We start from the raw sequence: 65688 nt of genomic DNA on the forward strand, positions 1-65688 counted from the left end.
AAATATAATAATTTACTTTGCTGTCGCCGAAACAACACCTCACGATCGTCAATTACATGCAGCGAATAGATGATGCTGTATCACGATGACCTTGAAACATGACGATCCTGATCAGCACAGATATTAATGCTCTAAAATATTGTCTGAACACACGATGACGAACTGTGTTTTTTTTTCTATGTTCTTTGTTTTTTTTCTGTGTTTTTTCTTTTTCTGTGTTTCTTTTTTCTGTTTATATAAAATCGTGATCATCGTACTATTTGTTTTATTTTTATCACGATCATCAGTTTACCGTCTCACCCCGAACGATCGTACTCATCTCTCTTCGATATTTCTTGGTGAGTAACTCACTCACCGCATCGGTTGCTCACTAGCTCACGGCGAGAAAATAAGCTATCCCTTTCGCACCATTAAGCTGAGCAGACACGAAATTCACACGCTCAAAAAGAATGATCAAAAGTTTTATTTTTATATTAAAAAAATGTTTTTTTTATTTTAAATTGTACAGAAAACAAATCGTTTGAGCATTTGTTATTGTTACAAAAATTATTAATTTTTTTATTGATTTTTTAAACAGTTTGAAATTAAATTATCTACTATAAAATACATATAAATATTGCCGATGTTATCCCAATTGTTATTTTATTTATTAAAGAAAACATTAACTCTAACAATCATAGTTTAACAAGCATTCTTCAAATGCACCCCAACGGCACTCGGCGTTTAAGATAACGGACGCTACGCATAGCAAAACTATACAACACAGCAAGAAAGAGCAAGGCTGCTGATAGCAGCTACCAATGGGCAAAAGTCACCCCCACTGTTGGACAACACAACCGACACTCTCTCACTCACAGTGATCTCCTGTGCCGGTGTGGGCACTCATACACCACTCACACCACTCATACACCGGATTCAGTTTCGTTTTCGCTAGGTGGTTTCGACGACGGTGTCTGTTGGTTAAGTTCCTTCGAGCAAGTCGGTGTTATTCTCGGGGCAATAGGCAAGTTGTTCTGCGAGAGTGTGCAAAGTGACTCGTGCACCCTGGTACCTTCTATCGCAACGCAAGGTGTTCGAAGGAAAAAAAAAATTGGAAAGGAGAAAGATTGTTGGTGTAGCCGGTGTTTTTGCGTTAAAAATGCTTTGAAGTTAAGCGTTTAAAGGCTCAACTTCCGGTGCCCGTGACCAAAAGTGTGATTCATGCAGCAAACGTTGAAGGAGGAACAACGGATGCTAAAGCCCGGTGGTTTTAGCTGGTGTGCTGATCTGGCGGGATCTAAATCCGGATATTGAACCGCATGGTGTAGATGAATGAAGTGAACTTATGACAGAAAATTCGCGTGCTAGTTTGAATCAATTTTCCACACATTTTATCGTTTTCATAGATCGACTTTATCAGACAAACGCGAGGGCTTATCCAACTTTTTTATCTCCCGGGGATATACTTTTCCTTTTGCGATCACCGTTTAGCTCCACGAGGTCGGTTGGTGCCGACTTTTCTCCTTCGCGATCCTCGCGCTTTTCCACGTTACGTCACGTGGCTCGTTTCCACCATCGTGCACACACACGCACACACACGGTCGTGGTAGAATTTTCGGTAAAAATCTAAAAATAAAAATCAGCAAACATTTTTGTTCATTCCGTTCGCGCTTTACATCCAACACCTTGGGTTGGATTGGGGTTTCGAGCTGTTATTTTGCCTCGCGCGATCATTTGTATCGCGTATTTGTTTGTGTGCCAGTGAATGCATGTGTGTGTGCGTGCGTGATCGTTATAGCTTCTTCCCGTTTCGGGTTCTACCCGCTCGTGAGGAAAAATCCGCATTTTCCCTGACCTCGCACTATCACTTCACGCTCGTCTCCGCTTCCCCCCCCCCCCCCCCCCAACCGGCACCACCCTTCGGTCCTTCCGGTTCCGTTCGGGCGCAAAAGCTTCAAGTGAGGTTTGCGTGGGACCAATGTGAGGTGGAGAGTTGGGTTGTTTTTTTTTTGCTACACTCATTTCACTGACCTGCTCTCAAAAAAAAACCGTCGTCTGCCAGAAAAAGAAACGTTTGGTGACGTTTGGGAGTGTTCTCGAAGAGTGTTTCGGCAGTGAAAAGCTGTAACCAACTTTGAATATTACTTAAAAATAGTGAACAAATCCTACTGAAACGGTTAAATTATAAGGTGAAAAGCTTAAGTGATTGAAGTGCAGTGACGCAGTGCTCTAATCCTTAACAACAATCCTTTGCCTTATTTTGACAGGATTAAAAAAGTTGAACCAAGTCCAACGTGTTTAACCGGGCAGGCATTTCTACATCCACGTTCTGCAATAAACAAGTGAAAATTTAAATCACATACCTAGTGTGCCAGTGCATTAGTGTCTGTGTTTCTGTTTGTGTGTGTTTGCGTAAGCCGAAGGATAGCTTAATTGTGTTGCATCTCATTCAGCAGCGCTAGTGAATCGACAAAAGGCGGTCACGTTTGGGTGGTGGAGAAAATCCCTTTCTCTTGTACACCTAGCAAGCAGCAATCCTTTTCCTAGCGAAAAACAAAGTCCAGGACGCTCTTCCGTGCGAATCGGTCTTCAATCTTTCCTTTGCAAAGGTGAGTCCATTTAAAAACGAGTTCACACCGGGAAGGTGTGAAATGAACGCGAATCAGGCAGGACAACAATCTTTACTCATCAAGCTGAGGGGGATGGGTGGAAATGCTGGGTCGAGGGTGTGGTGGGACATGTTGAGTAAGAAGACGAAGAAAAGTAGCAAGGGAAAAAAAGGAAAAATTGTTCGAGGGCGACCAAACACATCCTACGATGAAGTACTAAAAATACGACCCGATCGTCCCAGCATGCTCTCCACCGTAAACGGGGTGGGTCGTTTTTTTTTAAGCTTTGCATGCAAAATCCGCTTCATCTGTCTCTTTAAACGAGAGAGAGAGAGAGAGAGAGAGAGAGAGAGAGAGGGAGCAAGAGAGAGAGGGAGCAAGAGAGAGAAGTAAAAAAGGCGACCAGATGCGAAAACACCAGCGAAGGATGGCTACAGAGCCAAGAAGATACGGGGAGGATCAGCACCATTTTTCCTACTGCTACTTTTCTTGCTCATCTTCACCGTGGCTTGAGCCAATACACACAAACAGAGAAACAACAATCGGTTGTTCGCACCTTAGAATGCGAGGATCACGCGGTTGTTTTTTTGTGTGTGCTAATTTATTTATTCCTTTTCGTTATCACATTACAATTTCCACCTTGAAGCCTTATTGCGCATCAAGGTTGAACTTTGTTATGGAGTTGAATAAACTTTTGAAGCATTCAGAGCTCTTTTCCCATCCAAGTTGCATCCTTCAACCCCCCTTTTACTGATCCGCTTAGAGAGTTCGCCGATTGTCAGCTTTTTTTTTTGGGGTGAGTCTGGCGAGTGAAGCAAAAATGCCTGCAAAATAAAACTCCAGAGTGTGCGGGGAACCGCATCCGCAAAATTTATGGTACGATAGCATGCGGGCGCCAATAGCTGTGTGTGTGTGTGTGTGTGTGTGTGTGTGTGTGTGTGTGACACCTATGCAGAAAGCTTTACCGGTACGGGGTCGGGAAGCGCTCAACGGGGACTTGATTTAAATTGCCTCCAAAAACTGAATCCTCTGCTGCGGGTGTCTGCCGATTTCGTTGACCCCTTACGACTACGGCAAGAGCACGTGAAGATGAAGCACAAAATGAAAATGGAACCAGCGGAGAGCATGATGCAGGCAAAGAAACCACAGCCCAGAACAACCTTAATCCCTCGAAACGCATTTGCGCACGCGCGGTCAGCATATACGCACAGAATTCGCGAAGGACTTGGTTGCGCTGCTGCTACGCCGTTACGCCGATGGCTGAGGCTAGCAAAAAAAAAGGTGCACACCGCACCAACACACACACACACACACACACACACACGCGGGTGGGGAGGAAACCAGTTTAATGAGTTGTCTTCTCTCCCAACAAACGGTCGATCGGTCCAGAACGGTTGGGGTGCGTTAAAATTAAATGTTGTCTCAAAACGCGACGCCACACGGGCACAGGTGGGACTGCATGGTGAGACGAGTGGAAGGGAAGGGAAGGAAAGGAGGTTTGGGGACACGCTTATCGAAGGTGTCGCTTGTCTAGGGTAGTGGTAGAAGATGCTTCCCTACCAAAAAGGAAGCCTAGCCGATCTTTCGCAGGTTTTCGTACGTTCGATTTGAAAAGCGAAAACAAGCAACATCCACCGAAGATGGCTCGTTGGGGTTGTTACAACCCCACCCAGGGGCAGGGAAGTGGGATAGACAAGCTGAGTGAGGTTCGGAGCGGGCGAGAAGAAAATAGAACCGTACCGCCGGTTCGGCGTACGAAAGTGAAGCGTATATTTAGCGGATTCGGTGGTTAGTGGTTGCCGTGTGAGCATAAATTCGCAACAAACACCCTTTGGCTCGCACAAATACACAGCATCGCGGTTCGTTTCTAGATTCTCGCAACACACACACTCATAAACCCACTTTCGTTTGAGCTGATTCCTTTTAGGCGCTTGTTTTTTTCTCTCTTGGTCTGTTCTTCGTTTCACCACTCTTGGTTTAGTCACTACCACACGAAATGCATTGCGCATGTGTTTTTTTGGAGGGATGTAGCGAGTGGGGGGGGAGGGAGGGGTGTTAAAGGGGGTTGAAAGGAGGCAGGGACGCAGCTGTTCAAACACCCACGCATAGCAGGTCCGTTCAATCGTTCATTATCCGCGGTACCGACATACGCCGTACTAATGATGCTGGATGAGGAAAGAGCGAATGCGATTGAATTAGGTGTAAGAGCCGCAAGCTTCCCCGAGACTAACAAAACAACGAGTAGCTTTATATGGTTTGGTTAAAATGTGGTTTAGCTAGGGTTTTTGGAACTTGTTTAGTAGTGTCAAGAATTACAGTAAAGCTGATGTTTGCATTAAAGCAAATGTTCGATGTCCTGAATCTTTTCTGAGAAGTCTTCAAGATATACTACGAAAATGTGATCAATCATCAATTATCACGAAAATCTCACAAGAAAAGTTTAGTTTAAATGTAAACTAAGTACGTTTTTGTAATTTTAGATAAGGAAACTTTCATGCAAACACGAGAAATGGCTGATGTTTTATGTCTCAAAGTCTCTTTAAACTGTTGCTTAAACCTATCCCTTGATCAAACACCACCTAATGAGTTCAAGTTGAACTTTGTCATTGGAAGATCAACGAACACGAATCATTTTCAATTTAGGATGCTACAGGGAAAACTTTTTATTTGTACCCGAAGTGCCTTAGAATGCTTTCAACCTTTGAGGAACAAACTGTGGGCCACTGAGCATCTTAGCTCTAGACTGAAAATACTACTTAGAGCTGGGCACTCTTCACAATAATTAGCCAAAGTTTATGCTCATAAGTTGCTACTTGGCAATTAGCATAGCTATAGCTTTCTTGAAGTAGCTGAACGATAGTTCTTTAGTGCTCAAGGACGACTACTAAGCTAGCTTGAGCTATACTCAATATTACAATTCTTTCGATGAAGAGACATTTGTCTCTTGCTGTTGGAAAATTTTAAGATTGTTAATGACATAAATTGAAGTTGAATTTGTCAAAGATCCTCATGTAACAACATGACCAGAGATAAGTAGATAGAAGAGATTGTCGCGCGAAGAACGGAACCACCTCAGCCTCATAGAATCGCTCTTGATGCCGCTTCTGAGAATTTTGATGGGACTAACCCTAAGTACGATAACTCAGGAGCGATCCTTATATCTTTGGAGCTCACTAAGAATTAGCTTTTAAGGAATCAGAGTTGAATTTAACATTTATAATAAAAGTCTCAGAGTTTGGAAGCTTCCCGAATGGAAACAAACACCTTACAATTCTTAAAAGGTTTCCTTTCATGAAGGAATCCTTGGTCGGAAGAATACAAAATTATAAGTTATTCCAAAAAAACACAACCAAAACTATGGCTCTCTGCTGAAAGATGAATGTCATCACAACAATGTCGACTTCCAACAAAACGCACACAACGCACTACTTCCAACCTGATGACTCATGCACTACTGTGAGGGTACCAAATTCTTACACACACTTACGACCGGGAGTAACAAACACATATGTTACAAGCACGGGCGCGCGCGCGCCGCAATTTTGCAATCTCGCGAAAAAAGATCAATCAACAAACGATCGCCAGACAGGCAAAAATACATATTTTTCAAACGCTTGCACCCCGTCCAACACAACCCACTTCACCACTTCCACCTTTCCCTCTCGCCTCACCACAAGCGCCGTACGGAGCCGGTTTTCATCCCGTGAAGGTCGCGGGCGACTACCATTCCGTACCATTCCGCCGACCCAACCGAACCGGTGGAATTTCAAGTTTAAACCGAATCGTTTCACACCTTTACACACCCGGCCCCCTCCCTCAAATGCGTCCGTGTGTTTGTGTGAGCCTCGCAAGAAAACCGGCACTGGATGTTCTTTTGCATGAATGTGAACGAACGAATTTAGCATCCGCCATTCCGCATGTCCGGGGGATGGAAAATTAGCTCAACTCGCCGCATCATTACGAGCTGATTGCTTCTCGGGTGCTTTCTTAGGATGTCTGAAATGAAATTATTACTGTGCGAAGGAATGCTGAATGAAATGTTTCTTGAAGGACTCTCCTGCCGGGGGAGGGTTAGTTGACAAACAAAGTTCGGTTAAAAATAGCTTTCTTATCTTGATCCCAATTCGGAAGGTCTTTACCGAACGAAATGAGGCCTTTCCTGTCGAGAAAATTACAAATAACAAGCCTGAAGAGAATGTTTGAATTGAATAAAATCAGCATCAGCAAATGTTTTTTCGCTGTTCTCAATAAAATCTTACGAAAACAAGCCACTCTTCTGTTTGATTTTATCTCATCGCTTAAGTCAACGCATAATTCTCTCAAGACGATCGGCGAGACGTTTGTCATCACCCAGAACCGTCCGCAACGCAAACATTCTTAAGCCACAAGCCTTGACATGGGTGTTTGTATGTGGACATCCACCTTTTCACGCTCGCTGGCACCATCCTGACCTACAAAAAAAGGCGGGGGAAAAACTTCACCACCGTCTTAAAAATTCAAACCAAACGCCCAACCACACAGTCGCATCCATCATGAGCTCCAACCTTCGTCAGAGACAGAACGCTGACTCTTTTTTTCTTCTCTCGCTGTTACGCCATCTTACCTCGTTTCCCTCAATGGCATCCTGGCACGGTTACCCTAACAAATAAACCCATAACCCTAACCTATTTCAATCTCGGTCGGAAGATGTTGTAACGCCGAAAGGTAAGCATTATTTATAATTTTTCGGCTGCCCTTCCGACGCGCGGTTGCTAGTGGCCCACGCGTTATTGCGTTTAAAAATAATGTCCGCCAGCATATTTTCGGCCAGTTGGAAGAGGTCTCAACCTTTTCTGCTCAGTCTCGGTGGGCGGTGAGGAAAAGTGATTTTCCCTGGGTTGAGATGAGATGAGGTGCGCTTGCAAAAGGATAGGCGCTTGCGCCAAGTACAGTTGATCCTTTGAGAGGCCCTTTGAGGTCACGCGCCACGTCACGCGCACAGAGATGGAAAAGGACAGAAGGAATGACAGTTTTTCTTCTTCGGCAGAATCCACCTCTTTCTGTGCTTCTTTGGTGCAAAAAAAACAGCGTTTCAGTTTTGTCATCCCGCTGTCGTTTTATTTTTGCCAGTATTCCCCCCACCCAGCAGCATACTTTAGCGACAACGATCGAGTTTTTCACGGGTGCGTCAGGAAAAACGGAACGGTTCAAACTAATTTTAGCTAGCCGTGGTGTACCCATGCGGTAACTAAACTAAAGCGGCAAACGGCACCAGACGGCAGTAGACGGCCACAGTGTACGGTGGATTTAGAGTTATTCTTTCCGATCGGATCTTCCGATGTGATGAACGTCTTATTGCGAGTGCTTTCTCGTTGATGATTGATCGTTTTCATTTGCATACATCTAATAGCATACTGATGTGTGCGTTTTTTTGTCTCTTGATGGGCATCGTAAAAGCATGTTTTATTTTTAAAAATATCGTTTTCATGTTGGCAAGCTATTTATTTAAGGAAATTTAAAACCCTCCCTTATCGCAACGCTTCGGTGCGTGTCCCGGAAATGGCAAGCTTCTCCACGCACCACCCAATGACAGTTGGGCAGCTGGAAAACCCCCATAACATCACACACGCCTGGTCAGGACAGGTCCGGTAACGAACAAACGGGCGCTGTTAACTCATCCAGTTCCACGTACCAGTTACATGTTTTTGCTGCCCAAGCGACACAGAGCGACGTGACTGTCCTGGCCTTTGCTGTTCGGTCCGGCCTGGTTCGGTTCGGGCGATAAGATAAGTCATTCGTCAGCATTCTGACCGAGGCTACTATTTGCTCGGTCGATAGTGGTAGGCGCGGAATGTTTAGAGCCCTCGATAAATACTGCTTGCGCCCATTAATTGTGTTTGCGCATTGCTGGATGGTACGTACGTCTTGCCAAGTGATGACCCTTCATTGGCCTTAGTTGTGGTTTAGATGAAGCCTGCACTAAATGAGATCTTGTAAGTTCTCATTTAAGATCTCTAACTAAGAGTTTTCCTAGCTTATTATTTGATTTCTGGTCATTTAACTTTATCCGTGGATTCATCATTCATCATCTTCATTTACCCCGTAGCAAAGTAGTCAACTTTGCGTACGGGGAGTCGGTCATGGATGGGAATTGAACCCCGGTCCTGCCGTGTTAGGACCGGCACAGCCATCGCATCGACCACCGGATCACCTCCATAAACAATCCCGGCAATTTATATTTTATTACTGTTGTATCATGGAACAGCACATTGTTGGAGGCAGTGAAACACATCTGAGGAACACTGTAAAGCGCATTGCAATATAAAACTTGCCACCCTACGATCAATACCATAGACTGTCGTAAGCACATACAACGTCAGGGAAAGGCACAGTGAAACAGGTCAATACCATAATCTCTCTTATCACAAGCTATCGATAGTCTGTTTACCGCAGAAAATCGATTCCGTTGAATTTCTGACTCATAAAAACGGACAAAGCAACAGCTGTAGATAACCGAACAGGAAATTCAACCATCAACGACATACTATTAATAGAAACATTATAAATAGTAAAAGAGTCTAATAAATGTTTATGTTTTTTTTTTACTTTCAGCATTTCGTTGCATCTACATAACCCATAAGGTAAGTGCAGTGCTAACCGAACCTCACATTACGATCCACGTGATGTTTATGAATGGGAGATGGCACATGTAGCCCGGGCGATTAATACACCGCGCCTGCAATCATTTTGCAATGTTCAATTCCGTATGCTAATTAGATTTGACATCTTATTGGAAAAAAGGCCGATGGTTGTGGTGTGGTGCGCGCAACCTAACCGCACTCAACAGTCACCCATTAATCTACGGGCTTGAATGAGAGCAGTGGCGGCATGAATGGACCGGAGCCAAGCTGCCGTCGATTGAGAACGGAAATGATACATCAACATGAGCTGCTGAGGGCATTTTCTGTCCAACAGTCCAGTGCGATTTGCCAAATTTAATTAACTTTGAGCGTTGGCGTGGATGGGACGATCGCAAGTGACATTGATCTGTTGGAAAAACACAGTTTCGAAACTAGTCTGCTTTTTTATCTCGCCACCAAGCAATAGTTATGCTCAGCTTCTGTAATGTTTTCCGAGCTCTCGCACACTCTCCCGGGTTTTCTCCCGCACAGGGCATAGATTGATGTAAATAATCTGTTTTTACTCGGCCGCAGTCTAAACAGACCGGACAGTTACAGCTTCACCAACCTTTATGATCGTACGCGTGAGTCCGAGATCGGAAACTGGGTCAACTCAAGTGATTCACCATCGTTCCGCGAACCTGTTGAGTAAGCGATCAACATCGGAATCGATTGTGGATTCCATTTGGAAATGCTTTCCCAATGTCTCTCCGAAGCCCGGAGCCGCGTTACATTTGAAGAAAAAATCAATCCTTTGAGACACCCGGACCCGGAATATTCATCTTTGCGCGATACCTTACGCAAGAAATGGAGATCACTTCTGAAGATGTTTTTTTTTTTGTTCGGCTCTCTCCGCTTCTTTTGCGTCACACTGACGCAAGTTTAGCAAATAAACATTAAAAAAAGGGAAATCATATGTAAACTCATCCCGCACGTCACGGTTAATGGCATGCTGCTCCGTCCTAAAGTAATGCTGCCTTTCGAACCATCAAGAATGTCTTGCCGGAGAACGTCTTAAGTTGGATTACGTTGTTACGGCCCTGGGTGTGTGTTTGTAAGGAACGGTCGAGAAGATTGATGCATGGCTCGGTGATCTTGGTGACTAAATTGGCGCGTTTTACTTTTCCTTTCTTCGCTGCAACATGGTTCTGGGATCGCTTTCACTTTTTAGCTGGCAAAAGCCCCGATCGGGATTTGTGATCGAGAGTGCATCTGACTCTCGAGCATGCAGTCATTGTTTGTCGAGATGATGAAGAGGGAAGGCTTCTGCCCTTGAACCACGATCGCTGGCCACTGTAAAACGAGCCGGATGTCATCGGCGGTGCTTTGTTTCTCAACACCCACCACTTGCGACAGTGGGCTATAGTGACTCTTGACGATCACTGTCGTTTAAGGACCACGGTTTAACGAAAGTCATAGTGGGCTAATTATGGTGTTATTGAGGAGATCTGTTGCATGAATCGTCATCCGATACAAAGATGTCCAACCCAAACAGGAGTGCTCTAAAATAGATCCCACGAGTTGTTGATCTCGCTTTATCTGTATATCGACTTACATAACAAACAGATCACCACCGCTCTTGAGAACGGGTTGGAAAAACAACATCCCCATTTCCCTCGCGTTCGTAGTTCGATAGGAAAATCGATCCCACTGCCAATTGACCGTGGCGGACGCGAGTCAACCGATCGTTCTCTATTGTGAGCAGCTGAGTGCCACCGATACCACCGTGCGCAGATGACACGCGCAATGGAGCGTATTTCGCGCGCCAAGACAACCGTGCTCTGTCCTCTGGGTCCGCACTGTAAGGATGTTTATTTGAGTCGAACGGAAAAATGATCCCGCCGTTCGCCCGTTCTGATGCAATCGCTAGAGCGTGCTTGTGTGTCTGTGTTTACATGGAAAACATGTTTCTAGCGACCGAACCAATGTGTGTGGCTGAGTGACCAAGTGAGTGGAAGAAAATGCCGAAAAAACGGGCGGCTTAGGGAAGAAGGGATTAGCACGGCAAAAAACGGCACAAGCTCGCAATGGATGGTCTTGAAGGGTATAATTAGAACGCTGGTTTTCTGGCCATTACTCGGCGAGTGATGTTTGCGTCCGGTTTCGGCTCGGTGCGGTGTGGTCTGTTTGCGTTCCATTTTGGCAGTGGGAAGGAATTTTTCAATGAGGTTGAATTTACGAGTGGGTTAGTTTGGGTTGTTTGGGAGGTAAAATCCTGTGGGCAACGATTCGAACGATTGATTTTCTGCTGCCGTAAAGCTGAGCGGCAGATGTTGCATGCTCGGTATTGGTGTTGAGAAATATTTATTAGTTCAGTGAATCATTTTACATCTCGCAAAACGAAGATTAAAATTAAATTGTAGTTAAAATTTAATTAGAAAGTAGCTATATCGTTAAATAATCTGCGTGGATAAAACAGGCTTGATCTAACGCTTAGATTTTAGATTTAAAAATGAAAAAAATCCGTTACTTTAAGATTCTTCCTTACGAAACAAGCTCCAATTATATTTATGAAATATTAAAAAAAAAAAACTTTCATTCCTTCGTAATATTAAAAATTTAAAGTATTTATCCAATATTATTTACGACACGAATTTTTTACTACCCCGGTTGGTGGTGGTTTTCATTCCACCCATCCAGACGTGGGCTGAACAGAACCGTAATGCTTTTGTTGTTTTGCAACGCCATGATCATTACTCTCTTTTTTATTGTAACGATCCAGTTTCCTTCTGTCGCCCTTCCGCTCCGCCCCAGTGTCGCCCAGACAAAACAGCATTAACAGCGAACCAACAACATTTATTTTGTGTATTCTCGTTCCTTACCCTTACGGCGAGGAGGCGAGTATTCGGTGCGCACGTAAAGCAAAGCAAAAAAAAAGGTCACATTCCTCCGTATTGTCACACAACCCACCCAAGGATCAGCACAGGACCGCATCGATGATCGCATTTCGGAAATGAAGTGAAATTCGTTTCCCTTTCTGAAGCCAAAAATAAAAGCCCACAAACTGCCCACGATCGGTGCCCTGGTCCTGTACCGCTAGTCGGGTGCATTTTAGCACGCAAACCTTACACCCAGGCTCCGGAACATCACGAACCGGACGGCGATGTTCTATCTGCGGCACGGCAGGCAACCGAAACGAAGCGTTAAACACAACTCGCACACGGAAGAAACCCGGTTCGCTGACCTCAAATGCAAGTGAATGCACGCTGCAGCAAGCTGAAATCCCGAAAAGCCCCCTCCGAGCACATCCGGTGCACGGCGTCGATCTTCCTTTACGAATGCGCTCTCCCATTACGCCCAACGAGTCCTGCACTGCAATTGGGCTAGATCGATTGGTTTCGGAGACCGAGACACCTTTAAATTAAATTCCTCGCCGTCTAGTGCTGGGTAGCCAGCAGCTGAAACGACGGCAGGCACAGCATGATGCTGTGTCACCGTGGTCCGGTAATTATGTTAAACAAAGCGCTTAATACGTGCTCCGGCGAACGGGTCCCGGCATTTCACCGAGACGTGCGAGACGCAGGACCCAACCGGAAAGGACGTGACGGGATCAATACGGTTGATCTGTTGATTGGGTGCGTTGGGAACTTGCGACAACAGAGGACACCACCAGGGAGGCCTTTTCCTACCCATTTGCTGCCATTTATGCAAATAGGCGAGGCGACGAAAGCTCATGCAAAGGGCTGGGAGGATTGAGCGGTGAAGAAACGGATGGGAAAAAAAAGCAAAATCAAGGGATGCAATTAAACCGAAGGATGAATGATTTACAACCCGGATGGAACCCCAAGCCCATCTTTCTTGGGCTGGGTTTGAAAAATACAAAACTGCACGCAACTCGTGTTGTTGTTGTTGGCAAAGATGCAGAAAATTTCTCTTTTTTTTTTCTTCAAAAAGGGCAATCGATTTGGTGGTGGTGCTCGTGATACTGTTGAGCACGGGCAGTGAAGATTTATTTACTTTTGTTCGTTGAATGTTGGTTTCAGTGTTGGGTCATTTTCTCTTACAAAGTAAGCGAAATTGGGGTACAATTGTACTCAAAACTTTATATTTTAGATTTTATAATTTAAAATTTCCACTTCCAAAACAAACAAAAAATCTAATGATAACTCTTTAAAAATGTATACTTTAAAATATATAAAAATGAGAAAACCAATCAGTATAATTAACAACCTGTAAAAAATCTAAAAAGAAACATAAAAATTGAAAACTCTCACGACCGCGTTTTGAGACAATCTAATACGATAAGAATTTAGTCAAAATAAGGCAATGAAAAAGCTGAAGTGAAATAAACTTCAAACGAAAAAGAAAAAGGAGAAACAGAAAGGAAAAATCAAATCATGAAAGGTTCAAATGGCTTGAGTATCTCTGATAATAAATTATCATTGCAAAAAAGAATTCTAACTTAAAGAAAGAAACATGGAAAATAAACAAGAATTTATAAAAACCATGAAATCATCAATATCTTGAGAGAAATCAATAAAAAATACAAAAAGCGAGACAAAGGGAGTATAAAACGTAATAAAGTCAGTTTAAGATCAAGAAACACAAGAACAAAGAACATACCATAAGAGAAGGCTCAAACATCACAAGAAATACGACACTAGATAGTTGAAAGATCAAAATAAAGAGGAAAAAGTCACTGAATATGGGAAATAAATCGTTTGATCGTTTAAAAATAATAAATATCAAAACAATAAATAAGAAAAAGGAGGAACAAAAACGCATTAAAATAAAATTGAATAAAATGAAAAAAAGGAAAAATTCAAAAAAAGGAATTATGGAAGTGGAATCATGAGCAATTTAAAAAAAATAAAGATAAAACTCATTGAATTTCATCTGCTTAACAATTAACTATAATATATGGAAGATTAACAACAAACTTTGACGTGCTCTGAGCCCCGTTTCAACCAACCACACAAACACACCGTTATTATACTAAATCTCTTTTAATTTGACATCTGCAACTCGGTTGATTGCTTGCAAAAAACGCAATTGGACTCTCGCCCTTTTGCTGCCCAACTTCAACCGATGCAGTGTTCAATTACGCCCCTCGCGTACATCATTGCGCCCGTCCACCGCCACGAACGTGAACGAGAGCTGGAAGGGTCCAATTTTCAAACTTTCCACGTTTGAAACCCCAACAACCAGCTGATTCATCATCGCGGTCTTCGCGAAATGATTGACTGCCCAGTTTTTCTGTTTAAGTTCAGCAGTCTACCACCATTACTCACTTCTCCAAAACCTCCAACCGTTTTCGCCAGCGTGCCCTAGCCATAACCTTTGCGTCAGAATCAGGCAGCCGACGAAGACGCTCGTTGATTTCGCAAAGTGAGCAATAAATGTGCACATGACAGAGAAGGTTCGCTACTCGGGTGGCACTGGGTCGGGTGCTTCCATCGAAACATAGTCTGCATGCGTGTGTGTGTGTGTGTGTGTGTCGCTAAGTGGTTGGCCCTGCTCGAACGCAGGCGAAGTAGCTTGTTTTAAAAATAGGTCGCCCATCGTACAGAAATCGCTAGAAAATGGGATGTGAGAAAGTGATGTGAGGGATCCTGGGACTCGGCCGGCCACAAACCGATTACATAGTAACCGGCGGCATAGAAAAAGGGTAGACTGGCAGAATCGCAGGTGGGCACCCTACGGTGTGCAAACAAACCGACCGCTTTCGAGTGACAGGCGAATGTGAGGCAAATTCAATGTCAATGTTAGAGACCGATGGTGCCGGGAAAAAGAAAGGCTCACGGGAACGGGTGTCTACGGGGTGGTGGTGCATCCACGAAGACAGTACCGATGCGTTTTGGTTGCGTTTTGAGCCACAGTGGTGATGATTTACACATGGGTCATTAAATAATTATGTTTGACGTGGCAACGACGGTGCTGGTCTTGTGGCCTTTTGGGGTGGATGGTCGCGCTCTGTTGTGGGATGGTAAGCAAACGATGAAAATTGGCTCGTTGTGGAGGATGCCAAAAGCAATCAAGGGCATCAATGTTGGCCAGAGGGTTGGGAAAATGTTCATACTAAAGGGTTTTTTTAATTAATAATTTAATTTAATTTTCCATTTAAATATAAAATTGTAAAGTATTATACTAAGTCCGATTCTCTTCCAACAATCTAGCCATGCAAGGCTTAGAAATGAATTTACGGATAACAAATTTAAAAAAAATTTTTTTGGGAGATTCAAAAGTCTATCAACCTACACCGGACAGTATTGTGGGTTTCGTGATCACACACGATTCCCTTCCAAATGGAACACACAGGCAGACAGACAGAAAAATTAATTCAATCCCAGAGCCGTTTGCCAGAAGATGCACCAGTTCGAAATAAATCAGTCTACTAGAACGGTTTTGTTCACGGGTTGCAGGCCGATGCACGCCCGGACAGTTCTCTTGAATTGCATTTCTTAATGAATCATCAACCGTTCGACGAAAGTGCTGCTGCTGCTGCTGCTTCCTCTTCTGCCCACTGTAACGGACAGTAACTTACGGGCGATGAAACACAAATCTGACAGCGAATGGGTACGTTAAATCGACCGGTACCGGCCAACCGGCGGATGAGTGACTCCCCGAGAATATGGATTAATAAATTCGATGCACTAATGAGACTGCATTAGACGGGAGGGGCGTTTTAATGTTGGGAGCCAGGATCAAGTTACCGTGGCGAGGCAAGGCGTGTATGATTGTTTACGAGGGTTAACTGGTGCATGGTTTTGTGGCTGGAATGAGGATGAGTTTTACTGGGGTGTGTTGGGAAAGGGAATAATTAAGACCTTTTTTATTTGAGTTTTAAAACAATACGAGGTGTGGTGATGAAGGGTATTGGGTGATTAATATTCAAAATTTAAATTTTGATGTAATTTTATGAGAATATTTAGGTTGGAGCTAAACGTCATTGACGTAATTGATTGCCTGATGAATTCATATTCATTTTTTGATCCCAATTGAAATATTTTAAATTCCACACTCTATATCTTAACGAACATAAAATTTAAATAATTTAAAAATAGTTGTCAATTTCTTGAGTCTAATAAAAAAGATCTTTAAGCAGTCAGAAACAACTCAAGAATCTTAACAATAAGGGAATACTTCTCAGTGCCTGTAAGATTTTTTATGACCCCAAGACTAGCTTAGTCTCTTGAAAGACATTGCTTCATAGCGTAACAGAAAGATCTTCCAGCCACACCATTTTTTTTTCACTTGCATCGAATCACATCTTCCCCCCTCCGCCAAAGACGCACTTACAACGACTTACTAAATCATCACCTTACAACGGGCAGAGTGGCAGCTAAATGGACGCTTGTTAACGGTCACCAACAGTCGCGTTCGCCCGGCTCGCTCGCTGCACAATCCAAAGTGTCAACGGAATCGTCACCGTCGACACCTTGAACCATCGCACCATCCCGGGACCGCCCACTTGGTCATCCCACCCGTTCCGCTCGCTCGCAAAACAAGGGGTTCAGTGCACCCGGTCGTCAGGTTACTTCACGGCCGGTAATCTATGAGAAATCTCACGACGTTCCAACCACGGTTGAGCCGCCGTTTAAAAGTCCGGCAGTCCATTCGACGACTCCCGAGTTCAGGCCTCTTCCGGCGACACTTGGTGTCTTAAGCCTTGCCGGCTGTCGGTGGCGCTGGTTGGCGAGCATACGGCTCCGATAAATGATGTTAATTTCCTCCTCTCAGAACATCGGTTTCATCTGCAAGAAAAACACTGGCCTAACTGACTTCTGTTCTTAGGGTCGGACGGGTAGGAACGGAACCAAAAAGGTTCTTGAGACTGTTGGTAGCTGTTGTTACGTTTCGTTAGCAGAAATGGAATCGTTGCGCTTCACACCACCCGTGTGCTGCAGAAACAAATGCTTAAATACTGAGAAAGAATAATTGTTTCACATCCTGCGTTTGTTCGCCCCGGGTCGTTCGACCGGTTTAATCGTGCCGTTCGATCATTTGGCTCGCAATGCTTTTCGGGTGGGTGGGAAAAGAGGCTTGGTGGGTGAGGGGATTCACCTCTTCCGTTTTCTTGCAGGGTCGGTGTGTGCCCACTGGTAACACGATCACTTTCCATTGCACAGCGACTGAAACGAAGAGTAAATAAAATTCTTTGCCCAGCATAAACACACGTTTACCACGCTCTTGATTTTTTTTTTCAAAATGAACAGACTGTGGGAACATTTCTTGCTGTTGTTTTTAAGTTTATTAAACAATTGACAAACATTTTATTTAAAGTTAGGTACCTGCTTTTCTAAGTTAACATTCTGCACTCGCCAAAGAAGAGCAGGGTTCTTCATTGAGATTATTATCAAACAATCCTACATGAACTACCATTTTGAATTTCAAATCAACAAAATTTATAAATTTCTTTCACATTTCTATTAATTTTTATTCTTTGATTTATTTTTTTATAATTTTGCTTCTTCAAATTTCAACGCAGTTTTCCTCGAGAAAATATTTGTCCGAGTTTTCTCTTGATTTTCCCTCAACAAAAGGAACATACCGGTAAACGACATTACTTTCCTTCCCGTAATTATTTCTTCATTTACACCCATTCCCGCCGTCAATCCTTTGCGTTCAGGTTGGGAAAACTCCAGCGTGTGAAATACGTCTTCGCCTCTGTGACAGAATAAATGCATTTCCCCCGGTGGAATCTGGTGGCATCGGGCACATCTCAGAGGCAAAAAAACCAACCCACGGGGCCAAACACACTAAATGCTGTCGGTTTGCAGATCGCGATTTGTGGCACGCAAGCCAGAAAGCGTTCGTCCGAATGGGATAACAACCTGTGGAGAGCATTTCGTGGAGGAAAAAGGAAAAATCAGAGCACCAGCGCTGTTGTGAAATGGGTGTCTTTTCCAACTTTCCGACACTCGCAAAGACCAAAGTGTTTGTCACGCGATGAGTTATTTACTCGGCGCTCGTTTCGATTTTCATTCCGCATCCCTGGAGCCGGATGCTGTTCAGACGCCCTTCTCGAACTGATCGATTTTGGAAGGTAAATCGGAGTAGTTTTGTCGGGCGCGAATTCCTTCACAGCTAAGCAAACTTTACTTGAAACCCTCGCATCTGCTTATCGTAGTACACGTCTGTTGAGCACTTTGCTTGTTAGCTTATTTGCATTACTTAGCAGAAAATGTACAACACAAGCAACAGTACTAGCACCGTTGAGTCACTCGGGCCTGAAGCGTCCCTGTGTGACCCACCGTGTAACGTGTGCAGACAGCCGTATTTTTTTTAAATGCAACCAAGAGCAGTCCGGGTGGCCAGGAAACAACGGGCATCGGAATGTTGAACGATGCAAAATATTTGCAAAAAAAAAGAAGCAAAACAAAACACCCGCAAAACCTGGTCTAAATGACACCGAGTTTTTTTTTTGTCTGCGTCTATGATGTCACGCCGAGCTGCCGCACAAAAGAGGGTTGGTTGGCTGACAAAGGGGGTGCGCTTATTGGCAAATGAAATATGATTATGATCTAGGTCGTAGTTTTCGCAGCGAGCATGTGGTAGTTGTGCAGTTGGGTAAGTTAATTTATCACCTAAAAAGGAAAGTGTTCACAAACGAGTCCAGAGTGTGAGGCTGGTGGTGATAAATACGAGCGAGTGAGGCAATGGCTTAAACTGGCTGATAAATCAATCACCGGAACAATGCAAGCAAAAGGAAAACATCGACCGGTGATAATAGCCTTCTTGCATGCCGCTGCCGGTTGCGTTTCATGAAGGGGAACAACTAGTTGATTAATTTTATTGCTAATGGAAACTTGGCAAGAGAAAGTGTTTAAGAGTAAAGCAAAAACTTCATTAACCGTAATAGAGGATGACAACTACGTGGCGCATTATTTATGACACATTTTACTGTCCACACATGTGTGTGAGGAGGAGTTTCAAGTGAAGTAATCAACATGCGTATGGAAAAATGGAAAGTGGAAAGCGAAGATAAACAGTATTGATGAATCTAAAGTAAAGCTCCTGGTAATTTGTGGAGATGATTGACTTGCTAGATTATAATCAAAGCAATATTAAGAGGTGTTGTGATAAGCAACTATCACTTAGATATCTTCTTCTCTTATTTATTTAGGCTTAACGACCAGTAAGGTCTAGCCTTCCATTTAGTATATGAAGAACTGATGAGAACTTTATCCTCATTACCTATTATTGCTTTGTTGTAAACTTCACAATAACTCAGGGAAGTAATTTTCCTTCAAGCACTTCCTTATAGTCACCTTCCATCTACCCTGGTGTTCGTATCACACCTTCCCTTAATTTGCATGCAATTATTCCCCGCCCCACTAATAGCGATGGAGGCTTCAAATGAGCGCATCCTTTATTCCACCGCACCATTCATCCATCGTCATTAGATCGCACTCCGTTCATCTAATGTGGACAATGCTGACAAACTTTCTTCCTAGAACCACCCGCTGCGGGAGAGACACTATTGAAAATCACCATTAATCACGCCATCGCCGGATGACGCACGGACAGACCCTTGACAGTGGCGTGTAAGCGAGCTTGATAAAAACGGGGAAGAAATCTTTCAGACGAACCTCTTGAATGGACCTCTGCCAAGTTCGGGATGCGGAAAGGGGAGAAGGACGTCCCTGTTACCCCGCCACAATCATGTGAAGAGCGCGCGAAGATAAAATTTGCATAGCTCGAGCACATCGATTTACTACGAGCAACAATTTGCCCATTACTCTCTGTCAGGTAACGCCTTCGGTTGAGGTTCTTCACGATGGCATCGCCATTGAAAGCATGTCATCCTGAAGGTATCGGGAAGCTTTTGGACGCTTTCCACGCTTGGTGTGAAGCGTTCCGCGAGTATCGTTCGGTTGACCCTGAGCTTCAGAAAGTCACCGGCCGTCTAAAACGACATACGTTATGAGCGGTACCGGGAGAGTACCTTGAGGACACACTGATCACCGGATAAACGGAGCGCAGTTTGTGTTTGCTTTATCAAAAGAATTGTTTATTGATCACGATTGATCATTTGCACGATATCGGCCAATGTTTAATTTATTTAAAAATGTTTTACGCTATTACAGGTTTTTTCAAAACCGTTGTCCTACGTGTGGTTTATGTGGTGGGCGATAGGAAAAGCGGTTAATTATATCGCTCCCAGCGATTATAGCGACAGAGAGCAAACCTACCACAAACACGTTTACTTTCATTCTGCCCGCTGCTGCTGCTCACGACAATGGCCTCATCAGCGAGTCCTGACCCCGACAACCTTCTCCACTTGAGCGAGGCGTTTGGAAAGGGGTTGGCGAGGGTGATGGATGCTGGTACGTGGGTGTGAGAGTGCCGTTTTGTCACGAACGCATCGGAAAAAGCGGTTCTCCCCACGGGCACACACGGCAGCTTGGCGTCGGCACTGATCAAAAGCCATCGAACCTGAGCGATCGAGCCGAGCAGTGGGCTAAGTGCAGCAGGCGAACGCGAAGCGCCGATGCACTTGGATGATTGCGGGAGAAGCAAACAACAACAACAACAACAAAACACATCCTCAAGCCAATCAGGTTCGTGTCAATGTGTAAATTCCGCCAACCAAGCTAAACGTGCTATGGGAGGCAGACCAAACAAATCGGCAGACAGCGCGAGAGTGAAAGACTCGCTCGTACACTTTGTCCACACATCGGGTTAAACGTCGCAAAACCTTCAGCGACAGCCACCACGATCGCAACATGATTGAGCTCAAATTGAAAAGCAAATAAACACAAATAATAACCGCTAAGCGGGAACCTAACTGATCGAGAGCGCACTTCCAACAATCACGACAAGGCTCGTTCGCGAACGAAAGTCAATTCGCCCGCACGATACGTCACAGGGGTTCGAGGTTTTGCGATCACGCTTCCGGGGGCATCGGAAGTTCCGGTAAGAGTATACCGTGCCTCAAGGCTAATGCGGAGTCTCGGTTGTCGCGGGATGCGTGAATTGATACATCTCCTGAATGTTTTGTGGTGTTGTTTTAGCCTCCCGGTTGTAACTCAATCGTAAATGCGATGCGATGAATAATGTATGCGTTACGGTTTCTTTCTCTTCGTTCTAGATATGGCCAATCTCATGACAGTGCGTCTGCAGCGTGGCGATGGTCAGGCCTGGGGCTTCCGTCTGCAGGGTGGCAAGGACTTCTCCGCCCCACTGGTGCTACAGAGAGTGAGTATCGAATTGGAAATTAAATCTTATACAGATGTATTGACGACTAGAAGTTTGATGTTGAAGCTGATTATCACCAAGATAATGTTGGGAGACTTGCCGTCTAGTTTTGATCAATACCATAGGATATCCAGTGTAAAGATTATTAACAGAACACTGGATCTGTAGTATAAGTCGGAGTCCTGGGTTAGTCCGGGAGCTTGATACTCTCATGAAAAGAACATAGGAAAACTTGATTATCAACAAGATAGTGTTAGGAGTTGATTGGTCATATTCAATTAAACAATGCTGGATATTCATTGCGAAGAGAATAATCCTCTTGAGAAGAGATTATGGTGAACTCCTATAAGATTATCTGGATGAGTGTCCTATGGCTTTTCTAAAACATGGAGTACTAGACGATCGTCTGTCGTCTTTTTAGAGTTGATCTATATTAAAGCCATGATTGGAGCAGCATAGCCCTGGATTGATTTTCCTGGACAAGAATAAGCGACCATGTCTAATAGCCTTGCTCCACCTTAAGCAGGCCAATAAGACGAGCTGCTGCTAAATGTTCGTTTGTGTAGAAAAAGAAAGCTAATATCCTATTGAATATCTTAAATGCATAGAAGTGGATCTATACAAGTCAGACACAATACTGAAGTACTAGGACTTGAGTAAAGTGTTCAAAGCCCAACTTGTAGTATACGGGCTCCACTCACTTTCGCGTGCCTGTTTGCATAAGACCTAATTGTTGATCATCTAATCTGACATCGCACCCTCGCTCCCGCGATCGATTACGCTAAGTGCAGCGAGTTGCAGTGACTGCCCGGGTAACGCTCGGCACACCACCGAGTTGGGCTTTTCCCGCTCCAACGAACCGCGGCAAACCTTAACCGCGACACTTCTGGTCCGCCAACTACCAAACGCTTTACACAGCAACTGATCGCTCCAATTATAATATTTTATCGTGGCCTCAACAATGTGGCAATTTTTCTATAAACTGCCCTCAAAACACTCTCGTTTGGCACACCTACTCGGGTGCCCGGTGGGGACTTTACGGGTAAAGCAGGCGCCACTGCACTGGCACCTGGTTAAGTGTTAACCTCGTTTGGCACGTTTTTCCTGATCAAATTTCATCACCCGCCAGACTTCGGGGTGAGTTTCGTAGTATCGTGCTTGGAAAATGCAGCGAGCGTGTGTACTGCTGGGTAGCTCCGGTCGTGGGCTTGAAGAGCTCACGCTACACGATTGATCTGGACGGGGAAATTAATTATCGACAGTGATAAATGCCACCCAAAAAAGGGTTAGTGGAGGGAGGAGGGCTTTATGTGGCGAAAAGTGAGTAAAAACTCACCTCCCTAGACCGTAGGCCACTCCTCGTTTCACACCCAACTGTGTGACGCTCGTCTAAGGGCGATTTTAATCCGTTCGATTTATACGTCGCGACTGCCCGAGTGGAGTAGACCGAGATATATGATCATTACAGTATTTACGAGACCGTTGCAATGGTGATTCGAAATGGGACATAAATTTGAGGGGTTTTTTTTCTTCTTTGCTTCTGAGACAGCTTCGGAAATTAGATCTCGCTTCTAATGCGCAAAATTATGTTCTACCGCAACCCATTTGCCGCACGATCCTCGTGGCATGAAGCTGACAGGAATGATACGCTGCAGACCAGCCAGCCAGCCAGAGCGGCGAGTGACGGGGTGGGCACGATTCTGTCGTCAGTCGATTTATTTAACGCTTAATTATGATTGATTCGAGCGAACCGTGGCCGATCGGTCGATTTTCGTTTCGGCGCGACTCGCATCTCGATCTCCTTTCGACTGTACCTTGATCTTTCGACGACACTGTCCTGCTGATGATGTTGCACTAATGGCTTGCTTATAATGTATGCAAATCTTTCTCACACGAAGCACCGCACCGATTATGCGTCATCGCCGCGGACGACCATCCACACACAGATCTTCGAGAGGGGACGTTTTCGTGGACGATCGGTTTGTGGCTTTTTTTCGCTGTAAGACGCTTTTTCATCCCCTGATGACCAATTGGTTCGTCAAAGCGATCCGGGATGCACGTGCTGTTCGATTGTTGGGCAATCAGTGACCAGTGGTGGTGAGTAAGCTCTGTTCGTTGATGGTGCGCGCAGGTAAAAGCTTCCTGATGAATAATGGCGATGTCGGTGGAATGTGCTAAGTTGGTGTGATCACTTGAGCTCCTGACGAAAGCGTGAGTCGATTGTCGGTTTTGTTATTTCCGGCAGCTTCCCAATGCGCTTAAGTGATTATTGTGGTGAGAGCTATGGAAAGTGTTAAAAGACCTCCCTCCTGGCAGCAAGAGATTTGGTCTCCGATCAAATGTTTCAACTGTTGCTGTTTTTTGAATAAAACGCAATTCCAATACATCAAGCGCCATGCTTTGAGTTCTTTGTTCTTGGAACGATCTTTTCTACTAGAAGAATGTCTCATTTATTTCGATTCTCTGGATGAGTTTTTCTACCATCAATTCCTTGCCACTAATCTGGAATATACTTGGAAAGATCCAAACATCTGCTTTCGGATTTAATAAGCGAAACTATGTCTCGAGATTCGCTAACCAATCTTAACAAGCATAATTTAGTTTTTTACGACCTTCAAAGTTGACTCCAAGGCTCAATTCTATCTTTCCTATTACAATCTGAACAATCAAGAAGACCCAGCACATTCCTCCGTCACCACCGATCGACCGATAATTGATCGTTAGCCATCGCACAGCCGCATGTCGCACTATTGCTACGCATTTGTAACAATAAACCCATAAAATGCCCATAAAGTGTAGTTATCAATAAAACAATCAACGATCGTGCACCGGTCGCAGGTAAGGCACGGGCTCGACTACGCACGCCCTCCGGGCTGGTACGATAGACCGACGCTCGGCGTTGTCAAATGCAGCCGTCAAGGTCCGTGCCCTTGAACCCTAGCCCAACCTTGCACCGTGCCAAACAAATGGCTCTTGCATTGGGCCTACCCCAGCTCCGGAACATCGATCGCTCCGTTGCACATTGCACTGTTGCGCAGATGGAGAGCGAGAGAACTAAAGAAAAGAGAAAAAAAACATTCCAAAACATGGAACATTCTTGCAGCGCGACATGAACGTTTGCCGGTTGGCTCGCGTCGTGGCCCAAAGTTCCCTTGGGAAAGCAGCGAGATAAAAAGCTCGCCGTTTGCAACAACACAGCAACAAAAAAACTACAACGCTCCAGGAAAAGTCAGGGAGAGATTCAATTTCAATCATAATCTCAGCGTATGGCGGCAACTTGAAAGAGGGGTCTCGGGCCACGGCACACGGCTTGATTTAGATTGTTATGATGCCGCGCGGAGAGAAAAACATTCTTCATTTCTTCCCGGTGCACACACGAGATCGAGATAGCTTGGCGGGATGCCTTCGGGGGGGGACTTTAATTCTTGGGAAAAAGTTTTCTCAAGAGCAGGACAGACCTGTGTATGCACTAGTTCTATTAATTTTGTGTTAATCATCAGCAAAGCTATAACAGTCCCCATCTCACCGTGTGCATCAATCTCTGGATGGCATCGCAAGCAGTGATTAATTCACCTTAGTCTTCAAAGACAAAACTGGAGGCACAGCAACATAAAACTAACCTCCGGGACCGGGGACAGTCATAAATAATATCCAGCTCCGGGGCGGGACAGGTCTTAAGTGATGTCAGGCCGGGCGGCCACGCGTCCACCAGACTTGGGACGGAAGCGGAAATGGGCGAAACCCTGGGATCGATTTATATTTGTCAACGGGATCGGGTGGAACAATGCTGTCAAGCAGACAGGTCCTGAGCGCAGGTAGACGAGATCCTGTCACGCAAGGTATTTATGTTGCAAATTTAATCCGTCTAGTCGGATCAGATGTCGATACGTGTTTAAAGGGTTCTACTTGATCGTTTGTTGGTTCTTTTACACGTTCAAGGCATCCATTTAGTATTCTTAACACGAAGATATCTAGAGTAATAACGAATTTCCAGCAAGATATAATTGTTAAAATAGAACATTCCCTGCTCAAGTAGCTCAGGTACTTGACCAAAGCCGTCTTACCGTACTTCTTAATGGGTCGGGGACACGCCCCTCACATCCCTTGCCACCGTTATCAGATAAGCAACCCCATGCCAGTCTAGCTGTCTGGGCGCTGTTTTGCGGTAACCATTAATGGGATGGGTCTGGCAGAGAGCAACAAAAAAAAATCAACAAAACCCCTAGCAAACAAACCGACCGTGCCCACCAAAACCCTCGTTATCTTCCGATTCCGAGCTGTCAATAATAATCGCAACACCCCGGGCTTTCCTACCACAGCCCGGACATCGAAACCGTCGGAGCCAGCAAAACGCATTGCTACGTTGGTTTTATTATTATTTTCGGGTTGTGCTGCAATTCGAAACGTGGGCCGACGGTGGAATTACCCACTTGTTTTTAGTATCGATCGCCGGTGGTCCCGCCAAGCGCTCCTCCGACCGGAAACGGGTACGACGGATGGTGATCATGGTGCCCCTGTCCCAATCATAAAAACGTAGCAACCGACCGGTCCGAAAGGTTGTAAAATGGTTAAGTGCATGAAAGAAGAACGACCCACCAACTCATGTTGATTGAAAGGGGCATTGCAAAAGGTATGTCGAGGACGAGGACTACAGCCAGGTACAGCAGGTTGCAACGGGTAGCCAGGTTCGGAAGACACGGCTGAGGTTTATTTCGTACGCTGCCGTATTGTTATTTCGTACGTATCTTGTCCTGATGGCTGATGAGCAGATGTTAACATTTTGGGCAATAAAAATGTTGAGGGATGTTTTCACTTTCATAAACTGTGCCGTAAAGGATGCAAAATATTTATTGGGAAAGCTGTGAAGAGGGTTTGATGCTTTCGGAAGCGTTCGTAACTGTGTATGACGATGATGACGATGATCATTATGGAGTTCTTTTTTAATCTTCTTTTTTAAATTATACAGTCTTCAAGGAAAATTCCGCAATCTTTCGCTTCCAGACCAATTTACTATATATTTCAGGCAGATTTTTTTTAAATTTATTTGAACAAACTTTGGACAATTTTTGTATGAAGAACTTGCCGCTAACATGCACTCCATGTACCGGACCTTAACACAGCTCCTTTTAAAAACAAATCGGGCTTTTCCCCGGTGGCAAATATCGGATGACTCATCATCAAACCTTTTTTTTTCCTGGAAGCTTTTGCTTCTGCCGGTGATCAACCGCGCACCATACGTCACTATTATCTCTGGCTCATAATCCCTCTTGTCAAGCACCGTTTATGCTTTTATGTTGTATTTTATCTTCCCGCGAAAGGCACGGCCAGCCCTTCAAAGAAGTGTGAACAACAAACCAAAATAAGAGAGAGAGAGAGAAAGAGAACCAACGCCGCGCTCAATGATAAAGTGATCGTGGTGGAAAAGGAAACCGAAAGAAGAAAAAACCCACAACCGATACATAAAATCCTCCTCAGCAATCGCTGTGGAATGCGGCATGATTCATTGATCGAATTCCTTTTCCGGGACGGTGTTTCGGTGGCGTCGCTGGTGCTTCGCCCCATTTGCATGTTTCCTTCGTTCCGTTTTCGGTTAGAAGTGGTGGGAAACAGGGACAATAAATTCCATTCGGCATACAGACAAGCACGGCGAACGGATCGTCTGCCGGAACGTCCAATGGTGCTTCTGCCAGAACAATGCACATACTTGCCGCAATGAGATTTGTTCGGATTGTGGATGGATTCTTTTGGGCGAAAAAATAACTTAAATTAGGCAAGCATTTAAAGCGCGCACGTTCGCATCGTCCAATGGGGATTGCGAAACATTTGCGTTGACCAATTATTTCACACCGAACAACGCATTGATCTTGGAGATTGGATAGAGCAAAGCCTGTCGGGCAGCAAAAAAGGGACCCGACACCGACCACCGAATGTGTCTGTACTATGTGCCGCACACGAACACGGTTACGTGAAGCGTAATTGAAAACAAAATTACATAAATTAGTGGCCACCCAGCGGACAGGGTGGCTCCGGCCACAACACTTATCGTCGCTCATAATCGCATCAGCAGCGCGACCCATCACAGCTGTTTTTGCGAAAACCTTCACTCTTCACCAGCACTTACGTGCTATTTCGTGGACTCGTCTCGAGGATCCGGATGCTCGAACACTCTCACCACGGTGCGGGGAAGAAACGCACCAAGGTAAGTGGGTTCCGTGCGAGGCAGCTTTATTTGCACATAAATTAAAACTTTTATGCCCAACTACGATTCCCACCCAAGGTGCTTGACATCGCCGGGCGGTTTGCCCATCGTTTGCCTTCGTGTTTTTTTCTTTGTATTTTCACCCTGATAAAGCTCGTGGGAATTGGAATTGATGCTACTCCGAGCGGAAATGGCACCGAAATGATGACATATGGGCAAGCCTGTTTCTATCGGAAATGGTGGTGAAGCTTGTAAATAGTGCTTACGGTCATATTGAAGTGTTGAATATGGTCAGAATGATGAGGAAACTCAATCTGGTTCAATGTGAAACCTCACGGCAAGAGGCTACAGTGAGGGGAAAAATTATATACGCATTGTGTTTTAATCGTTTAGAGCCTTTCCAATATTAATGCAATGTATTAAATATCATCAAATCTGAATATTTTGTACAATAAACTCTCATACGTGTTCCAAGATACTTGCCAACATCACCAAAATCACGTTTGAGCGCCTATTTATCTCCCTCACTGTAAAGATACTAGAAATTCACCGAGTCAAGCTTATCCGAAAAGCATTATTGACCAATTATCTTCGACGGATTTTTAAATGGCGCCTCACTTTTTGGGGTCACCCAGAGTGTTAAGTCTCCCACAACATCCCAACCCACGAGCTCTTCATACAAGCTTAACTCGATCAGCCAGCAAACTCTCAGCCAGCAATCCTTTTCGGGCTATCGGACCCGTGGAGCGGAACACGCGGAAAGTCCCATTTCTGTAAGCCCACAATACACAAAACAATACACGAATCGAAAGAAGGGTTTCTAATCAGCTGCAAACCGAACCCTGCACAGTGGGTGTCTGCAAAGCACTTCCGGTTTCGGTTGTCAATTATCGTGCAAAACTCGAGTGCACGATGCATTTTCATTATGTTGCCTTCGTTTGTTATGAGCTGGCTGGAACTGGTTCCCAGTAAAAACCTCTCCAGGAATCATTGCTAGCCGTAAGATAGGGCTACAACAGCAAAAAAAGTCATCGCTGTTCCTTCGCTATCGGCAGCGCTGGTAGAAAAACGCGGCCAGTAATTTATGACCTAGAATAAAACAGTGCTGTATAAATATGTCCTGCTACCCGTAGCCAGGGGTATCGCCATTGAATGGGTGACTCGAGCGCGATGAGTAAAACCGAACTAGAAAAGCATACAAACAACACGGAGCTAAACAGAACAAAAACCCAACCAACACCACGCATATAAGCGAACCCGTTTTCGCGCTCAAGATATGGGGTAGTTCAAAGTTCTCATAAACCAACGCGCCACCAGTTGCAGCTCCCCATTCAGGGCTGGTCGTGAGGCTTGTTTTTTGTGCTCCTCCTTCTCCTCCAGAACGGCTAGCAGAAAGGAGCAGCAGGATACAACAATTCAACTCGGGGCAAGAATCAATAGGCTCGAATCAGCAAACGCAAGAAAATGAATCATAAATCAAGCCGATCTAAATAAGTTTATTTCTTCTTTCGCACGGCAAAGAATGCTCTCCTAGCTTCTAGGAAGGGGCAGGTTTCCTTTCGCCAGGGATGGAATAGCCAAGTTTTATGCTTGCCTTTTGCTATGGCGATACGATCCTTCCTGCTGATGAGCGTGTTTCAATTAATCATACATACCGGTTTACGCACACGGCACCAGGATGGCAAAGCACTTGAGCAAACGCACCTCAAATTGCCACACGCGCGCTCAGATGCATGTTTTGGGGAGTGTTTGCTGGTGACAAGTCACGCCATCGCTACTCCGGTGGCAACGCGATAAAGGCTCAGACTTGCATCAAACGTTACCCAATGAATGCTGTGAGTCATGGTTTGAATGTATGGTATGTCTTCGATGGGGTTCGAAGAGATTTCGCCTGACTAATGGATCATAAACCGACATGCATACTGATTGGCACCTCCTTTATCCACCGGCAGGTCACTTTGTTGCTCGATGCATTCGGCAAACATCACCGCTGGAGAGACCAATTTGAACGTCACTCACCAATGTGATGAACACTTCCCAAACGAAATGGAGAGTGGTGGAGTGGGGCGAAATCCGAACCTTCTTGTAAACGTTGGTGGGAGCGTTCGATACCGTTGCAGCCCGTTTGTCAATTGCCCTGTGATTGATTTATAATTGTTTCTTAGCTCACATGCGAGGAACGCTGTAGATATATGGGTGTGACGCTTGCAGTGAAATGAGTTGCAACTACACGACGAAAAGGGAAAGGACAGCTGTGTTGCATATTGTTAAGCGGCGTTTGCGAAAAGTAGCAAGAGCTAAACATTCCACAAGCTGTCACATACCTTCAGTGGTGAGCGACAAGCCCTTGCCGAACGTCATGCATTCCTGTCAATTGGTTCTCACTTTGCCACGAAGTGATTGTACTCTTTGTGCGTATCAGCGAGATTTTTATCAGCTTGTGATGTACAACGGTCTAAAACAAATGCATGTAAAGATATAGTTTCGGTTTAATATCTGCTACAACTTCAACCTTATGAAGGTAATGATGGCAGTTCAGGAAATCATATTGCACACGTTCAACACTAATTGCTTCATTAGCCAAGAATGTGCAAACAGTCACCATCGACTACCGTGCAACCTCCGTATGCTCAGCTGCTGCTGAAAAGGCAGTGTGTTTAATTATGGCGCCTGATTCGGTTCAGTTCGTGATCACCTTGCGCGGGCAACAAAGAAGAGCCTACAAGGAACGCACTGTTGTGTACACGCCTTCTGGTTTGTCAGGGTTTGCTGGCTTTTCGGGAAGGGAAGGCTGGCGGCCGAAGAGGAGTGGAGTGATGCGACAAACATCACCGCCACCGTTGTCGTGACATTGAAACTGCATCGCCTCATGAACTATTTTAAGGACAAACCGCAAACAGGCGCGCGAAACCGTCGCCAACAGCTGGTCTGAAGCGAGCAGGCAGACACTGACATTGGTTTATTTTTGCGATCCCGATCGCGTCCATCGCCCGCAGGTTAACGGTGGCAGCGTGGCCGACCAGGCCGGTCTGATGGCTGGCGATGCGCTGATCAAGGTCAACGGAACGGAAGTCTTCAACATGCGTCACAAGGAGGCCCAGGACGTTATCGTCGCCGCTGGAAACTCGTTCGAGCTGACCGTGTCGAGGTAAGCGTGCGATCGTTATGGTTATGGAACGTCTGATGATTCGAACATTGTTTGATGGATCGTTCTCCCGCTTTTGCAGAGGTGGTGCTACCTGGAGGCCATCTGTCACACCGACTGGCTCGCTGCCATCCCCCTCACCGTCGCTCCCCGGTAACATTACGCCGGTGACGAGAACTTCGCTTGCCGCTACACCACAGGAGATGAAGCCGATCGGTAGCGGTCACAACACCGCCGCCAAGCCGTTTGCTGCTGTAAGTAACCGTGAGCTTGAACTGTTGTTTGAGTTTATTCTAACGAGGATCGATTTTTGTCTTACAGGTTAACGGAAACGATGGACAGATCAAGAGCATCGTCAACAACCAATACAACACCCCGGTCGGTATGTACAGCGATGAAACCATTGCCGAAACGCTGTCCTCGCAGGCGGAAGTCCTCGCCGGAGGAGTTCTTGGGTAAGGCTTCACCACTCTCGATCAACAATAGATTATCCATCTAACATCATTCTCTTCATTTCTGGTGCTTTTAGTGTGAACTTTAAGAAGAACGAGCGCGTGTACTCGCCGGCCAACTCCGAGGTGTACAAGCTGCTGCACGAGCAGGGCGATGATCCCGAACCAGGTAACATTTCGCGGCCGGGGTTTTATCTCTGCCCACTCCGAATCCATTGTCAAGATTGTGAGATCTTGGCTTCGGGTTTCCTTCTGTACTGATACTGATACCCGTACGGTGACGGACACGATGCTGGACACAGTTAGGGAGTCGATTGATGAAGCAGGACCCTTGTGACATTTCAATATCCAAACAAGCATACCCATACAGCTTCTTTAATCTCTCGTTCTTGTTCTATCGATTGAAGCTTATGACTAATATTGAACGCATTAAGGTTTAAAGTACGAACGATATCATGGACGACAGACCTCGACTTTTAGTAATAGTTGCATGTGGATCTACGGTCTAAGAAACTAATGAAACGATACTTTTAACCTTAATTTATTGTTTGCTTGAATATTTGATTTATTTATTCCGCTTCTCCGATTAACCAACACCCTATTTGATTCAATGTATTCCTTTTTTGAGTTTTTACTAATGCTACCTTTTCAAAATTCAAAAACTTCCAAAAATTTGAAATGCACGCCGTGTAAAACCCTTTTCTCGAAGACCGCCTAAAAGTATGCAATCGTAAAACACCCATCTCTAGACCTGTTTCTACTAACACGTGGTTTGATCCTGTTCGAATTCTCACTAACGAAAACGACCCATAACTGTCACAAACTCACTGAACAAACTATCGCAACAACAACAACTATTTTCAACAACTTCAGCCCAACAACAACAACAGCAGCAGCAGCCCCAGCAGCAATACCAACAGCAACAACAACCACAATCGCCACACCACCTCAGCAACAGTGGCAGCGGCACAAACACTGTTACACGCCACGTTAGCGCTCCCGTCGATCGTCCGGTGGCCCCGGCAGCTAATGGACTACCGCCGGGCCAAAACATTTGCGCCTCGTGCGAACGCTTGATTGTGTAAGTGACTTCCTACTTCCTACACGTCCTTACCGTGCGTACGAGATCGAAACTGGAATGAGCCGAAGTTAAATTGCAATTGGGAGAAGGAGATCGCTTGGAACGTTCTTTCCTTCGGATGTTGTGTTCGTTTGAAGGGTTGATGGCAGCGTCTAACAACAACCCAGACACACACGCACGTATCAACAACTGCACGGGCACACTCGCACACACACACACATACATCCTCGCACTTGAACGAGAGCACCGTGTCAGATGTCCAGAGATGTCCTTGTAAATAATACCCGTTTGTCCACCAGGGTTCTCGTCTAATCAGCACCAACTTTTACTTTCTTCTTTCTCTGTCCCACCCGTCGTCCCCACATCCCACCATCCCCGTTCTCATCCCGCGCCTGTGGTTTTGTAATGTCCTCGCGTTTCCATGCTGTAAATTATCGCTGAACCTGCCGTCCGCTAACCCCGCCGTATCGACTGACGTCCCATAATCCCTTGACGCTGACTGCTGACCACCTCCGACATCCGATCCGGTTCCGGTAATCCGATGACGAATGTGCCGTTGTGTACCCACCAACTTTTCCTACCCACCGTCGCACAAGCAGATAGTGTTTACTCTAACAATTTCCATTACTCGGTCAATAAACTCGAATCAGCTTCATCGCATTTCTACGCCACGCAAAGCCACGCCATCGGTGGGTATGCGACGGCCGGCCGTCTGCCGGTCGGTTCGCTCGTCCCGGGCGCCCGTCCCCGGGGACCATCGCCACTGCCACCGCAGATGCAGGGTCAAGTGCCACGGCCGCCCATGCCGAAACCACCGATGATGCAGCCCCAACCGCAGCGTCCAGCACCACAGACTGCCCCGAACCAGCAGGCTGCTCCACCGAAGGTTGCTTTCCCTCCGCAACAACAACAGCAGCAGCAGCAGCAGCAGGCTCCAGCTCCGGCTCCAGTTCCGGGTTCAGCCTTCCGTCCGGCACCCAATACCGCTCCGAGGTCCGGTATTCCACCGAAGGTTCACAGCGAGTAAGAATTCTCCATTGTTGTTTCGGTCGCTCGGTGTGGGGAAGCTGCGCCGTGCGCGAAGGCTTTTCCTCCCCCGAAGTTATGCTTGTTTCGTTATCTGCTGCGCTTTCCCAATGCTATTTCCACGTCGTTTGTTTTCCTTCGAGGACTGTTACTGAGCTCCTGAGGAATTCGGAACACCTGTAAAGAGTTCCAAAATTCCAAACATCCTTCGTCCGCATTCCATACTCGTCCCCGAAGAGGAGTTCCACTAGAGGAGTGTGTGCGTGTGCCAACGTGTGTGTATGCGTGTGTTTCTGTTCCGTTTTATCGGTCGAGTTTTTGGAGGAAGTTATTGTTTTATCGCATGCCCTTTTTTATTCATTTCACATCGAAACACTGTGTACCTTAAAAGCTCATCCGGATTCGATCTCTGGTGCGACGACAGTATCTTCCACTGGCAGATGACTATGTTCCTCTGTCTTCCATCACCTGACGTAAGCTCGTTGTTTCATTATTAATTGTATACTTTGTTTTTCTTTTCTTTTTTTCATCGTTTTTTTTTCTTGTTTTTCCAACTTGTTTGCTTATTTTTCGGATTGCGGTTTGGTTGGTTTTCCATTTTTTCTTTCTGTGTTTTTACTTGCTCTGTTTGTTATGGTTTCTGTTTGCTATGTATGGCGGTCGGTTCATTCTGCCATTCCGTCAACGTCACGTCACGCAATTGTCACGATTCCTTGGTAAAACAACTCCACCTAACACCACAATCCATCCCGCAAAACATCGTTGGACAACCTTGCCCTACGTCACGTCTCCACCACACGTTACATCAACAAAACGCCCCACCGCACGACATACACAAACACAAACAGCGGTGTGTTCGTGCGCATCAAGGACAAGAACCTGCACGCCGACTGCTTCAAGTGTGCCACCTGCGGCACGTCCCTGAAGAACCAGGGCTATTTCAATCTGAACGACAAGCTGTACTGCGACATCCATGCGCGCCTGGCGGCCCTCAACAGTCCGCCGCCCGGCACCAATGGCATGGTTCCGGTCGCTGTCACGAAACCGTACGTATTCGGCACCCGGCAGCAGGTCGTACCTAAAACAAGCGCTTTTCTTTCTTTCTCTCTCTCTCTCTTTCTTTTCTTTTGTTTTCCACTATTTTCTATTCTTTCTGTTTAATTTTGTTGCTTTATCTTATTTGTTTTTTACCCTATATTGCTTCCTCTTCCTTCGACACGCTTTCCTTTTTGGGGCTTTATTTCCTTGTGCTTTCCTGATACTCCCACGGGTATCAATCTCTCAAGCTCCCTATACTAGCATTCCTAGCAAAACCGTTCTAGAAAGCAACTAGAGCACCTTACGGAAGAGGTATCCAATATGTGTGTGTGCGTGTTAGGTTAGCTGTATATAGTAGTAAGAAATTTAGTTCCTAAAATGAAAACGATTCGTATCGATGGATGCAACATACGAGATGAAATCGAACCTGTCGGACAAGTAGCTTACAATCAAATTTCGTCAGTTAATGGGAAGACGTAAGTGTAGATAATTGAACGATTGAAGTGGATTGAATGTTCCATCAACCTAACCGTTACATTCTTCAGGAAAAGTTTTCACAACTAGGATCGTTCCGGTAGAATTATTCGTTACTGGAGGTTCATTGGTGTTCATTCGCGTTCATTTTCCCATCTTAGTTCAAAATGTTCCGAACGCAGGTCTGACTTTCGGGTATAATTAAGTCAAGAGAGCCACAGAGCAACAGATTCAGCCATAGTTGATTGAAAAAGTTGAACATTGGTGTTAATTTTCCGCATCGTCTAACATCTTACAGTTAGTCAATATTTTTTTTTATAAATCCTAAGCCATTCAATGTACTACACAAAAGAGTATGTAACACCGTCTCCATCGTCCATGTATCGTATTATCTTCCATGGCAATACGAGGAATCGTTTTCATTTTTGTCTAGTACTCCTCTTCGCCTTCTTTTATATAATAGGAAAAAAACTACCCAAATTCCTGTTACCAACTTTGCCCCATTTTCCTATCCTTCATCTGTCTTTTTCTCCCTCTGTAAAACACAATCGCTTGCTCGTAAGTCGCTGAATGCAATTTTTCCAATCCGAAATTTTCAACCAATATTCTAATATGTTTTTTTTCCTTTTTTGAAATTCTACCTCACCTGCATACGCACCAAACCTAGGGGTCACAAGACCGGCGTCTCTGCCATCTCTGCTGCTCTCAACGCTCATGCCAACTTGAACGGCCGCTCGCAGTCACCGTACGGCAATAATGTAAGTAACCGGAAGGAATTGGCCGTTCTACCATTGCTACCACTAATTCAACCACCTCCTAACCGTTTAGCTTGTGACAGAACTGGGCGACCACTTGCAAGAAAGGGATCGTTTCTTTTCTCTTTCACTCTGTAGTATTGCTTTATTTCTTCAGATCGATCGCTACCGACTCAAATCGATCGGTTCGGTAATGCGATTCGGATTGTGCTTTAAATATAATCTCTCCCCGTGGCGGAAGAATTAGCGAGGACCACCGAGTAGAGCTGCACTCGTTTCGCATGAAAACAGACAAACATCCACCCCTTCTCGCCCCTCCACTCCCTGTTGCCTTCTCAACCCCTCCAGCCCCCCCTCTAGGTCTTTCTTACGCGTTTTGTCGCCAACTGCTGACGACAGTTGGCTGATCGTTTCGGGTCTGGCGCCTTTGTTGAAATGCTTTTTTAAAAATGTTCCGCTTTTTGCTACAAACGACTCGCGTCCACTGCCCTGAAGTGTGTCAACGCCAGTTCCTGTCATGAGCTAGTTTACACCAAACTACCCTCCCCTAAGAGCATGCCTCGTTTTTGCGCTATTTACTTAAGTTGTGTGTGCTTTTCCTTTTGTTTTTCTCCTGTGTGTTTTCTTTCTTAACAACCTCGCTCGCTGTTTTGCATGTGTTGCGTTTGTTTGTGTGTGTATGTGTGCGTTTTCCTGACTTATGCAACGCCCATCCGCCCGAAAATTGTCCCGATGGCTTCCGAACTGACGTTGCTGCTGCTGACGTGTGCTGCTGCCGTTGCCGAATGACGCGTGCGCGACACTTGTCGTGGTTTTCGCGGTTTCACGCTACGAATCCGTTGCGGAACCGTCAACGAAAACAAAAAAAAACAACACCCACAATAGACCATCACAGTCGGGCAATCGCCGTCCCATTCGCGATCGAGCAGCACCACGTCGTCGAGCGGTTACTGCAACTCGAGCTCGTTATCGCCGGTGCAATCGAACAAGGTGTCCCCGTTGCATTCGCGCACCAGCAGCGAAAACGAGCTGATCGATCGCAGCCACAGCAGCAACAGCAACAGCAGCAGCACATTCGAGCTTACTGGCCCCATCGCTTTCCCAGCCTGCCCATCGTCCCCGCTACCGCCGCCACCACCACCACTACCACCGATGGAGGAAAACACAGCCCAGCCGGTCCAGCCGGAAGCGGCCAACGGATCGGCCGAACCGCAGTTAGTGTTTGGGGCGAATGGGTTGGCCGCTCCGGCACCTCCGGACGGCGAGACGCAACCGGATGCGGGTGGATCGGAGAGCGGAACGGTTACGCAAAACGAGTTTGGCTTTTACTATCAGACGATGGGTGGCCGCGTGATCCGGAGTGTGCTTCCGCCGGGCAAGAACTCCACCTACAAGGTAAGTGGTGAGCTAGTGGCTGGATTGTGCCTGTGTGCCTTTTTGGTTGGACTTTTTGTGAACGTGCTTGAGAAACCCTGCCAACATGGATGCCATTAACCACTAACGAAGTTGTGCTAAGTTAACAAAATATTTTAAAAATTTGTTTAAGCTAAAAGGACATTCCTATGTTGTGAGAAAATGAACGATGAAAAATTGAGAGAAAGAGATAGTGAGTGAAAATCGAGCTAAATCCGAGCAGTGTGTGAAAAGTGATCTACTTTTACATAAGCGTAAAATTCACGCACCCTACCTAGAAAAGACCAAACCAACAACTCACACACACACAGCGACACACGATCGAGTCGAATCGAAGGCGATCGGCACCGATCCAACTGTGGTGTACGTCACGCGCTTTTCACGCGCGTTCTACATTGTATAATAGTGCAATTTGTGGGTAGCAGTCGACCATCCTCACCACCCTGCTTTTGCGTGACACGGATATGAACCTTCAGCATCCTGCCCCTCGAATGGGGTGGGGTGTGCGATCGACCGGCACCCAGGATCAGTGACCCCGGGATGCTCGGATGCGTTTGCCTTTTTTTTCTGCGGGTGGCGGAAATGCATTGAAATGTTTGTGTTGATGTGTGGTTCGGGCTGTGGGGACGCCTTCACCAGAGGACGAGGACGATACATTCCACACACTAATCGGTGTTATACGTGTAAAAATATAATCGATTTTATTTGTGTCGTCGCCAAAAGTTGGCTGGTAGACGAACGTTCGAGCGCGCGCGCTCTAGATTGATCGAACCTAGACGATCGGTTCGATTGGGATACATGCGGCTGTGTGGCACGTGGCGCACCTGTGACGTACTGGTTTTGTCACCTGATCCTTCGGGATTGATTGGGTTTTGTTTTGACTCAGATAAACTGGGGTGAGAAACCTGAGCAAGTCACGTGAGCAAACTAAGGGGGTTGTTTATTTTAGAATCCGTTGAATCGCTCGGCAGATTTGTTCTGCAATCAGAATTGATCAGTAGAAAAAAAAACTGAAATACCTAGAGTTGACCATACAGCTACAGGTAAATTAAGTCACCGAAGCCAAGAAGGCAGGCGAGATCTCTCGAGGTTATAATGCTAGAGAACGGATTAAAAAATAAGCTTTAAAGGTCCTCCCTCAAAACATTTGCTAAAAAGGCTCTTCTAACTTTAATTCTCTCCACTTTTTTCCTCATCTCCAGGTAAACCAGAACAACATTACGCCGAAGCCGTTCGGTGCTCCGCTTCCGGTGAGCCCACTGGCTCAGGTACAGCCACCGGCATCCTACCCACCGGTGGCCGGAAGCGTGCCGACCCCATTCTCGGCCGCACTGGTCGGTGCCCAGGCACCGGCTCCGGCTCCGGTCGCCGCTCCGGCACCGGCCCCGATGGCAGCACCGGCCGCTCCGTTGGCCGCTCCGGCCCCAGCCATGGCACCGGCACCCGTGCCAACTCCACAAGGTTGTTACTAATTTACTACGCTTAGCGCTGTTGTCATCTTGTTGTTTTTTACTTTTTACCTTCTACTACACGTTGTTTTTTATCTTTATCCTTTACACAACTTTAAACCGTCAACTTTATCGCATATGTTATTTAACCGATATTTATCACCTTCACCAACCCGTGAGAGAGAGAGAGTGGGAGAGTCTAGTTGTAAAGAGAGGAGATGGAGAAGTTATGTAGTAGGCACTATCGTTTATCACGATTCCGTTTTGTTAAGCTCGTGTGTTATTCAAACGCCCTCCTTTTCATTTTACGCCATTTTGTCTATGTACTGAACCTACGCGAACCACAATCATCATCGCGATTTGCGTTCGAATTCATCAAAAATCCCTTCATCAACCGTGCAGCGAAGAGCCAGTTCTTGGGCAGGAAGCCAACGTTTAACTTCCGAGGTAAACCATGTCCACTGCGCTCTGTGACCCGCCGCAAACTAAAGCACATGCCGGGAGCTGCCTCGCGATTTCATTTGTGGCCTCATGTATCTGTTCCGACGATGCTAACTGATCTGATACTGTAATCCTTCTGTCCGGTGTCCATCTGTTTGAGTGTGTGTGTGTGTGATTTCGAATCGTCCAACCTGCTTTGCATCACGCTTCTATGGCTTTCTTTCTCTTTCTTTTCTCTTCTTCTGTCTGTTTATATTTCCTTCAATCTATTTCGCAACTGTGGCGTCTTGCTCTGCTTTGCTGTGATGTTGTGTTGAACCTTCCATTGCTTTTTGCCGTTTGATGTGTTGCACATTGAAATCATCCGCTTACTGCTGCTTGACGACTAACAACTGCGGTGACGAATTGGAAAATAAAACATGGCCACGCTGGAAAACAAAAACCTACGCACGTCGCATTCATGGGCATCTTCTGCGCGCTATCGGGGGAAAAAAACACATCGAAAATCTGCCTGAAATCGGTCGCACAGAAAAAGATGGCAGCGAAGAAACTCCAGCCGAGGCTGAAGAAAAGGCTGGTGAGGAAGAAGAGGACGCCGGACGGGAGAGGAGCGAATCGCCCGCTCCGGTGTTTGCCTGGCCTCCAAAGCCAGAGGTCGTGGACACGATTCCGACCGCGACTCCGATCTATATACCACCGCCGGAAACGCAGCGCGTCATTATCAAACCGATCACCGTGGTGCCTCCGATGAAGGTGAAAGAAAAATCGAAAACCCCACCAGATGGGCCACAAGAGCAGCAGAGCAAGCAGAGTAAGTCCGCGCCGGAATTGAGCCACCGCGCAGGGCAAGAGGACCACCACCAGCAGCAGCAGCAGCAAGATGAGGAAGATCTTTCGGACTCTTACGGTATGACAACAACCACCACCACGACAACGGCTAACTCAGCCTCGTCCGAGGAGTACCGGATGTACCAGACGCAAACATCGCAACCGATCGTGACGTACTACGAGACGCCCCAGTACGAGCTCGAGAATCCGTTCTCGTCCGGCCAGCGTAGCGCACAGGCAAGTACGGGCGCAATGTCCGACGCATCCTACACGCACTTCGTCTTCCGCGATCCCCCACCAGAGGAGGAGGAGGAGGAAGAGGCAATAGTGGAGGAACCACCGGAAGTGCAGCCGGTAGCAGGCTCCACCACCACCGCCACCGACACCGATCGTCCTGCGAAGCGTGTCGAGTTCGTCGACTATGGTCGCGAGCTGGAACGGTACGTGCGCGCCGAACAGGAAAAGGAAGCGAGGCGTCGCGCACTCGAGGCCGAGATGGCAGAGGCGGCCAAACGGCCGGAGGAACCACCCCACTACTCGTTGCCATCGATTCCGTCGGCCGAACCGCCTCAGCTGCCACCGTCCGCCATCCCGAACCCAACACCGAAACAGTGGCAATCGGCGCTGGTACAGGCGCTGTGCGTAGCGCCGCCCGACCCAATCCACCTGACCGCGGACCAGATCGAGGAGGCGAACTTTATGCGCTCCCGGAACGAGGCGTACCGGCGCGAGCAGGAGGAGACGAAGATGCGCCAGCTGGAAGCGTTGCGGCGGCAGGTCGACGCACTCGAGCGACGGCTCGGCAAGCAACCGGAACCGGAACCGGAACCGTTGCCTGTCGGACCACCGCTCGAGGTGCCGCGGAAGGGTGAGGTGATGGCGAAGCTGCTGGCTACGTCGACCACCCGCTCGCAACGCTTCCCGGCGCACTACGTCCCGGTGGTGCCACTGCCGGCCGAAACTGAACCCTACTTTCCGCCTCCCCACTCGATGGAACCGATCCGGAGCGAGAAGATATCATCCATGCGCAACGAGTCACCGTTCGTCGAGGCTCTCAAGACCGCTCCGTACACTCCGTTTCAGCAGTTCGGGCGCGAGATCCCGTCGCAGATGGAGGACCTGCCCGTGCCGAGCGGACGGCTTTCGATGATGGATGCACTGGCGACGGCTCCGGAGCGTCCCTATACTCCGTTCAGTGAGGTACGGTTTGACCGAAGCTCGGAGGTGTATCAGGAGATGGTACGCGAACAACCCTCGGTACCGGTCGATCCCGATCGGCAGTGCTCGGCGTTTGCGAACGTTGGTGGCAATCGTACCCCGAAGCCGTTCGTACCGATTGTGCCGGAAATTCGTGAAATTCCTCCAGAGCCAACGCCGAAAGAGGAGAGAAGTCCCGAGATGGCGTCCGAATCTTCGCGTCGAAGTTCTACGGTGGCTGAAGAGAGTCGCCGCAGTTCTAAGGTGATCAGCACCGAGGAAACCCGTCGATGCTCACAAACGGTGGCACAAACGGTGGAGAGTCGTCGCAGCTCGACTGCGACGGTCGAAAGTCGCCGAGCAGAATCGGGCGGACAGGACAGCCGTCGTGGTTCGGGCGGTACCGGTTCCGAGCCGACGCCACCGAAATCAGTCACCAGCAAACCAGAAACGATCCCACCGTACCCGGGCAGGGACAGTCATCCACCGGAGCACTACTCGCTGGCTCTTCGCCGCGAGACGAGCTCACCGCTGAACAAACCGGCCGAGATTCCACCGTACCAGCGCAAATGGTTCAATCTGCCGACGCAGAACCCACCGCGCACGCCGGAACCCGAGGAACTGCGCACCAACGTTCCGCTGGCCTTTGTAAATACACACTCGCACACTGCTAACCTTTCGAAGCCGATCGCGAAGCCGCCGGGCCCTGTAAATAAGCCGCCAGCACCGTACACCACCATTCAGAACCGCACCATCCCGGTCGTTCAGCCGCAGCCACCGGAGCTGGACGCCGAGCTGGCGCAGTACCACAGTGCTCATGCGCGTCTCCAACACAAAGGTGTCATCGATCGTGGCCAGTCGTTCACGCCGTCGCTCATCCTGACGAAGCATGCGACCACCATCCCGTACTATCAGCACCAGCTCGGGTTCGAGGAGTACTTTGCGGAGGTGAAGGAGTTTGACGGTCACACGACGCCCCAGCCGAGTCGCACAAAGTCGCCGGCATTTGGTCCGCCGCCGAATCCGCTCAAGCCGCACGTGCCACCGTCTCGCGAGGGTATACCGGTAGAGTCGGGACTGTATCTGTCCATGGGTAAGCTGCACGGTGTGCCGTGGTACGCGAACAAGGACCACGTGCCGGCTGACATCCAGAAGAAGATGCAGGAGCAGCTGCATCTGGAGGCGAATCAGCGATATGGGCGTAGCGTGCAGCAGCACCATCAGGAGGTCACATCGCACCAACAGGTAACGATGAGTAGCAGCAGCAGCGTGACAACTTCTGAGCAGCATCAGCAACAACAGCAGCAACAACGAATGTCCCGGGAACAAGCATCAGCTGAACGGGCGGTCCAAAGCGCCCAACAGGTAGGCAATGCGTTGATCCAAAAGCGAACGCGCTTCGTAGAGGAGCATGAATCTAGTAGCCGCAGTCAATCCGTGTCGCGTAACGCAAACAGCGAATCCTCACGATATTCTTCCAAAATCAAGGAAGACGAAGCGCCCCAGAAGGGCTTTGTGGCGCAGCAGACGCGTCGATTCTCGGGCCAGGACGAGGCCCTTAATATCCCGCCCCAACCGACCGAGCAGGAGCTGAAGCAACAGCAGCAGCAGCAGCAGGAACAGGAACAGGCTGCCCTTATCCAGCAGCTTCAAGAGGAGCAACAGAAGCGACAAATTGCTGCCGCAGCTAAGCCAGCACCCCCACCAGCTCCGATCCGTCACGTAGAGCCACCAACTCCGAAACCGGCTCCACCGCCGACCCACTTCCCCGAGACCGATCTGTTCGCCGAAGAGTTTGTCGATCACTTCCCGAGCATTAGCGCACGGAAGGCGAGCGTGCTGCTGCCACCGAAACCGGCAGTCGGCCGCTCGGACTGCGTCAGTCCCAGCTCGTTCAAGGCGCAGTTCAACGAGTTCATGATCGGTGCCGGTCCGATGCCGCCGATGCCACCGATGCGCGAAGAGGACGAAGGCAAACCGGCCGACGACCGGAGCGACACGCAAAAGCTAATCCAATCGTGGCCACCGCAACTGCCGCCCCAGGTTACCGCGCCTGTGGCGGTGGCGACTAACACGAATGCGCCCCCCGCCAACGGTGCGGCGCCGCCAACACCCGGCAGCAAGCCGTCCAGCCGCAGTAACAGCACGGCTTTCCTTGACTTCCTTAACCGACCCACGTTCAATCCGAATACTGATCGTTCCACTGTCGGTGCAGGTACGAACTCCTTCAATAAGGGACGGGCGGCGTGCTCCACGTCGGCCCCCAACCGTGGACGGGGCGTGATGAACAAGGCGGTCGGACCGGGCGGTCGCGTCCCGCTGTGCGGATGCTGTCAGCAGCAGATCAGGTGTGCAACCGAGTCGTGGTTTTTGTTGTGTGTATTTGTTGTGTGTTTCTCGTGGATTTTGTTGTTGCTTTCGCATGGGTTGCTTACTTTGTTTCATTTTTAAGTAATGCTATCCTTGAAGACATTACCAGGAATGGCTACGACGATAGATCCTCCTAACGTGATCAAGAAGATCCTCTAGACTCAACTAGAGACTATTACTATAAGTGCCTTAGTTTTCATCAAGATTCTTTACTGAGTTCTTTCTCTCTAAAGTTCTCGAAGACTTTCAGCTACCCTCATCACACTATGAGAGATCTTTGCTGTCATAGCAGCTTTCGCATGCTGACGATGTTCTAAGCTTCTTTTCGACAAGGAGACTTTGGTATCTTGACGTCGGAAGTCCTCGCAGCTAAAAGTTGTTCAAGAGATTGTGTAGTGCTGTTGAGTATTGGAGATATAACTGAGAAGTCAACTAGTTCAGACAAAAAAACTATTACTTGCCATTTTATATGTTTAAATTTATCTAACTAACATATTTTTTTAAAATAAGTATTTGATTTATTTTTAAGTTCTTAAGTTAGTGTTATCTAACAGCTAGTGATCGTCGTTTTGATGTGTGTGTGTTTGTTTGTTTGCTTTTCTTTATCCACTAACTCTGCACCCGCAACGCAATAGCCCCTGGACAACGCATCGAAGAGGTCGACTATGCGACAATGCTGCTCGACAGCTCGGTAAGCAAGCTGGCCTGCATGAACAACAACGCCGACTATCGCAAGCAAGCGTCAAACGTTGTGAAAGACATGCTCGAGGCTCGTTTGCGCAAAACGGACGCTAATGTACGGGCGAAGAATAAGGAGAATCTGCACAGCAACGGTAGCCATACTCCTTCACTCGCTCGTACACCAGTATTTCCGCTTGGAAGCACAAACGGCAAAACAGACGACATTAAGCCCGTACCTCCGTACATGAACGGATCTAACGTGGTACCGTCAAAAGCTGCTTTCAATGGAACGCACACGAACGGTCAGCATGATCTCACGGTGTACCCGGTGCAGACTACGGTTCCCTCGCTGGCAGCCGATCTCGGTAAGGTAATACTGCGACAGAAGAACCACAACGCAGCGGACGTGAACGGTTCGCAGGCCCCGATTAATGGGCGCAAAGTAAGTTCCGAGCTAACCTCGCATGCACGCGATCGCCGTTCGTACGTCGAGCGCAATAACAATCTGGCCCCGTACGACAAGAAGCAGGCGCAGCAGGAGATCGCCACACCGCAGGAACAGGATCCGGTAGCCAACGGTAGTGCGCTGGCACTGCTGAAGGATAAGATACCGATCTGTAACGTGTGCGATCACAAGATTGTCACGTAAGTACTCGACCGGGATGGAAACCCCGGCAATGGTTCTCTTTTCAACTGGTTTAACTGGTGTGTCGGATGAGATGTGGCTAACTTTGAAGAGTTGCCTGAGCATGCCTCACCTAACTCTCGTTCTTTTCTCACCGTGTTTCTGCAGAGGACCGTTCATCACTGCGCTGGGACGCATCTGGTGTCCGGATCACTTCATCTGCCACAACGCAAACTGCAAACGTCCGCTGGCTGATATCGGATTCGTCGAGGAGAAGGGTGATCTGTACTGCGAGTACTGCTTTGAAGAGTTCTTGGCCCCACTGTGCTCGAAATGCAATGGCAGAGTCAAGGTATGTGGGTTGGGCCGGGAGTTTTCTTGCGAGCACTTCAACTAACATCGCTTTCTGCTTCTTTCCAGGGTGACTGCCTGAATGCGATCGGCAAGCAGTTCCATCCGGAGTGCTTCAAGTGCACGTACTGTGGCAAGCAGTTCGGCAACAGCCCGTTCTTCCTGGAGGAGGGCGATCCCTACTGCGAGAAGGACTGGAACGATCTGTTCACGACCAAGTGCTTCGCGTGCGGATTCCCCGTCGAGGCCGGTGACAAGTGGGTGGAGGCGCTGAACAACAACTACCACAGCCAGTGCTTCAACTGCACCGTAAGTAATCGCCACTTCCTACGCATGAGTTGAGAACAGCTTCAATCATCACCGGTTCTTTCCCATTCCCAACAGAGCTGCAAAAAGAACCTCGAAGGACAGAGCTTCTTTGCGAAGGGTGGACGTCCGTTCTGCAAAAACCATGCTCGCTAATCGGTTTGGCTGGCTAATTCAGGCGCACCATCAAACACATCTCACCAGGCAGATACAACGCGTTTAGGTACTCTACTTTCACTCCCGTCTCAAGGCGTCATTTGAAACTTAAAACAAAAACACGAACGAAACCAAAAACACAAAATGTTGTCTAATCGAAACACTCGAACACAATGAGCAAAGTGGAAATGGAAAAATAGGCGGGGGGAAAAATCTCACAACAAAAGAGATTCGGGCAGCTTGGCGATTGGTTGGTGCTGCACACACAGATTGCGTACAAGCAGAGTTAGGGGATGAAACATTTCACAGCGGACGAAACATTTCAGTCGGCGAATCATTTCAAGCTAAGCTTTCTTTCCATTTTGCGGTGAAGAAAAGTCGTTTAGCTTGTAGAGGAAAACAGGAGCATCAAGCGTTAGATAGTTTAAGACAGTGGGTCCGAGAGTGGGTTGGAGTGAGTGAGTGAGCGTGAGAGTAAGAGCGAGCGAAAGAAAGAGAGAGAAACAGTAGATGAATGATGATGAAAGCGAAAAGAAACAGAACAACATTTTGCTAGACATTGAGATTTAAATAATGGTTAGTGTTGAAGAAGTCTAAATAATTGAATGGAAGTAGAATGCATAACTAAGGAACATCGCAAATTAAATGTAGAAAACCATAGAAAGCTTTCTATTTTACTGTTTAAACTTCTACTTGATGTTGAATACGTCCACCATTGTGCAGTACAACCCGCGTGGATGCAGTTTCGATGCCGTTTTGCTGCTCCAAGCCTTTTTCTCTTGCTTTGGATCGTGAAAATCTTAACGTCTCGAAAGCAAACGGTTGAAGCTGGGATCCGAGGGTTTGTTGTTTTAAAATTAAAGTGCAAAGAAAACAAAACGATTAAACATTAAAGCTCACAACAACCTGCAGACAGAACAGAACAGAAGAAAAAGAAACACCCAGGCGCTTACTCTCTTAGGTTTTTATTTTTCACTCGCGGAATATCGATAGAATGAAGAATCGCAAGCTTCGCTACTTTATTTTTCTCTTTGTGTGTGATACAAATATAATTTTATTTATTTATGGCCTATGTTGCTGACAAATAAAACATAAAAAAAACAGTGTAAATGTTGCTGACAAAGCAAGTACGGTAAGCGTTTGGTTGTTTTATTTATATCGTACGGATTAGGAAAGAATGTGGAGAGAAGTAAAATTGAGAAAAAATATTGATAAATGGTGAAGCTATTAGTTAAGCATCCCATCGGAACATTTTTATCGCAAATCAACAAAACTACAAAACTTGGCTGTCTCAGTGTAGAAAGAACACAAACAAACGAAAATTCATCTGTGGAAGAAATGAATCTGATATTTTTGAATGGTCGCACAGCTAAAATCTCACAATATCTATTGATATTCCCAATTAATTATACTCATCGGAAATTTTTGAGATATTAAAAGCTCTCGAGGTTGTAGTGCCAAGGAAGAAGAAGAACCCTTATCGGATTCCTTACCCTACCTTTATGAAGAATTTTTGAACATTTTGTTTAAAAATAAATCTAAAATGCTTCATAGTTGCATTATTTTACCAATCGTAAGAATTATTCATAAGGTCCTAGCCAGATATCTTTATGATTAATTTGTAATAAAAGATAATTTACTTTAAACTGTCACCCTATACAAGTTCCTTTCTTATTTATTTATTTATATTTTTAGGATGACGGCTTGACGCCGTATTGTCACAAGTACCTTTCTATAAAAGTATAATTATTCAGAAATTTTCCTGTAACTATGAACATCAATACTCAACAGCTATATATAGCTAAACAGCCGACGTAAAAGCCAGTCATATAGTACTCTGTCTGTCTATTTCTGTCTGTTTGTCTTTTTAGATAATAAAAAGATTATCATAGAGTTGATAAAATCGCATGAACTAGTGGCATATACACAGTGCATATAGTGTCGCATGACACTCAAACAGTCTAGGAAATACTATATAAGCTTATTTAAGCGTACATGATTGTTACTTATGACAAGACAAATTATTTGGGCATATTCCGGAAGGTCATTTACTGCTGCTGGACCTGAATATTCAGATGATCTTTGCATGCCAACATCAGTTATGGCTTGGCCTGTTGTATTAATGTGAATGTTGCGGATGGTAAGCTTCAAGGCAGCATTCCGGTGGTCGAGGACATTGCGAAGCCGGCCTTCACACGACAGGAACTGATCAGCTTAAAATGGTGTTTTGTTTAGCATTTAACATCGTACATTATCCACGGATTTTTCTATGTTGAATTATCTTCAGCCACTTGTTAGCCTGCTCTACCAAGCAAGTTTATGAAGTGAAGCCCGGTTGACAAATTTGTTAACAAGAAACATGGAAATGAAGGTATCAACTATCCTTAATAGGTGCTCGTTGGGACTTTAGTATATAATAAATATGTATAAAACTAGCCCTGCGTACGGGCTGACTACTTTGCTACGGGTAAAATCAAATCACAGAAAGCCATAAATGGGAGGCAGATACCTTTCAAGGTTATAGTGCCAAGGAAGAAGAAATAGAAATTATGAAAGATTATTATAATCTCACCTTTGCCCCCATTGAGTCACTTTGCATCGGATTAGTTACAACTGCTTGTAGTGGTTTAGGTCTACACTTATCAAAGCATTGCTACTCCCATTGAGTGATATTTTTAGTTAAAACAGTCACATCACCTTCTCAAGTGTTTGCAAACAATCCTCGTATCATGGGTTAACCCTCTGCCCATCAGATAAAAACAACTGATTCACCAGTACCTATTCATATAACCCTTTGTTTCCACACCGATACACGGTTCAATAAATCAAAAGAAATCATCAACTGATGGCTGAAACTGATTTGCGAATAATGAGTCCATCAGTCAGCCCCCGAAATGATGCACACATCATAAAAAGAAAATTTTGCTCCCTGATCACCTCCGCCTGCATGACTAGGCGGGAAATTTTAGTATCATTTTCATCCGGCACGTTTTAACCCTGCCCAACAACGGCTGCCTGTGACAGTGAGTGTGATATTATTTTTAAATGTGACACGGCGCCCGGCGTCTGTCGCCTGGTCCGAGTGGTTGCAATAAATTCACCAAATAACTGCACCTATGATTCGTTCGATGGGAAGCGAAAGCACGGAGTGAATTGAGTGGGAGGGGAGAGGGGGTTTGTTTTATTTGTGGTGTAAATTTTACTCGAAAGCACTTTTATCACCCAAACACTTCCGGCTGCGTGGACTAACGATTGTCACGAGCCGCGTTAAAAGTTTCGGCCAAAGTCGCACTGTTCGCCGTGCTGCCCTTGAAGAACATTCCGGGTTCGCGCACACGAGAGCGCGGTCAGACCATCGCGTCACGTAATCAGTCGTCCGAGTGCCGGACGTTTTCCGTGCGATTCCGTATCGCCACGTGGCCGGGCGGAAAAACGTGCCTGATTGCGTAAACGAAAAAGCCGGCACCAAGGGCGCTCATCTCGCGCTTTCGAACGCGCAAACCCGAAGGGATGGCCGGAAGTGGCGACCGGGGGGAGTCTGGGGAGCGGCATCGGTAATGAATATGGCCGCAAAAGCATACGCATACGTACGGGTTCTAATTCAATGATTAATTAATCGCACGTCAGAACAACGAATTAACTGCTTCACGCTTACGGTTGAACCGAGAGGCAATAAATTACCTTCAGATGTGTTCATTCGTTTCGGATCGAGTTCATCCACCGTGAACCACTTAGACTCTTTCTCTCTCTCTTGTGTTGTCTTCGGCTGAAGCAAATGCTTCGCAAGCAAAGGTGCTATCAAGAGAGCTTACTCACTCGCAACATGTCTTACACTGTTCGAGACCGCACTCGAGTGGATGATGCATTCTTCGCTGAAAACCTCCACCGTTTCCACGACGCGCGTGTGTACACCAGTCTAGTGCATTCGACACTGGTGTTCATCGTAAACGTAAACAAAACTCACGTGTAGCGCACCGGCCACGTGCGCATGTGCATAAGCAGCGAGCAGGGAGCAGAGAGTGATAGAGAGAGAGAGATGGCTGGACGGATGGATGGAGAGAATCGAAGCGTGAGCCGTTTGTAACGCGCGTTATGTAAGCTGTTGTGTAGTAGTGAACGGGCGGCGTTCAGGCCTCAAGTTTCGGAGGCTTCAAGTGTCGGTTGGGGGAGTCAGGCAGAAGTGCCAGAAGTTATGCCGGTACGCCATTCGAATGGTGTCACGCGTGTGTGCGGGAGATGTTGTTGATTTGGACGCATTTGCGCTGCAACGAAGCGTTATAGAACGTGCCACAATGGAGCGCGCGCGTCCCGGAGCATTGTGGTGGTTTGTTTTCTTATATCGTTGCTTTGTTTATGAACAGTCGTTTTAAGGTAAAATTAACATTTATCTTTAAAAAAAATCTTGAAGTAGATTTTATTAGCTCTTCAAATTAAATAGAATTGAATGAACACACTTTTAACTCTCACTTGGATTTATTTATGTATAAGAATTTCAGAACTTGTAACTTAAACAATCACATCACATTGTAGCAATAAAATCCTTTGAAGATCTCAGGAACCAACTATACCGGATCACAAGACCCCTGGGATTCAGGGTTCCCAAGATCCCAAGATTTCAAGATAGTATGGTTTCAAGATTTCAAGGTTCCATATCTCAATACGTTGCGTAATAAGGCCAATCCAACCATCGATCAATAAAAAATTTAAAAAATGTGGGAAAAGAATAAATATAAATATTACTTATTTCATCTTCCAAATGGAACATGTGATGCATGCCGGATTTATTACAAAACACCGGGCGTCTCCACCATCATTTTCCTATCGCTCGTCTATTACGAAGGAAACCTTGATAAAAATATCCTCTACCATACCGATCATCCGACACATGGCTTACGCAATCATTCGCCAAAAATTTCATTGTTTGCATCATCGTAACGTCATTGTTTTTGCTGAAAACAGCTCGAAGGACCCTATCGGCCAGGCCAAGCCCACCCCAAAAAGCCGCGACGGCTCGTGTCTATTCTTGAGCGGTCATGCAGCAGCAATCATCCGATACCGGCATGCCAGTTGTTGCGTATAAAGTGTATCGCGAATCGTGCTACCTACTGCCAGCAGCACGCTGAGCATATTAAGCGTGGACATGTTTGATTTTCCTGACAAAATTAAAATAGACAATGCCGGCAAGCCGGTACGGTAAGGGGCTCATCTTTTAATCGCCACCAACCACGACCAGCCACAATGCACAACCGGCAGTCAAAAATAGATGGACAATCTCTTTACACTTCCTGCCAACCACGGGAGCGGTAGGATCGAACAAGAAGAAAAATTGGTCAACCAAATCCTGCTGCTGCTGCTTCTACGCAGTTTTTGTAAAATCACACCACATTTGCTCGTAACCGAACACGATTTGGCATGGGCATTATTCATGGTCCTGCCGTACGTCTAACGTACTGCGTTGTTCTAATTTGATTGTTTTCGGGCTTTTCGGGGTCCGTTTCTGTGTGCATTTTGTTGTGTACCGCGTGCCGGGTCCGAATAAGCAACGTGGGATCAAATCGAATAACATTATTCGTGGATTTATTTATATGATAGCGGAAAGCAGCAGTACCTGAAACGTGATTGCATAACCTTCGACCGCTTGTTGATGAGTTGTAAGAGGGTGGGGAGCGGCTTTGCTAAGGGAGCAAGACGGTCAACGGGAACGGGAAGGAATGCTAATGAACTAAGGGAACAGTCGAGCACGTTTATCAAGACGGGATGCAAGACGGGAGGAACGAACCGGCCAAGGGGGCCAAAACATATCTCGTAGAATGAGACACCGAACGCTAGAATAATTGGCATTTATTTATGAGACACAACGATTTGCATGCCCTGCGAGGATGCTGTTTTAGCGACGGATTCGGTTATTTTCGTAGCAGTGTAGCCGTACTTTCGAGAGACATCATCACTAAAAAGCCAACGAACGGATCTCTTGTTGTTGATGGTGGTTTAGCTTAAACCGGTTTTCTAAGCTACAGTTACAGCGTTTGATGAACGTGCCCACGGGAGGGACAGCAGGGCAAAGAGTCTCAATTTTGTTTTACAGTTTTTATCGTCAGAAATGTACTTAATATATCTCGAACGTTTGCAAGAGCGTGAAAATTTTTGAATAAAAAAAAACTGCGATGGCAGTATAACGATAGCCAAAGGATTCTAGAGTTATTGAAACTGGGAAGATCTAAAACGCATAAGCAAAAGTTGGATGAGAAGAAAAAAGCTTGCTAAGCTCGCTCCATCAGAGCTCAACATTCCTTTACTGTATTTGCATTTGTTTCAAACGGATTAAGCGAGTTTGAATCACTTTAAAATATGTGTTTAACCTACTGAATCTTATACTTCATTGATTTTCCACTTTAATGCAGAAATCTAAAGGAATCGGATACTGTTGGTAGAAATATTTTATAGATCCGGGGCAGTTCAATGACGGAGGCGATAACGGCTCCAGTATTCACACTCTAAAACACAACTTAAATCAAATTGAAATCAAAACTAAGGTAAAAAATACTTATCTAAGTCCAAGTTCATCTTATCTAAGGAGACAATTCATCGTGGTAAGAGCTTCATAGTTGTGAATTTGATTTCATTCGAGCTGAAATGATAACAAATCCTGCTCCAAACTTTCACTCGAAAAAAACGTTCCTTTTTATGTTCTTCCCATGCAAGACACTTTCATAGGTAGACACACTAAAACCCAAAAAAAACCCTCTTTCGGACGCTGAGTAAAAAACCTGCCACGCTTCAGGCAAGCATCAACCAAAAACCCACCATCCCACAAACTGCATAATGCTAACGAGGAAATGATTCCAAAACTTAGCCGCTCACCAAGCAGCTCATCAAACAGAAACAAAAACACACTCACACACACACACACACACACACACACACACACACACACAAAACGAAAAAACGGCAACAACGCCTCGCGCCGCAAACGCCACGCGTATAATTAATTAAAAGTGGAAGAAAAATGGAATATAAAATACATGCTGCATAGTGGTGCGCAGTGCCTCGTATCCTTCTGCACAGCACTGCAACTCAACAGAGGCCCAAGTTTCACGATCCACTACCACCAGCACCACCACCAGCGCGAGCAGGTTGCAATAAAAAATTAATGAAAGCCAGACACAATGAATAATGTTCGAACAGATTAGAACGAAACAAAAACCCGTGGACGGTTGCCACTTTTCCGGGAAGGCTCGTCCGAAAAAAAAACCCGAGCTCCGAGCAAAAACCTACCAGCTACGTGTACACAAAAGTTTTTCACGGGCAAACCCGAAAAAAATCCTCAACTTTTAGCTAAAGAATGGAAAAATAAAAACAACTTTTTGCAGCTTCTTTTATGCTGTTTGCCGGTGAGGGGAGTGAGCCAAGCTGCTGGGAGGTAACTGGGGCTGCAGGTGCTGTGGCGCGTGGCGCGAGAATGTTTCAGGAAAAATCTTGATTTTTTTCCTTTTCTTTCGGTTTTTTTGTGGAAGTGTGTTAGTATTTTTCTTAGTGCTTTGTTGCTATGCTAGGGCAGGTTTTTTGTTACACATTCATAGCTAAAACTGCAGCAGCATGGCAGGGACCGAGCTTTGAGGCAAACATTTTCAAATTCTCTTACTTCGTCGACGCTTTTGGGGTTTTTTAGCTCACTGCTGTGTTTCGGGGAAGCACTATGTTGCAGAAGTGGAAATTAAATGCTCGTCTTTAGCGCGTTTTTTGTTGCTGATTTTTATACATTTTTTAAATAAGGACTGGCAGAAATTAATAAGGACTGGCAGCCGTGTGTATCGAGCCAATAAGGTAACAAAACCGGGACATGCAACCACGGACGGTGCGGAATTCAATTTGTTAAATGTACTTTTTTGTGAGGTTTTCCGCATAGCATCACGGAAAGATTGCACATTTGCATTTGCGCTGTATGTTGCATCCCTTGTGTCGAGGGAATACGGCAAAACGGGAATTGTTGCAGGTGGGAAAAATAGGGACTGCATCGAGATATCGAGCTGGTGAGTAGTGGTGTCTGAGGGAGGTCTTGTTAAAGAGCTTAAGCTCATTTTAAAGAAGAGCGGGAATTGTAGACCGCTTTGGCTAGGTTCTTTTCAAAAAGACCCCTTGGAATTGGCTTTTTGGACTAGAACTCTTGGACTAGGCTTCTTGGACTAGGCTCCTTGGGATAGGACTCTTGAATAAGACGCTTTGATCAAGGCTTCTGGACTAAGTCCCTTGGACTAGGCCCCTTGGACTAGGCCCCTTGGATTAGGCCCCTTGGACGAGGCCCCTTGGGCTAAGCTCCTTGCACTAGGCCTCTTAGACTAGGCCCCTTGAACTAGGCCGCTTGGGATAGGTCTCTTGAAATAGACGCTTTGATCAAGGCTCCTTGCACTAGGCCCCTTGGACTAGGCCCCCTGGACGAGGCCTCATGAACTAGGCCCCTTGGACTAGGCCCCTTGGACTAGGCCCCTTGGACTAGACCCCATGGACTGGGCTGTTTGAACTAAGGTCCTTCGAGCAGGCCCCGTGGACTAGATCCCTTGGAGAAGGCCCTTTGGACTAGGCCTCTTGCAGCAGGCCCCTTGGACTAGGCTTCTTGGACTAGGACCATTGTACTTCCCTCCATGTACTAGGTCTCTTGGAGCAGCCTTTGTACAAGAGGCCTGCTCCAAGGGTTCAAGTCTAAGGGGCCTACTCCTAGGGTTGTGCATCAAGAGGTCTTGTCCAAGGAACCTAGTTCAAGGGGCTTGTTCTAAGGAGCCTGCACCAAAGGATAAAATGAGCTTGTGCGTTGGTCCAATCCTCCGAGACGACCCCTTTTATGTATTATTGAATCCTAAAAATGTAACAAATTAAAATAACTAATGAACATTGAATTGCATCCATCAAAGAGATAAAAACCCCTACAAGAGCTCTAATTAAAATCTTGCACACCTTTTCACCATTCCCTACGTTCCCTGCGTTTTCCGCAAAAAATCAAATCATAAAACACACAATTCAATTGCTCTTAACCGTTCTCACCAAGCGAGGTCGCAAACCGATTTAATGATTCACCACTCGCCTTTGGCTCGCCTCTTTGAAGTGGTCATTTGTCACAACTCGGACCCCCCCTGAGTCCGATGCACCAAAGGAGCTGTTTCAGCATTTGGCCTCTCGGGGAAAAGTGTCCGTTTGGCGCCATATGTGACGCATTGCGTTTGACCACATCAAACGGAGCAAACGTTGGTCGGTGGTGGTTTTGATTAATTGCAGCACAACGACAACCATCATGCCATGAGTGACCGTGGTAACATAAATCACACTCTGCTAAACCGTTTGTGTTTGTCTGAGTAAATTGAGTGAGTGTGCATTAAACGATGGGAGATGTTTTCAAGTTTAATTTAAGATTGAGCTTACATTTGATTTATTTAAAATACTGGTGAAAATTCAGAACTATCGAAAGTAAAACCAAGAACGGATATATCGATTGTATAACTGTTTTGTCCTTTACTGCTTACTTCATGTGTAATATAATTAAGGAACATAGATAATTTTAAAATCAAATATTTTCCAGAAGGAAATTTTCTGTAAGAGATTTGATCAATTCTAAGCTCCACTTAACTCTGCTTAATTTGATCATTATTTAAGTCTTTGTCGAACTAATGCCAAGATTCACTTCCCGCTCATCCCGGTTCAATCGAAACTTAGCGAGACACGTGTACCACATCTCTCTGGTGCTCGATTTCCGCGTATCATCTCATAAATCACGATTGTCACATGCAAATGAGCTCATCGTTTTCGCAAAACTGCCGACCGCCGCCTATCCACCGCACCGGTTTTTCGATTCGCCTGGTGCGTAAATTCACACGACAAGGCCAACACAAGTCGAATGCGGAAAAGAGTAGCAAGAAACCGTGGCAAGCCATCGTCTTTTGTCACTTCCAATTGACTCGGCAGAACCGAACCGAGAGTGCAAGAGCTCAGCCAGAGCTCAAGCCTTCGTTACGCGGCTTTGCTATCCTTTTCCATTCGGAACTAACGTTCCGATTGCGCGTTTGCCGGTGATGCAAACGATGATACGGTGATGATGCTCATAATTAAGCCGGTGACGAAACGTTAGAAACGGATAAGAAGCACCCCGTAGCTAGGGGGAAAGTTAATGATGCGAATTCTCCGTCGTAACTTCCAAAGGAAATGCTTTGATAGGACAAATAAAATGGAGAACAGATAATGATGAGCATTGCTGGCAAAGAAAGCAATTGATGATGTGTTTAAAATAATTTACTTATTTCAATACAATTGAACAATATTTAAAATGTTTTCTGCTTCTCTTTTTTTCTTTTTCATCCGCTATTACGAACATCCTCTGCATGACACTTCCGAAAAGTAGGTTAATTACTTTTCAACAGCTGACGTACGGCGACCTTCGTTCTGCGGCAAAAGATGCTTTCTAGTTTTTCTTATTTTATTTGTGAGTTGTTTTTCCGACCCATTTCGCAGCGGACAACACGAGTGAAAATCCGAGGTCCGGAAACGCTCACACGGCAACGGCTGACACATTCTGCAGATGGTGTTAAGATAAATGCAGCAACCAGCACGGGTGGTCCTGTCATATTCACGCCGTATGACAGCGTACAAACACCTCTTACTTTTTTGATTTTGTGCTCATAATCGTTTGTCCAAGGAGAACAAGTATTGCGATTCACGAAGAAAATTAAATTATTATACAGAAATAAAAATATAGAAATAACATCTATCACTCGTTTACGCTCGTACAACCGGAAGAGAGTGTTTGTGTTTCCCATTAAACATCCGGCCCCTGCCAGGGTAAGAAGCGGCGTTCATCAATGAATTGTGTGGTTGAGATTGCCCGGAATGCTTCCAACAACGCAGTTATGGTTTTATTTTTAAGCCATTCAGAAACCTTCAAACGGGTGCCGCCGTCGCGTTAGCACAACTGGATGCCAGGATTGTGGCCCATATCGCTTCGCACGCGATCGCGTCTGATAAGATAAGCGTTTGTGGTGGAGGTTACAACATCTGAATGGTTAGGTGTTTCACCCAATTTAGAAGCAGACATACAGTTACTCGGGTTTGCTTAAATAGGTGCGTTACTGGGAAGCGCGACTGGGAATGGGAAACATTTTAAATGAGTTAAATCAATTCGGACATCATCAAGGGCGTGACGGAACGCTTAAACGGTACGGTGTTTGGTAAACATTTTTCGTTCCTAAGCACATCTATTAACATTACGGGTTGTCATCGTCATGAGAGATAACGTAACAAGGAAAAAGTTTAAATCTGTTCTCAATAGATAACGCACAAACATGTCGGTTGCATTGCAGCGTGTCAAAAAAGGCATCGGTCCCTCAAAAAGGCCTGATTTGACACCACCCATACGACTGTCTGTTAAGAATAGGTTGGGCCTGCCGCAGAAAAGGCAACCCAAAATTGTCTACGCCCATATTAAATAGCCAAAGCTTTTTGAAATTTTCCTCACGAATCAACGACGCCCACATTTTAACACATGAATGTTAAAATAGGGTTGAAACTTCGGAAAATAGAAACAAAAATTACTTCAACCCCGATCTCTCACATGTTCAATGCACCCTTGTTTACTTATGAAGGAAACAGTTTACGGTAAGTTTTATCGCACCTCACCCAAACAACGCACATAGTACACCTTTATGATGATTTATGACACCTGATGGGCGGTAACAGTCAGCTAAATATTTATTTAGCGTAACACACCTCAAGTGAACCAGCTATAAAAACCCCTTAAAATAACACAACCACTCGATTTGCGTTTATCTTGCGGATGTTTTCACTTTTGGCTTAAATTTTGAATAAAATATTATAAATCATATTAATTCATTTGAATCTAAAATTTAAAATCGACTTTAAAACAGATTAAACTTCGAAGTTAACAGCGTTTTGCCTGGTTTGACATGTTCTGAACTTGAAGGAATGTATGAACCATTTGTGAACATTGCTCATGATCTTCTTCTTCCTTCTCACTACAACCTCGATAGGTCTCCAGCCTGCAATTTCTTGGTTTACGTGACTTGTTTTTTTACCCGTAGCAAAGTAGTCAGCCTTTCGTACGGGTTGAGCCAGTCTGTGATGAGATTTGAACCCCGGTCCTGCGGTGTGAAGAAAAGAGCCGCTGTCACCTTGTTTCATCAGACTGCCCCAATGCTCATGATGCGTTGGGCAATATGCTGATAGAAATGGACTCTGTCGCCTTCTCTGGCCACCTCTGGTGCTCACTAGAATTCATAGAAATTCACTGTTAATTTATAAGAAAAACTTCACATCAATATTTTAGCCTCATGAGCAGTGAAACTGTTCAGTTCTACCTGTAAAATGCCCTTTCTCTATTTGTTTAGTTCTTTACTAGGTATAACATTTGTAGTTTATGTAGGAAAGCTTGTAAACAGCAGATACGTTTCGATAAAGCCATAAGTTTTTCCAAAGATAAAATCCTTTTTATCAGCTTTTGCCTTTAAAACTAGTATGATTGAGTTTATGAGTCCAATTTTCATGTAAAAGTCAACCTTTGATAGATTATCAAAATTGAGTATCTTTTCGTATGAAAATAAACACAAGTGAACTACAAACATCCTATCATTTGTAGCTACAAACGCTCCAAACAATGTGCAAGTCCAAGCTAAACTCTCGATAAACTCATTCAAAAAATCTCCAATGAAAAGTAAACCCTACAGAAATAGCTGTAAAAATGAATTGTTTTCTTAGAAAACCAGAACAAAAACCAATCCTCGGAAATTTTTGCTCTCAACTCGAACTTTTCCCTAACCCCGTACCTAGCTCCATTTACTCAGGAACAAACTGCGATTAAAATAATTCTGAAACTATGCTATTAAAAATTCCCACAAGCAACACATCGCATAAAGCGTACTTTACCTTCAAGTCTTCCGTCCGGTACTGCCGTACTCGCCCTCGGAACGCTGAACACGGGGTGAAAGATAATTTTGCGATTGTTTCACTCCCTTACCTTCCTTTGGGGCTTTCCATGCCTTTTCAGACGGGGGTTTTCCCATTTTCAATCACCACACCACCAAAGCAGCAGCTTCTTCAAACACGTCCATAGCCTGCGGGTGGCAGGGGACTGTGTTTTTCGTTTTCTTCACCGTGAAGTACCGCGTTCTGATAGTTGCACCAACGGGTAGAGTTGCCTTTTTTTTTGTACCTTATCTCACTTTTACGATGGCGCTACTCTGCAGGAAAATCTTGTTCCAACGTTCACCGTTGCCGTCGTTAGTCGGTTGGGTCATTTTTCCACGACTTGCGGATGAAAGCAGCTCAACCCATTGCTTTAACGATCTCGAACCGTCGATCGTCTATCTAAGCATCGCTGCCAGGAAATGGAAAGAAACCATCCTTCCGGGGGCGATTCCATGTGTGTGTGTTGCCAGTGCTGTGAAGTTCTCCGTTTCGCTTTGAATCAACTTTGATTACTCCAGAAACCCCTCGAGGCGGATCGCAAACGATTCGAATTGCATCCACAGTTCGCCGTCCGTCGGTTCCGTCAGGTTCAATGGACACCGTTCAAAGGAGAGCAGCGTCCACGAGGGTGTTTTTCAAGGAGATGGTGGCGTTTTCATCGTGGCCCAACCTTGAGCGTCGTTAAAATTGGGGCCAGCCAGGACAAGAAAGGGTGGTATAAAATATAGAAATTATGGTCCATGTTTTGCAGTGGCAGCAGCAGCAGCATGAGTTGACTCAGCAATGCAAACAGTAATGATGATGTGGACCCCATGTAGGACGAAAGCAAATAAAATAGTCTCTTGAAGCTCATCTCGTATGGGTTAGAAAGATAGCTAAGGAAAAATTTGAAAGCGATCGTAGACGACCTTAATTTACATCACCTATCGCACAATAAAACTCCGAGAGCTCTATTTATTCAGAATAAAACCGGAATAAACTTCAGAATATATTTTGCTCCTGAAATGCGTCTCAACATCATGACCAAAGATTTAATACCTAATCAGAATGTGCTTAGAGTGGAGCTCAAGCATTCCAGGTGTTTACCGACACAAAATCTCACTTAATCACACACGATCTTATTCTGTCTGCTTGAAAGTTTTCCGGTCTGCATGAGATTGCACCGATTTAATTCTGTCTTAACCTTGGGCGAGTGTGAGTTGCAGCCCGTGCCAGACACTCATTGTTGCCACATGTTGCACTCTCATCCGGTCGATTATTTCGATGCAACACGCTTGCCAAAGACCATGCCAGCATCCTGAGCCACAACGCAAAGTTGTCTCAAGAATTTTCAATTATGTAGATTTCACAACGCTGAACGCATTTATCTTGAGACGTTTTGGTACGGTAGACAGTGTGCGTGTGTGTGTGTGGATGCTTTCTACGTTCCTTTTGCCGTTCTGTGTCATCTTTCGTTCGTATGCCGAGTCTGTGTGCAGTACCGAGTGACTGGCAAACCATTTCCTGAGAGTTCTTTCCAAGGGTCGTTGGTATTGTCTCTTGCTAACCGAATTGCATAGCGACACCAACGCTCAGAGTGAAAAAGAGGTAGATGCAGATATTTTTCAGTCCCATGCATCCGTGTGTAGCCTTGAGGGAAGTTAAACACAGTAGTTTGAAGATAAAATCTGTTGGGAAAATTGGATGCGAGTTATATGGTGTTATGCATCTTTAAGTGTAGATACCAGGGTTTAAGGTAGAACGAGAAAATGTTTGCTTTAAACATTTCACAGTTTTCTAGAAGCAGCTAACTAAGCTCTGATATTTTCGGCTTAAATTTAATTTTTTTTATGTCAATGTTTGGAGGCTTATCTGAAAAATCTCCAGCATTTTCATGTTCTTTGGTCATAATATTTTTGGCATTAGGCAGGATCAAGACGAACCTACCGAAAAATATCTTCTCTTTTTTGTTTTAAAGAAGAGAAACTGAATAACATGGTCAAACTGGTTTTCAGGTTAGTTATTATTAACAAAACATAGTTAAATTTATCTTCAAATATCATTCCTAAATCAAATTGGTTTTTCATCTGAATTGGTTTCAATCTTTCATGAACCATTTTATTAAATAATCTTCATTGAATGATTTTGGACCGATATTTCATTCCTTTTTCCCCTGAAACCAATGGCTAAAAGACTCCACTGTCTATTCTATTCTCATTAATCTAATATCGATTCCATCACACACACTCAACCAGAGACGCCTAGCACGGTAGCATCTCTTTTCCAATTCTTTTTGTCGGTTTTCTCTACACCACTTAAAAGTTGATTGAAAGAGAATTCCACCATCTACACGGGATGCCTTTTCTTCTGCTAGCGAGTACGATAGCAAACTGCCTCACTCAATCTATTCTGCAAAGACTAGAATCTTTCCTTTGTATTCTGTGCAAAGCATTCTACCTTCTATTTGCAGTCAGTGCTACTCAAATTTCAGATCGCGAAAGGACCGTGCCAGAGCACGTCCACTGTACGGATTAATCTCGCACTTTTTAATTTAGTGAAACGATACAAGTAATCTAAATATTTGCTTGACAAGTAAATGTCTGCTGCGTACTCTGCAGGACATTCGTTTGCCGCCGTATCGCATCGAACCAAACCACTTTGACGCCAAGAAGTTTGTCGTCTGTCATGTTTGCTGCGTACGTGAGTATCGTGTCACGTTTGGCATGGTTCATGTTACACAGCAAAACTCTCGATGCTATCCATCCACTCGGTTTCACCGCAAGATGGAAACGAGCCGAGGCAGCAAACCAAAACTAAACTATCGTCTGTTGCCCCGGGCGGGGTGCCTCGTAGCAAAACTAACGTGAAGAATACGATCTACGTGACGGGCATGCATCGTGTCACTGGGCGCAAACATTTGCTGCTCGCCCCACACGGATAGTTACACTATATTTAACGTAAACTGCAAACATCTTCCCGAACGGTTTCGATGATCTTGATGATTTTGCCGTATCGTGATCCTGGCCGTTCGTTTCCGAGCCCCGCCGAGAAGGATTATTGTACGCTACGGCACGTTTCTAGTTTCTGCGGTGAGTGTTCTGCATAGATCCGTCTAATAGTTACAAACACAATTGGTACGGGTGGAACGGGGGACGACACGCCGCATTGCTGAGCCCAGCAGTGAAACTGCAGATTTTGTTTGCAAATTAATGAGTGGTTATAAATTAAAGCAATAACGTGCCGTGTAAGCTATCCCCCCGGTGTCTGGGATGCCTGTTTGCGGCATGCATTCCAATGTGAATTCCGCACCGGCAAGCCAGCAATTCCACTGGGATGAAAATGGGAGCAGGCGCGCAAACACACACGCACGCACGCACACACGCATACGCAAACATGTCATGGAGGCTAATAAGAATCATACATCATGCAGCGTGTTTTTGGTGTGGTTCTAGGTGGTTGTGGTTGAAGCTTTGAAATGAATTTTTACATGAGGATGATAGGGCTGATAATAAACTCCTTTCTTGTTCAATAGGAACCGCCTGATCTTGCTAGTTATGAAGTCCTTGATGAATCAAAAAATAAAGTTAGATATAAACATCTCTCTTTCTCTCTCTTTAGTCCTAGCCTATCAACCTCTTAAGGCCATGATTGTCGTTTGTGGCTTACTAGACTAAATAATATCACGCAGTTAGAATGTCAGTCCTCAATACGGAGGAACGGTTTAGATGGCATTTGAACCGCAGTCGTATCGTGTTCGAGACCAGCGCCGTTGTCGCCTTACCACCGAAACACTCCCATATATCTAAAGGTATGCAGGCCTTATTGTTTTTGTTAAGGATGTACAAAAGAAAAATCTTACATTCTTAACCAAAAGCTAAATGAAGGTTGATTTTAGGATACGAAATGGGTGAATAGAACACCTAAAATGGAACACCTAAAATGTGGCAATTTAGGTAAAACGGTAACTTTGATAAGTAAAGAAGGCAGAATCTTAGCCAAATAAATTAGCTTACTAATTAAAAAGTCCGGCAGTGAGGATGGACTATCCAACCACTCGGTAACAATAAATCTAGTAAACCATACACGGTTTGCATGACCATAAGAGGTCGTAGGGCCAAGAAGGAAGAATAAGAAGAGAATTCCAAAATTATTTATTGAAAAAATATTATTCAAAATAAGAAAAAAATCTAGACTTAATTTGTTATAGGATTGACACATCAAAAAAATTGTTTTAATGAATTGCTGGTCATCATTAATTATATTGTTTTGTTTTATTATTCTTTGGCTGGGGGTGTTTTCTTTTTATTTAAATTCTTTACATTTATTTGAACTTGTTTTTTGTTCAGTCTTTTCTTGGGATTTTAATTGTTTTAGCTTATCAAAATTGGTCCTTACCCATCACGCTTATGAATTTCCGCATTTTTAATATTTTTTTTTTATTAATAAGTTTATTTTTTCCGGGTTGTTCGAATGGTGTGAAAATGTTTCATCCATTAAAAATATATTTTAAAAGGCTGTAACAAATTGTAATACAATATTTCAAACGAAAAAGGACTCTTGAAAGAAAATTGTTCCTTATTAGCTTACCTTCAAAAAATTATTATCTTCAAAAAAGTTAACCATTTAGACGTATAACTTATTAAGGGTTTAATTATGTTTGTCAAATATTTGTTCATCTACTAATTCACCCTGTTTATCAAACTTTGCACACAAAGCAAAACGTTGCTTCACACACGAGCAGTTCGTCCGTTCTTCGCAAACTCACCGATACTTACAAAAAGCCTTCCAACGGCTGTAACGCTGTCAAGAGCAATTAAAAAAATCAAGCAGACACCGTTCTGTTTAAAGGTGTAAATTTTAAACATGTCGCACCGTACTTCCTCCCCACCCCATCAAGCCACCACCCAATGCAATCACCGTGTTAACAGTTTGCTTTCGCCTCTGTACCTTTTGTTGTGTTGAGTAGTGACGTTAAAAATTCATACATCCCACATCTCCGTTCCTAACGTACCCCTCGCCCTCCCGAAATGCCGGCTCGGTGAGCTCACTTCACACTGTATGTTCACATCCTTGTACCTTCGCTTTGGGGGGCACCCGAGACCCGGGTGGTGATAGTGACATCTGTCGCTTTTTCCCCCAAAAAAGTGACACCTTTCGTCGGACCTGTTTTCTTAGCCAATTTAACGTCCCTTTTTCTCTATTGTTTTTTTTTTTGTTGTTGCTTCGTTTGCGCCATGCTGTTTAGAACGGCTTGGGAACTCTAAAAGCAAACCGAACGATACTCAACCACAGCCACACACACACACACATACACACCTGTTCGAAGCAAGCGTTAAAAGGCTTTCATCTCCGGCATTCTTCCGGTGAGCCATTAGGGATAGTGGAGATGGCACCAGTACGGCCATTTTATGTCCCTTTTTTCCCCGGACGCTAGCTTTTGCCGCTGTATTATTTTTCACTTTTCCTTTTTCTCACACCGAACAGAATTAAATGTGCTTCAGGTGTGTCGTGGACGACAGCCGACACAAACAGCCGGGCAACCGGAAGCCGAGACGCATTTCATAACCATAAAATGGACGAGCCCCAGCTGGATGCATGAATGTGTGTGTGTGTCCCCGGTGTGCTAAGTAGAGGATGATGATGGTGACCGGGCAGCATTTTCCCGGGTTTGTCGATGGTCATAAAACCCGCATCCATACCAATTCGAGCCGTTCGACCGATTACCGTACTGCGGTTGTTGTTCCGGTTGGGTTGCAGTTTACTTCCGATTTTCCGCGGGTAAAGCGGGAGTTGAGCGTTGCGTGTGAGACTTGTCTTCACACTCCCCTCACAAAGAAAGTCCGTGTAATTATTTTCCCTGTGTGCTTATCGTTAGCGTCGTCGAGTCGTTTCATTCCCCATAAAGCGTACTTTAAAGTGCACGAGCTTTCCCGCTTTTCCCGCACAATTTTGTTCCTTTGTTTCATTAGTATTGTGCCTGCTAAGGAAAACTGCTTTTAATCAAGTGGTGAAAAGCTTGCTGACTGGAAATATTTCTACTTTTTCCACTGCACCCAACAAACGATGGAGTGGAAAATAAATAAAGCCCATAATCAACCGCTCACAACAACCATCCACAAGGGAGCATATTTTTCCGGAGCGCTCATTAGAAATCGGACACATCATTAGCGCTCATTAGAATCGTGTGTCCCGGCTCACTGTGAGTCGCCTTTGTCTCGCCCGAAAGGACGTTAAAGTAGCGAGCTACCGTCGTTAACATTCCTTGGTTTGGCTGCGTGCTTGTAAAAGCAACCAGCGTAAATAGCGACCGGAGAAATAATGTCTATCCGACAGTGTGGCGGAGTTTGTTATCATTGATCCTGATGACCGTTTTTTTTTTTTCGTTTGGTTCATTGGCCAATTAGAGCTAAAGCTGACACCAGCGATGACGGTCCAACCGGCCGGACGATGAAAGGACTTGTGTAAAGTCAGGCTCGCTGGTTTTTGCTTGTCGTCCTATCAGCTTCTGGGTAAGTGTTGTCCTGCCGAGGGGGAAAAACAGCTAGAGCGTGCGTTCTTATCTCCTTTTTCCATGACATTTGAGACGGAACCGTAGAACTGGATAGCTGATTAGGGGCGCAAATCATGCGTGCATTACTGAGATAAATCTTTTCTGATGATTGCGAAAGATTTGCTTGTACAGCTTTTACCAGTTTTAATGAAGAAAAAGTTTAAGAAGAGAATGATTTTAAAAAATGGCTTTGCTTTTGTTGATTACGAATAGTTTATACTTTTGAGCTAAATGAAATTTTTTGCAATAGGTATAAGTATGCAGTTTAATATAAACTCTTCAAATTATTCAAATTAAAACGATATTGTCAGTCGTACTTACCACTTGCTACTAGTTCAACTCGGTTCTATTCGGACAGAAGCTTTATTACCTCTGTATATGAATTTTTTAACTCAACCTTGACAAAGCGGCGTCAAACGGTAATACTTAACATATAAGTAAATAAGCAATATAAAATAAATAAGAAGAAGCATGACGGATTAAAAAAAAAACATCTCTAAATATCAATATAACATGACAAAATTGACAGCAGTTAGTCATACCGTCAAGCTCGGTTAAGAAAGAAAGCAATAAAGGATGGTTTTTAGAACGATTGTCGCAGTTATCATTTAACTATAACTAATCGGTAAACTCGAATCAATACCAACTGGCAAGTTGTTCTTTCGCTCTCTACCAAACGTTTGCCAAACGTTAACCAAATTATGCTTCCGCCTAGCTATCAATAAGCATCTCCAAACAAACCAAGCACGCGACCAGCTGGAATGGTTAACCTCCATCACCGTCGGTCCATAACTCCTTCCCAGCTATAACAACCCCAAAAAAAAA

General features: G+C 45.4%; 1 protein-coding gene across 13 annotated transcripts; it reads left to right on the plus strand.

Moving 5' to 3' along the window:
• Positions 1-953: 953 nt before the first annotated feature.
• On the plus strand, positions 954-46506 carry LOC118512675 (PDZ and LIM domain protein Zasp-like). 13 transcript variants are annotated; one of them, XM_036057452.1, is made up of 18 exons: positions 956-1069; positions 2247-2588; positions 9180-9208; positions 21282-21388; positions 30584-30735; positions 30815-30986; positions 31054-31187; positions 31262-31353; positions 32865-33288; positions 35471-35561; positions 36444-36953; positions 38174-38432; positions 39390-39925; positions 40775-42250; positions 42374-43233; positions 44730-44913; positions 44982-45221; positions 45297-46506. In XM_036057452.1, exons 4-18 carry the CDS (start codon positions 21284-21286, stop codon positions 45372-45374), a joined length of 5313 nt encoding a protein of 1770 aa, XP_035913345.1. In that variant the 5' UTR covers positions 956-1069; positions 2247-2588; positions 9180-9208; positions 21282-21283; the 3' UTR covers positions 45375-46506. The 13 variants fall into 13 exon arrangements, with proteins under 13 accessions (XP_035913338.1, XP_035913340.1, XP_035913336.1 ...); XM_036057445.1 differs by lacking the exon at positions 32865-33288 and adding exons at positions 32058-32265; positions 34140-34337 and having other exon boundaries at positions 954-1069; positions 39390-43233; XM_036057447.1 differs by having other exon boundaries at positions 954-1069; positions 39390-42250.
• Positions 46507-65688: the final 19182 nt, after the last annotated feature.

This window comes from Anopheles stephensi, chromosome 3 (assembly GCF_013141755.1).
Source record: "Anopheles stephensi strain Indian chromosome 3, UCI_ANSTEP_V1.0, whole genome shotgun sequence".
In the NCBI taxonomy this organism is placed as follows: Eukaryota; Metazoa; Arthropoda; class Insecta; order Diptera; family Culicidae; genus Anopheles; species Anopheles stephensi.

What these genes read in the sequence shown, in the direction of transcription:
- LOC118512675 (XM_036057443.1), top strand. Translation starts at nt 21,284, where the DNA reads ATGGCCAATCTCATGACAGTGCGTCTGCAGCGTGGCGATGGTCAGGCC. An exon ending in CTCGCCGGAGGAGTTCTTGG is followed by an intron (nt 31,188 to 31,261) that starts GTAAGGCTTCAC and finishes TGGTGCTTTTAG; the next exon opens with TGTGAACTTTAAGAAGAACG. An exon ending in ACCCGTGCCAACTCCACAAG is followed by an intron (nt 38,433 to 39,389) that starts GTTGTTACTAAT and finishes TCGGTCGCACAG; the next exon opens with AAAAAGATGGCAGCGAAGAA.